The sequence below is a fragment of the Poecilia latipinna genome, unplaced genomic scaffold (assembly GCF_001443285.1).
Source record: "Poecilia latipinna isolate Pla-1442-1.1 unplaced genomic scaffold, P_latipinna-1.0 Scaffold1562, whole genome shotgun sequence".
NCBI classification, from domain to species: Eukaryota; Metazoa; Chordata; class Actinopteri; order Cyprinodontiformes; family Poeciliidae; genus Poecilia; species Poecilia latipinna.
In genome coordinates this window covers 11,041-72,086 of record NW_015114178.1, presented here as the reverse complement: position 1 = coordinate 72,086, position 61,046 = coordinate 11,041, and the positions used below count along the sequence as shown (strand labels likewise).

At 39.9% G+C, this 61,046-nt stretch overlaps 2 protein-coding genes across 2 annotated transcripts; both read right to left on the bottom strand.

The window, feature by feature from the left end:
* Nucleotides 1–368: 368 nt before the first annotated feature.
* Nucleotides 369–42,145, bottom strand: traf4a (tnf receptor-associated factor 4a). The gene is made up of 8 exons (XM_015058665.1): nucleotides 41,844–42,145; nucleotides 41,552–41,736; nucleotides 10,965–11,016; nucleotides 5,731–5,835; nucleotides 5,413–5,574; nucleotides 4,004–4,165; nucleotides 2,353–2,508; nucleotides 369–1,309 (listed from the first exon to the last, which is right to left on the bottom strand). Exons 1-8 carry the CDS (start codon nucleotides 41,997–41,999, stop codon nucleotides 677–679), a joined length of 1,611 nt encoding a protein of 536 aa, XP_014914151.1. The 5' UTR covers nucleotides 42,000–42,145; the 3' UTR covers nucleotides 369–676.
* A 2,886-nt stretch (nucleotides 42,146–45,031) lies between these two features.
* nek8 (NIMA-related kinase 8) lies at nucleotides 45,032–59,560 on the bottom strand. Its single transcript, XM_015058667.1, has 15 exons — nucleotides 59,477–59,560; nucleotides 57,253–57,458; nucleotides 55,390–55,622; nucleotides 54,786–54,917; nucleotides 54,330–54,538; nucleotides 54,179–54,252; nucleotides 53,915–54,099; nucleotides 52,817–52,964; nucleotides 52,442–52,518; nucleotides 51,262–51,379; nucleotides 51,018–51,168; nucleotides 49,907–50,070; nucleotides 49,529–49,681; nucleotides 47,897–48,055; nucleotides 45,032–46,197 (listed from the first exon to the last, which is right to left on the bottom strand). Exons 1-15 carry the CDS (start codon nucleotides 59,521–59,523, stop codon nucleotides 46,169–46,171), a joined length of 2,085 nt encoding a protein of 694 aa, XP_014914153.1. The 5' UTR covers nucleotides 59,524–59,560; the 3' UTR covers nucleotides 45,032–46,168.
* Between the last annotated feature and the right edge of the window lie 1,486 nt (nucleotides 59,561–61,046).

Genomic DNA, 61,046 nt, shown 5'->3' with positions numbered 1-61,046 from the left:
GTAAGAGTTTTCATGGCCTAAGGAGAGTAATGAATTGTCAAAGGTATTTAATTAAAACATCTACATATTTAAGGTCACCTAAAAGTATTTGTATGTTTGTGTTTATATAAACCTTATTGGTGGTAGTTATGTGGGACGGTGTGTTTGTTAAAAGATCACGGTACGGTCTGAGTATGTAAACAAAAGTCAGTTGGGCTTGAGTTTGAATCTGCTAGGTCCCTCTTCTTTGGAGCGGTGCTGAACATTTGCTTCTTTCCGCTCACAGATGCCCTTCAAACCTTATATATTTATATCTTTACCACATTCTTATTGTGTTGGTACTGCAGAAACAAAAACAGAAGTATAACTCAAGATAAACACTCTAGGCACTGTTTGATTTCAAAGGCTTTAAGTTGCAGAGGGTGATCAAAAGGTCAGCAAACGCATAGAAAAAACAACGTAAAAAAGGAACGTCAACAAGTGACAGCTCTGCAGACCAAACATTTTCCCCCCTCTCGTGATGCGAGTTCCTCCAAGTCAGCTCGCACAAACCAGACTCGCTTTAAGCTCTGCGGCGGAGAGGCAATCGGGGGAGGAAGGATCTAAAGGGTGACGTCTAGAAGTTTTCAAGGTTAAGCGTCAGTTCCAGTCTTTAACCCATCTTCCTTCATGGACAGAAAAAACTAACACTTGGGTCTCAACCCATTATCTTCTGGGGAATATCTATAGAGGCCTTGATGAAGATGCAGTTGTCTCGGATGTAGTTCCTCTTCTTGATTTCCTCGTGCGAGATGAACTTGGGATAGCCGAAGCCCAGGGTGCTCTCGTCCAGCGAGTTGCGGCTGCTGCAGGGCTTCTGGAAATTCTTCCAGTTGGGGTCCGGGTTGAAGGTCTCTGTGATGTGCTGGGGTTTGGAGAGGGACGGGTCGCTCTGGTCCAGGATGGAGAACGTCACCTTATAAGAGAAGGGCCACTCCAGCAGGTTGTCGTACTCTCCCGGCAGGACGCGGATGTAGACGGAGAGGTGGGAGCCCTCGCCGCTGCCGTTGCCGTTCAGGAAGGCCGACACCTGAAGCTTGTAGCCGTAGCGGTGCGTGTAGAATGGCGGGCTGAAGAACTCGTGGTTGCTCCGCAGTTTGGCCTCTTGGAGTTTGCGGGAGTAGTCACTGAGTTTCCAAATGAGGACGCCATCTTGGCTGACCGACAGCTCCTCCATCTCTCGTCGCAGCTCCAGGATTTCTTGCCGTTGGCGACCGACCAAGTTACACATCAGGGTGAGGTGTGACTTGGTGGTCTCTTCCAAGTGACGGCTAATAGCCAGCTTAGGGCACTGCAGGGAGAAAACAAATCACTTCTGTTCAAGAGTTCATAAAATACAGTTAATTCTATACTGAATATATTTGATTATTTTTCATGAGTCTTTGTTAAGTAAAAAAAACATTTTGTTCATCTGACTCAATCAAATAATGTGTCAAGGTTGATTTGAAACGTGATAGGTTCATGGGTCAAGATAATTAATTTCCTTGTAACTTTATCCAGAAGTTTATTTTTATTAAGAGAGCAGTATTATGTATTTTGTAGTCACATGGTGCCATTTTACAGCACAACCAAGTAATTATGTTAACTTCAGTTATTATAAAAATGTCATGTGTATCAAATACAACTTAAAAGACAATTGACTTTGTAATTTAACGGCTTGAAATTGAGCCTCTGTCTCTTTAAAAATTCTTTGTATTTTCAAACTGCAGTCAACTTTGGAAAATGGGGAACAGCAAATCTAAATCAACAGAAGACGTACACTATCAGGTTATTAGCTTACATTTTGAAAAGTTGTAAGTCTACATCCCAACATTATTAGAACTCTTGGTTGCCTTCATGATTTATAAAATCGCATTTATTCATATCAGAACGTTCATGAACCAGTTTGTTTAAAAACCAATTTGCATCTGATATTTCTTTATATTTACCATATAGTCTCTATTTTACCGTTATTATTATTGTCTCCATTTTACTGTTATTATTATTGCTTTTATGTTTCTGTTTGCTTATATTTGAGGCTTTCTCGACTCTCAGAGACTAAAAAAAGTGGAAAATTGACACCACAGTGTTTGATTTCCAGACTTCCAGACCACATTTCCAGACTTTGGTAGCTTTAAAAAAGACACAGATAGATGCGTCAGTCTGTTTGTGTCTGTCCTCTTATTAGACAACAATCTGGATCTTTGGACCTGGTAACCAAGGTCACAAAGTAAAGATTATGTATTTTTTTAAAAAGCTTCCTGGCTAATGATTAACACAACAATGGGCATGTTAAAAGAAAATTCCTACAGAGTCAGGAGAATTTTAATGAGAACGGATGCAGGTTAGTCTTACCCTGTGTTTGCAGCCGGCGTCTTTGAAAGGACAGAGGACGAGTGCGTTGCCGCAGTTGTCCTTGACGTGGTTGGCCAGGTCCTCCCGGGCGATGTTGGGAGTGCCGCATTGGTTTGGACACTGGACAGGAAAGCGAGGGCAGTGATACTGGTGGTTCTGCATTCAAGAGAATGGAAACAGAAACATTATTTTCGTTTGAATGAATGAAAAAGAGACAATATGCTTTCCATTCATTTCAGGTATCTTTGGGATGAATACATATCGTTTTGTTCACTTTTGACGAGATGACAAACAAAGGTTCAGACCCACTAGGTTTGCTGCAAAGTCAGTGAATCAATATAATCATCTGGGTTTCCATAAACCAGTGGTTCCCAAACTTTTTCTTCTGCGCCCCCCCAGTGGTTTCCAAATATTTTCTGCGACCCCCCCTATGGATTACAAATGGCTGTCTGGTTGAAGACGCGTGTGACGGGGGGGACGACTTTTTTGGGGGCAAAATGAATGTACGTAGCTGAAAATAGACACCAACATCGGTAGCCTACTACAAGGTACTTGTTAAGCTAAAGGTTCTGTATTGATATTAGCTAGTCATCTTTTAGCTAACCAACAGCATCCAACAGCTTTACTCAACTCAGTCGGTTAGTTTGGAGGGAAAAACTGTGAAAAGTTCTTTGCGTTTGCTGGTTTGCTGCCGTGATTCTAACACAAACCTACGTAGCTCCGCACAGCAGCAGCAGGTCTCCTTCACAGGTGTAAACCCAGCGCGAGCGACGCAGCGCTCATGTTGCGTTTAAAGGCGGCTCGGAAAAACAGGTTACAACATGTTAACAACGGACTAAACTGTTTTAACTGCTGATAAAAGTGACAGAGGACACAAATATGGGAAGTGTGGAAGCATCTACTGTATCAAATTGACATAGGAATAACAGAGTTGGCCATTCTAAGGTAAAAACCCAGTTCATGTTTTGTTTTTTGTTTTTCATCCAGACGGCTTCCCGCGGCCCCCCTGCAATGACACAGCGCCCCCCCCCCTAGGGGGCGCGCCCCACAGTTTGGGAACCTCTGCCATAAACTACTGAAATCGCTGTAGACAAAGTTTTAAAGAACTGAAAAGAAATTCAAAAAGATATTTAAAAGTCGCATCGTTTGCCAACAACAGAAGAATTGCACGCAACTTAATGTTTGGTGTTTCTTGCTCAGAGGAGAAAGTGTTTCAACAGCTTGAAAGCTTCTCGGTGTTCACAAGTTAGTGAAAATCCATGAAAATACAGGAAATCAGCTGTTCAGCATTGCGACCCACGTTTGGTTACTTCAGCACATCTTGACCCAGCATGTGAGAGGAGGGGAAAATCACAGCTCTGCCTTTGTCAGAGAAGTGCTGAGGGGAAGAGACCTCAACTTAAAAGCATTAATGGCAGCGGCTCACACCGCATCCAGCTGGAGAAGGACACAGACACCCTGAATGGAAACATACTGCTGCTCCTGCTGCACTTCTTCTTTGTCCTGCGCTGCTCAGGCCTCAAACAGAAAGCAGCTGCAGGAATACTTAAATGAAAATAAATGCGTCTCTGACCGTTGTGTCAAATATAGGTTGGATCTGTTTTCTTACAATTACCAATTTCTTTTTTTTTTTGGCTCAAGTGAAACTCACCTGGATTGTGTCGAAGACGAACTCTTTGCCGCAGTACTTGCAGGGCTGCGTGCGTTTGGGACACTCGGCCATGCTGTGCTGGGACAGCAGGCGACGCATCATCCTCGCTCCGCATTTGTTCTCACAGTAAACGCTCTCCTGAGGACACACGCCCTGGTGGTTCTGACCAAAACAAGCAAACAAACAAAACAGAAACAAATGTGAGTAGAGAAATTAGTGATAATTAAAACAACAACAAAAAAAAAACCCAAATCCAAACTTTGATTGTCGGCGCATCCTTAAAAAGTTTTAAATTCATGTATCTATAACGAAGATCTTAAAATATCTTAAATACATTACAATAATGTGCATTGGTCTTAAATATGTTAATCACAGGTCTTGCATTGTGTCGTGACAGAACCATTTAATCTCATATATTCTTGTATATGTAGGTATTTTTCCATCAGGCAAAAGTTTTGAGTTGAGCGTAGACCTCTTCGCCTTCTGTGTCAGGTGAGGCTACCAGTAACAGATAGCTAGCTAGTCTGCTCTTAGGTACCAGTTAGCTAGCTAGTAGCTGGCCAATAACCAGTAAACTGGCTAGCGGGTTGCCATAAGGAGAGCTAGCTATGTAGAACTTTATGTCTATCATGAGTGACAGGCTTGACAAGTGATTGAGAAAGGAAAAAGTCATCGCAACTTGCTGTGAAACTCAACTCAGTGGAGACGATATGGAAGACAGCAATAAAAGTTTTAACATTTTTCAACTTTGTTGTGTCTCGTCGCTAGCTCTTGTGTGCTCAGGGTTAGCCTTTCTGTAAGGGTTCCAACAGGTCTCAGTTCTTTATGCTTATTTTAAAATGTAACAAAATAATAATAGTAATGGAAGACATTTACACTTAGAAGATGAAACCCACAAAACCGGACACAAGAAGGAAGAAGGGAAGAAAGGAAAGGATAAAAGACTGAAACACAAAAGGAAAGAAGGCAGGACGTCAGAAGCAAAGAAAAGAAAGAGGGTAGATAGACCAGAAAGGTAGTAACCTTCATATAACATTTCTAGCAGTTTTTTTAGTTGTTTATTTGAAAGTGAAAGGTAGTGGTTCTGGAAATGTGTACATAGGGAGAGAGAGTAAACAGAGGAGAGTCAGAACCAACAGAGGTGTTAGTGAGGAGTGTAAGGCCCCTCCATTCAGTTGCTGATGAAAATAAAAGTTGTTTCCTCTTCCATCATTCGTGCTACCAGAAAATATTTTCCTAATACGGTGACGTCCGTGCGTCACCGTATTAGCGGCCCAAGTTCTTCCAGCTGTTTTTAACAGGTACTTCTTTCATTTGACACCATGAGTCATCTCTCTCCAGGTGTTTCTTTTTCCATCAAACTCACACAACCACGACGAAAAACAAACAAACAAAAAAGCAGTGTTTACCTCATAGGCCTCGCCGGTGAACTCGCTGCCGCAAAACTCGCACTTGACCTTGCGCTTGGGGCAGTCGTGCTGCAGGTGGTCTGGCAGGTCGCGGCGCGTCAGCTTGACGGAGCAGCGGTTGGGGCATGGGATCACGTTGAAGGCGCAGGTGGAGAAGTGGCCCTGAGGGGGGAGGAGAAGCAGCCACAGGTTCAGCGGACTTGCCCCATTTGTCATTCACTTGCCCGAAACGGACGAGTGAATGACGGAGAGAGAGAGAGAGAGAAAGAGAGAGAGAGAGAGAGAGAGAGAGAGAGAGAAGCATGAGCTTCTTCTCACCTGCAGCTGCTTCATCTGTCCGGTCCAGCGGCAGCCCTCCTCGCTGTGGATGCAGCGGATGGGCAGCGCCAGGATCTGCTGCTCCAGCTCCGGGTCCGGGTAGATCTGAGGGCGACAACATGGCATGAAGTCAGGGCGGACAGATGCAGATACCTGCTGCTGTACAATAGCAACGGTAGCGTTTTGGGGAATGTCATCTGTATCTGGTGTGTCCTGGAAGACTCCGCCAACCTGGCTGAATGTGACATTAGCATGAAAAACGTGTGTTGATAACACTTAGGATTTATTTGCCAATTATATGAGTGAAGAGACCAAATAGTTAAGGCGGACCATTTGAGTCTCAGTGAGGTGAGACTCAAAAAGATGGAAACTTCAAATTGGAAGCTGAATGTTCAACAATATGTCTGCATATCATACAGGCTGCAAGGGAGCAAGAGAGAGCAAGACTTCAAGAACTAAAAAAAAAAAAAAAAGGCTGAACAGAGAGCAACTAAGGTGCTCTGGTTATCAGTCTGTCATGGAACATTCTAGATCTGGAAATGTTGGCCACCTTTTAAAAAACCTCAGAAAAATCTCTTTAGATTATGCTAACTACTATAGCTGTGCTAATCCCAAACAAGGGGTGCTAGGGAATTGCTTAGCTTTTGTTTGAAAATGTCATAACGCTTAAAAAAAAAAAAAAGTCTGCACATTTTCAAGGAATGACCATAAAGACTGCTCTTTTTGTAATGCTAGACACACTGTTTTTTCACCAATGTATAATAATCCAATTTCACAAATGTCTTTGTAATTTTTTGCAATCAAAATCCGATTTTGTGGTGCTACTTTAGAAAAATTTGAAAGAAATTCTGCACTTATGTCTGACAGTAAGTGTGACTTTTTGATCTGTTTATTTTCCATGAGTTTCCACGAAAAACTGGAGGGACTGATAAGTAACTAATGACGATTTGTAGCAGAAAGGCTGGAAAATAATATTTTAAATGTTAAATTCTAAAGATGCACTAATGTGAAAATTTGGGATATCAAGGTTCAATATTAATATTGTCGTTATGCTCAATAATTATATTTACCGATATACATATAGTTTCCTAACCTTTCAACACAATGAATACAAAAAAATAACGGCCACACATTTTACCTAACCGAGCATCAGGGCATAACACCAATTACTTTTTTTTTTTGAAAATGTAAAAAATAAAAATCGTTTGAGAATTAGCTCTCACAGTTATATTAGCAAAATCTAGAAGTTAATTTAGTTTTCTGCTCACATGTGAGCTTATATTTAGATTCTTTTCAGCTCTTAAGCTGTCACATTTTTAGGAAAGTTTACATATTTACCTGATTGATGATAAAGTCACTCTACTTTTGGACTTTGACATGTAATCAGTCTAGTTTAACCAGAAACAGTGGCAGCCTGACAGTGGTAGTTAAGGAGCAAAAAAAAAAAAAAAAAGCTTACTCTTCTAGTACCATTAAACATCCCAAACTGAACTAAAACCACAAGACTGTGGAAAGACGACACCGTTTGCACTAAGCTGCACAGAGAAATGAGGGAATTTCACATCTTTTTTCTTTTCTTTTTTTATTACACTGCAGCAGTGAGTCAGGCCTGCCACTGCAGTGATAATGAAGAAGTTTATGACTTTATGAGACCTCAGAGAGAGAAAAGTAAAGTAAAGAGGCAGTAAAGAGGCAGAGAAATATTTATCCATGGTCACTGAACAATGAGGAAGAGGCTGCATTCTACTAAAATCCCCTGAAATCCTCTCCATCAAGTCGCTGTCCTGAGGCTTTTAAGCCTCCGTCCCCCAACGCCGGGGAAAAAAAAACCCGGTCAAACAAGAAAAGCCACTTCCTAACAAATGTCACAACAGCCCTCTGTAGCCTGGCTGTTGAGTTGTGATTTGTTCAGTCACGTGCACCCACACTGAAACATGAGTACGCGCGGTCCAATCAAAAACAACGCACCTGGAAATGTCTTAAAATAACTCCGCTCACTCAGGTCATGTTCAAGTTCAGACAGATATGTAAGCTTTTCAATCCTGTCCACAAAAGATTTTGCTGCAATAAACTTTTTTGGGGGGGCGGGGAAAAAAAGAACAGTCTCTCATTGTTCCAGTCTTAGAATCTGCTTGGAAGGCTGCAATAATGACGTTTTAATAACTTAGTCCCCGGCTCATCAGGGAGAGGTTAAGCTCTTCGGTTCAAGTTGGGGGTTTATTCTGTCTGCAGCAGCAATTTCAGCCCCTCACCATAAATACAGCAGCAGTGGCAGCAGGACAATCCTTTAATGACTGCACCGCTGTTCTTATGTGGTTGTGTTTGTGCATTTTTATTTTTATTTTTATTTTTGGAAAGGACGGACAGCGTACAGTGAGCGTTACGATAACCCTGACAGAAGACCACCAAGACGGGGGTAATTTGCAGGCGACTGGGAGCCTGGGAGCGCCTTGGTAAATAACAATGTCTGACAGGTGTGCCATGAGCGCCTCCATCCCCCCCCTGGGGAGTTCCTGCTATTAGAGGCGCCTTCATCGCTCCCAGCACCGGGCCCTGCTGATCATGCAGCAGTTCAGGTTCACTGCTGAACGTAAACATCTCTACTTTCGCTTTTTCTTCATGTTGTGTTGTCCAGTCTTTACACAGCTCAGGCTTTCAAGGTGTCGGTTACATAGCTGAGGACATCTAAGCTAGACGTCCCCTTCCCTTAATTCTTCATCCTGAAAACACTAAGTGTGCATTCATGCCAGGCCTGTTTGATTAAAGCGAACTAAAGTCTAGAAAGTCTGGTTTGTTTGGGAAGGACTGTTGCAAACCCAAAAACTGAACTCTGGTCCGTCTACAAACCGAGCTCTCAGGTCGGTCGAAGTGAACTCTGACGTGGTTTGAATGAATATGTGAACGCCAAGCGGACTGGAGACCACTCCAAAAGCGGGACACTGCAGCGCAGTGCATTCTGGGTAAATGCAACCAAACAAACATGGAAGTCTAGTGCTACTGGGGGAAACAGATCATGGTTTTTTACCCAAGGAGAAGTTATTAAATATTTTTCCAAAAACTGCTTGCCACTCAACATACTCGATCAAACAACACATCATCACATTCTGCCCAATAATATCTGCACCAGTTTCACTAATTAACTGTGTCCACTATATAGTACTGAGATTCATGAAAAACAACACAAATATTTAAGATTTATTTACATCTTTTCAGCAGTGTGGTGAGGTATCAAAATGGAGAGCATTTATTTAAGAGATCTGCAGACATTATTATGTTTAATGTTTTTCTTTTTTGTGATTGTGGATGTTGTATGTGTTGCTTAAGTCTTGTAGAATGAATAAGACAAAGTCTAGCATCAGAGAAATATGCCAAAAGCTGTAGCATAAAAAAAGAGAAATGATCCTTCCGTGTCCCTTATCTCTGAAATGTAGTTGCTTTGAAAAGCAGAGATCATACATGAGAGAGTCCTGACTCTGCATACGGTCTTTATACCCCCCCTCCCTCCATGAGCACAATCTGATTACCTTACATTTGGAGGGAAACTGAAATTTATTTCTCAGTCTGCTCAGGGAGTGATTGAGTGCAATGGTTTTAATAAATGTTCTGGTGTAATGAAATAAATTGCAACCTCTAACTTGGGGGTGAAGACGTGTTTTACTGCCTTTATGCACTACAGTAAATCAGAGACACAGACCCTCAGGTTTTTATTTGAACAACGTGAAGTAAAAGTCACAGCGTTTAACCAGCTGCAGTCTGAACCTGTCAAAACCTGATGGCTTCGTACAAGATACATAAAGGAATACCAGATGTTTGCAGCGTTCGCACAAGTTCATGTTTTTACATGCACTAGATTTGTTATAATAACTGCTCGTCTCCTCTGAGATGGTGTATTTGTCCTCGTAGGAGCAGATGATAATTTTCTTGGGGGCGGGGGGAACAAACAAACATCCATTTTAAATGGATTAGCTTTGTCTTGTTTCTAACCCACTTTTGTATTTGTTTCATGTTAGTGATCTAAAACGCTGAATAGATTTGATACCATGCTCACATTAAGTCATACAACAGTAAAATGCAAAGCAGTCCATATTTATTCAGTTAAATGTCCCACTTATATAAACATTTTGATCTGAATAAAGCTGATAGATTAGACATCTGTGGGACTGTTTATTCGTTTGGAGATGAGGTTCTAAAGGGCGGAGGTCAGTATCTTGGGTTGTCATTGTTATGCTTCTTTGAAACTAAAAGCTAGAATTGTGGATCCTATGTCATAAACTTTAACAAATTTACAAAGTGACTGGAAAAACAACTGACAAAGCAATGAACTGGATAGCTAACCTTGTAATTTTATGACTTAAGTGAANGAAANTCTAGCTCGTCTAATCTATGATATTACCGACACGCATACTCAGTGACAGAAATAATAATAGCAGTCATCTGGTGACACAGAAATATAAATTTGTGTGTCATCAGCGTATGGTAAGAGACATTAGAGACATTGACAGTGAGAATGTAGATATTGGATAAAGTGGGCTGAGAATGGAGTCTTGAAGAACTCCACATGTGATCTTTGTTCGCTGAGATTTAGCACCGCTAAATGACACAAAGCTGTCATGTCCTGTTAAGTATGTTCTGAACCAATCTACAATGGGCCGAATACAGAGTCATCGACTGGGGGAGAAAAAAAATAAAATAAATCAATGCTGCCTTTGGGTCACCGCTTATTGTTAGCTTACTCAACTTGTCAATCTGTTATTAAAAAAAAAAACAAAAACAAAAAACAATTCAGCAGTTTGACAATATGTCCAATATAGAACACTGAGAGAGAGAGAGAGACATGATGTGGAAACTGAAGGGGCCTCAGAGTTATGTTAAAAATAAACAAACAAAAAACAATAATTATGCTCTTCGTTTATTCTAATTTTCTGGATAAATGCTTTGAAACCAGCATGTTTTACTCAAGGTTGTATTACTCCAGCGATCCTGTAGCAGTACACGCCTAAACCACAGACGGCTACATCTGTGTTTGTAGAGTATCGAACAGACGGGACGCCTCGCTGTTTCTATCTAATACATGTTGCTGCTTGTTATGAGTGTAAATATTAAAAGTAGGGTTGGACTGCTCCAAGACTTCCAGGGAATATGCACAAATGCATACAAGTTTGTAATGCGTTGTTAGATCAATAACTCAAGAGTTTGTGGTGTGAATTAGTGTCAGGCCGGTGTGTCCGTCGTACCTTGGCATAGTCTAAAGGGAGCTGATCCTCTGGACATTTGAAGACGCCTTCACTGTAAAACAAAACAGAGAAAATGTTGGTTAATGAAAAACATGAAGATAATTATACTATACAGGTATTAAAGAACCACAAAGTGCTGTCAAAATGTCAGAAAGCCTGTATGAGCATCACTGCAGAGCACAAAGTTTCAGTTTTTTCAAGCTCACCCTTACTCTGAAAACTCCTCTGACTCATCAGGCTGCATGACGTACAGGGAGCACACTTTTCCATGCGCCATGAAGCAAACTGACTTTAATAAGCTCTTTTAATCATCCCCCCCTCCTGCAGACGATGTGCTCTGTAGAGCGGCTATGGAGCTGCTGCAGAGGAAGCTAAAAATTACACTTTTGTTCACTTTTATTTTTACTAAACCAGATAAGTTGGTTGAGAACATAATCTCATTTCCATCAATGACCTGGCCAGAAAGCATCAAAGCATCATACAACAGGAAACAGAAGAAGAAAAAACAAATGGAAATAAAACAAAATATTTGAGAAGAATAACTTTATTATTGACCTTTCACATATGTAATGTAATAATTATACATTATTAGTACAAAGTATATGAAAAGAAAAGACGACTGTGAAGCTGTTAAAATAGTGTAAATTTACAACTGAAAATTGTCCTGATAGTTACGACGTGCACTTTGTCTGCTTCTCTGACTCATGGTGTTTTCATACTTGATAGTCTGGTAGACTTGGTTGGATTGGGGAACAAAATTGCAACATTTGTTACATTTTCAGCTGCTGCAGTTCGCTTTCAAACTACACTGCTTCAAATGAACCAAGCCTGTAGGGGCACTGCACCAAGAACCACTGAAGGAAACGACACAAAAAAATCTGAAGACGACACTGAGCAAAACCTTCTTCGCAAAATGTAAACAAAAATGCAGTAGCATCAGATTTTAGTGGTTATAGGACTTCTTTTTTGTCTTGGGCAAAAGACCACAAGCCACTTCTCCCTGTAGTGCTAGACTCTCATGTTTTTGTGGTTGTATTTACCCAGAATGCCCTGCTCTATAGTCCGATTCTTACTTTTGGAGCAGTCTCCTGCCAGCTTGGTATTACCACACCACACACTTCAACTTAACCAAGACGTAGATTTCTAGGCAGCCCAGAGTTTATTTTTGGTCTGCATCAGAGTTCGATTGTGTATTCACGCCTTCGCAATCGACAGGTTTGTCAACAAATCCAACCCAAACCAGAGTTTGATTAGAGCAGACTAAACGGGGTTGATGTGAATGCACCCTAAGCAGCTGTCCTGAACTCATTCTCTTCTTGGAAAGTTTGCTTTAAACGTCTCCATGACTTTGTCCCTGACCTGTCTTCTGTTTTCCTGTCTTTATGAAGCTCATTGTTCACTAATGTTCTGTAACAAACCTCTGAGGCCTGAGATTAACTTATTCACAGATAGACTCCAATCTGCCAACTTCTGAAGGCAATTAGTTGCACTAGATGTTTACCTCTAGGGGTATCAGAGTAAAATGGGACGAATATAAATGCGAAACACAACATTCAAGTTTTCATTTCCCCTATACTTTAGTTGTACTTTGCTTTTCACATAAAATCCCAATAGAATACATTTAAGTTAGTGGTTTTAATGTGAAAAAGTTAAAGCAGTGTGAATACTTTCACAATGTATCACATATGAGCTCCATATGTGATACAATGTATTTTGCACAAATGTGCAAGACACAATGTATCGCATTGTGTCTTGCGACTATGCTTCTGTTATAGCTAAACTAATTAGGGAGCAGCGCTGTTCAGAGAGTGTTTGCCTTTTAGTGCTTTAATTCGGTCATCAGCGTCACCTGACCTTAGGTCCCCGAGGCACAGGAACACGTGATGGGATGGGAGTGTGTGCGCACTGCCATCTCTGTCTACCCAGCTGTGAAACGCGCCTGCTGATGCTGATGGCGATGGGAGGAGGGATGGGAGCAGAGGTCAGGCCCGAGAGCGAGCGAGGGAGGGTTGATGGAAAGAGGGGTGGAGGAGGGAGGTTAATGCATGACGGGACAGCAGTAATTCTTCTCCATTAGGGTTACTGTGTCAGCAGTGAGCCGGAGACCAATTAACAAAACCACAACGGGCCATGAGAGAGGGTCAATCGATTGGAAGCCTGCGAGAGTCCACTCAGCATCTCTTGTGTGAAACCATTTACTGAGCTCATCGTCATCATCGCGGAAAAGTTCGCGACAGCCAGCCAGCCAGCTCCGAATGTCCCGCGACCATAGACCCCGAGAGGAGATGGGAAGTGACAGGGCCTCGGCTTGGGATGGGGGAGATGCAGAGGGACGGCTCCGGGCCCCCTCCATCTAACTCTGAGACACGGAGAGGCAGAAAGGCGAAAAAGAGCCGAGTCACAGAGAGTCAGGATGATTTCCTGTCCTGGCTGCAGAGAAGATTACGTGTCTAGCACCTCTAGCAAACAATTGCACGCAATTCGCTCAGGGGTTGAATTCACATCGACTCGGTGAAACCACAATGACATGTGGTAGAGCTACGGTTTCATTTGTATGTTAGAAATCAGCTAATGGCCACATTTCTTCCTGATCAGTGTTTCGCTTAAGAACCTAAGTCTCAGTTCGATTGAAGTGAATTCTGGCGCGGTTCAAATGCATATGTAAAACCAAAGCGGGCCGGAGCTGGAAGTCGACTCAAGAACGGGGCATTCTGGGTTAATACAATCAAGACAAAACACGTCCTCCTGCGTTAGCAGGAGAAATAGCTTGTGGTCTTTTGTTTAAGACAAAAAGTTTACATTTCATAAGGAGGAAGTTGCGCTCAGTCTCTTCCTGAGAGATTTTGAGTTGTTTCCTTCGGTGCTTCTTTGTGGATAGGAAGAGAGGAACAAGGTTTTGAAAAGTTTTGGTTTATCTGACAGGGTATGATGTGGAAGAGAACTGCAGCAGCTGAAAATGTTACAATTGCTGCAATTTTGGTCCCTAACTGAAACGAGTCTACGGGACTAAGGCTTTTCTTCTCAAGCACTTCCAGAGCCCAACCACTACTGACCCTGGAGTCGACATGGTGTTGGATCACTGTGTCCCTATGAGTGTTTCATGCAGTAAATACGATGAGGAATGCAGCGCTGCACTGTTCATCTTGTTTTATCTCAGTATCCCTGCAAACAAATATCTTACATCTTTTAAAATTTCCCAATCCCAATCAGCTGATCTCTGATATGATCAGTACCAGCAGTGCTAGAAACGCAACAGATAGCACAGCATTAACACCTTGCATTATTAACACTGTCTAATATTAAAACACAGGAAAACTGAGTCTGAAATTATGTTTATGGATTCAGCTGAAAACTTCCCCTGTCAGAGCAACTCTATGCAGCACTCAATGGTGGGTGATTAAAACAATAAGTAGCTGGATGAAAGGAGACAGAAAGTTTCCGTTAGTCTGATGCAAATCAGACCTTTTTTTAATGATGAAGATTGGTGGTTTTACAGTTTTGCCTTGTATTAAGAAGAATAAAAACTAAAGTAACATTTTGGGTGGTTGAAAGAGGTTATTATTTGATGATGGGGACCCAGAGCCAGATTTTGCCTCAGTGTAAACACAAAGAAGTGGTGTAAGCAAACACAGGCAACAGTTGAGCTTCAGAACCGGTTTGATGAAAAAAAAAATAAAATAAACAAACAAATTTATATGTTTGTGAGTGAGGTGTTCACCAGTGAAGCCAGAAAAAGCATGAATGGTGAAACAGGATGTTATAGGATGTAAATTAAACAGTACTGTCAGCAACTTGTTCAATGTTTGCAACTCATTCAGGCTGCAAGTGAGTGAGAGAGAGCAGGACTTTCAATATAAAACAGGGAAACTAAATGGAGCATAATAAATTTCCCCTTTTTTTGTCTGAGTTTTAAACCAGTCTGTCAGGAACCATGCAGGATTTAGAAATATCTCTACCAAAAATAAGAGTCATGAAGGCTTCAATGGTATGAGATTGCCTCTAAAAACAATAAATTATCTAAACCAAGTTAGGCTGATATGTTCACAGCTGCCGATTACTGCCTAGTCAATGAGCATCCGGGGACAAATTCATCAGCAATGCTTCTTGTGAGGATGAGATGTCACAGGGGAGCAGCTCTGACTGGACACCGTACTGTATAATACAATCATCTCATTAAAATTTAACCACCTCCCTCCGTCTGCTCCCGTTCACATCATATCTGCCCCCTCTCCCCTGTATAATTGCCCTTTCTCTCTCCCTACTCATCCCCAAATCTTCTTAGGCAGCGTCCGTTCATCCAGCTCACACCACCAACACAGCCGTCACAACATCCTTTGGTCCCTCTGTGCAGCGCTCCTGACAGGCAGACAGCGAGAGGTACAAATCCCTCCAGATTAATTTCACCGGTGCAGAGCGAATCGTGGGGAAGGAGGAAGGGGGGTTTTGTTTTTCCAGGTGACAGCAACCAGCCCCAAACACACACACGGCGGACGCGTTGGCGACAGTCAGGGACCCATGAGTAACCTTGAAGTGCGGTCTATCGATTAACAGAACAGAGAGACTCCTAAAAAAAAAAAAACATGTTTACCAGAGAGGTAGGATTGACCGACGAGATGCCCTGAACAAACCCAACCAAACGCTTTAGGGAGCGCATGAAGGCTGCAGCACTCTGACTGGCCAAACTTACCGCTTCCATTGACTCGGGAGGCGTCGGGAGCCTCGTCCAAACCACCAGTTTACCTCTACCGGCTTTCATCTTCATGCTTATGCCAAACCTTCTTGCCTTTAAGCTACAACTGGGATTAACGTTAATTTTCTCAAACAGAAGCTGCCTGCAGGCTGAAACCAAACCCTTTGCTCAGGAAGTTTGGAGAGAAGCAAGACTACTGGCTTCATCTCACACAGGTTACTGTAATCCCTCAAACTCTGTGTGAAAAGTCCGGATTTCCTTTTTGTCTGATCCTCCCGTTTATAACGATGACGATGGCTGTTTTCCTTGAAACAGGCAGGAGAGAGAGATGTCTGACAACGGAGTTCAAATTGATACGTAAAATAATGTGGCACGACCTAAACTAATGACGTATAGATTAGAAACGAATCAAGAAATTGGCTGGTAACTGGATTATCACCTGTACATTGGTGGCCTATTGAGCAAAAGTGCCTTAGAAGTGTCTGAATATTCTGTGATAGATTATGACGCGGGATAATTAATAAAGTATATTTTTTCCTTTCAAGTTTTCTCCTTTTTTTGAGCTTTCAACCTGTGTAATGGAATATGATGGACTTGTTAACATCCATCCTGTTAATAAGTCCAGACTTCTGTTTTTTGCTGTGATAACACTGCTAATCATGCTAATTCTTAATATAAGATGCTATACATACTTTAAAATTTCAACTCTGTTCCCAATTTGTCTTTGTTTAAAATATTAATAAATACTATTTTTATAGTAGCTGTTTTCTCACACAAATGACCTGATGTCACATCATCTCCTCATATTAAACCATTCCTGAGAAAAAACCACTGATAGCAGAACATTTTTTTAAATCCTGCTCATTTATCTTCTCATATTTTGGTCTCTAGAAAGAAATAGAACTGGTTAAAATCTGTTTTAATAGATCAAAGTTGGAAATTAGAAATGAACCATAAAATTGCACGCCTCTTTTTGGGTCCGTTATGTATCCTAGTCCTTGTACAGTATGGCACAGCATACTGTACAAAGCTATTCTCATCTTTTGTGTCTCTCAGAAACGTTTCAGAAGATACATTTTTGGGGCTTGATTCAGCTTTAACTGCCTCAACATTTTGGTGTTCTGTTGGTAAAAGTATGTACGGCATGTTTCCACATAAAAAAGAAAAAAATCTGGGCGTAAATTATACCCCGACTTCTTCCACTTTAATAAAGAGAAACTTCACTAAAAAGAAAGCTAAATGTTTTTCCAAAGATTTAACAGTGGATTGTTGTGTTTTCCCAGAAACCTTTGAAGCCGTCAGACCACAAACCATAAACTTGTAATTTCTTCCAAATGACACTCAATGAGCTACTGGTTAGCATTTCTTCAGTACAGAGCAAACTGGGACAAAAGTGACCCAGACATTTGTGTCACAGAAATTGAAATGTGATAAAGTTGTAACATTGGCTTTCGCTCTGCATGTATGTTTTGTTTAACTGCACCGAATTTATTAGACTAAAAACGGGGAGGAGCAGCTTTACTTTCACAGGACGTATCCCCATACCTGCCCACAGGTTGAAAGCAGCTTCTCTTTCTGTGCAGGATGTCCCTGAAGAATGATGCTGTTACACTGTTCTACGTGTGGGATGTAATACCTACGTAATGAGCTGTTCAAACATCCGTCGTGTGAAGGAGATCATTTCCTGTTAAAGACTAACAGGAAGTCAGAGCCACGTTGCACAACGCAACCTGTTAGCAAAGTATAAGCAAGTGCCAATATCCAAACATTTAGGAATAGCTAGTCATGGACAAATGTATAGTATTAGTAACAAGCAAATGTTTACATGTTGTTGTTGGGTTTTTTTTTTTACATAATACTTAGAAAAGTTTTAAACTGAAATTATTTTTTCTTAATTTCAAAAAGTCAGACTTTCTTGTGATCTTTTAAAACATGTAATAACAATCAATAGTTTTCAGGCTCCCTGACAGCCTTTACAAAGTTCAAAGTTTTCCTTTGAATGGCTTTTCATTCGTTTTCTGTCCAACTGTTAACATAGGGAATATCCCCATCAGAAATGCTCGTTCTTTGACACATTTCAGCTATTTAGGTCTGGGTGTTTGCAGATGCAGAGTTCCAGTTCCATAATTCATTGAAATCAATGCCATGTTTATCTATGAATCCATGTCCAGTTTAACATAGTCACCAATAAATGTCATTGCAAATGTTAAAAAAAACACAAAAAAAATACACAAAAACAACATGACTGCAACATGATCAACACATCTCAGAACTGTGAACAAAAGGGACTGTATCTAAAAAAAAACAAAAAAACACCAAAATTAGTAGTTTTTGGAATTTCTATACCTAAACACCAAATCACAGGTCAGATTTAAGTGGCTTAACAAGCACAAAGAAATATTCTTCTAAGAATTGTAACAAGAAGACAATAGAAAATTTGAAGGGACAATTTATTAAGTCCGCTACAGAGATTCCAACGCAGTCTGAGGAGTAGGTGGTGTAACGGTAACAGATGGAGGATATTACATCCATGGTTTGACTACCAACTTCTGGAGCTTTGAAAGAAGCCCAGTTCTCTCTGCCAATTCACCGCCTAAAAAAATAAATAAATAAAAGTGACTTATCCCTCTTTTACTTTGGTTTCTGATCCTGTGCTTTTTTAAAATCACTTTTGTAAATCAACCAAGCATATTAGAATATTCAAATTAACAAGCGGGCTCTCAGTTGAAATTTGAAGCTAATTTTCTGTTGTGGTTTTTGACATGCGTATGTTGGGAGCCGGAAATGAAATGACTATCCTGAAATTTGACACCTGCAGGATCGTCTCTGGCCCCAAAACCAGCCGTCTGAAATGAAGTAACAATGGCTGACAGTCTGCAGGTCACGCTCATCAGAAAGACCGAAATAAATCACGCCTGACTCTCTGTCAGACGAGCCTGAAAGGATAAGCGGAAAACAATCCGTTCATTGCCTACATTTTTTTTTACGTCCATTGTGTAGCTCCTTCCTAGTTCACCCTTCTCTCTCTAGGAAGAAAAAAAGATTACTATTTTTGTCTTGTTGCTTTGGCAAAAAGGGAAAAAAATGATGCAAGTGGAAGAAAGGCACTACTACTAGAGTGTGTGTGTTCATATGTGTGTGTGTGTGGGTGGATATCTGGCCTCTTTCCCTGGCTTCTCTCCCTGCGCCCCATGCAACCCATTCACAGCGATGTGGCTCCAGATAGAAACACATGAAAGGATGCTTTTACTACGAGCTACACACGCAGTTTAAAAAGAAAACTGAACGAAATACAAATCGGATTCTGATGCTGCTGGACTTTGATTTAGACAGAGAGTATGTTCCGGCTGTGTGAAACGAACGCAGCATTGAGCCCGAATACCTGGGGCCATGATTGCTGCGTCTGCCGTCACTGCTTATGTAATGAGTTTGGTTTCTCTTCTCTGTGCCGGTGCACCTCGCTGCGTTGACGTTTGTGAGCATGGGCCATCTGTGAGCGAAAAACCTCACTTTGCTTTCCTGAAATGTCGCCTTTACCAGATAAAGACTACTAACACTGTTTATGTTGCATAGACACTCTGAACCAGTGTTCAGAAGTTGGCTTTCAGATTCTATGGTAGAGTATCAGGACCGTAGTGAGAAGAACTAAAAAATACAAAATTATGAGAACATACTCGGAAATCACGAGAATGAAGTCATGACATTACAGGTATATGTTCATAGTATTACTAGAAAAAAGTCATACAAGAATAAAGTCATAATATGAGAATAAAGTAGGAATAATACGAGAATTAAAGTTGCAATATGAGAATAAAGTAATAATATAAGAATAAAGTTATGATTTTACAACAATAAGGTCATAATAACGAGCATAAGTTCATAGTATTACAAGAATAAAGTCGTAATATGAGAATAAAGTCATAATAGTTTCAGCAGTCATAAAATTATGAGTGTAAAGTTGAAATGATGAGAATAAAGTCGTAATATGAGAATAAAGTTAAGAAAATTACGAGAATAACGTCATGCTGTTACGAGAAAGTCAGTATTTTGAGAATAAAGTCAATATATTATGAGAAAATTGTCATAGAATGACTATTCATGTACGACTTTATTCTCACAATATTATGACTTTATTCTCAATTTTTTTATTTATTATTTGTGAGTATTTGGCCCTAATACTGTGTCGTAAAAGTATTTTATTTTATCTGGCGATTCCAGTCCTGACCAAAACCCTCCCTTTACTGGACGGCCGTCCTCACTTTAGTGGCTGAAGTCAGTTTGAATTAGTGAGAGGTTAAAAACACAAGTGATAATGCTATGAGAAACGCAGCTCTACGCACGGCTGTGGCCATCAGTAGACGGAGAGCCACCTGCCTGAGGGTGGGCTGGCTCCAGAAATGAAGGACGGGCTGGACGCAAAGGGTCAGAGGGAGGAGGAGAAGCCATCTGCAGGATGAGAGGAAAAGCCTGCGAGTTGGCATAATCCACTCTTAAGTGTGAGTGGAGGGGAGGCAGAGCTTATAACTAGTCATAATCCCCCTCGCACTGTTGTCCTCCATCAGCATGATTGGACTCTGACATGGAGCCCATATCACTGCGGGAATGTTCATGACCCGACGAGCTTTATCCTGGTTCTCAGCTTCATTTGGGAATTTTATGAATTTACAGGACTCAAACTTTTTGACTTCTGGGATCTAAATCTGAGTTCCTAAAACATAAATAAATAAATAAATAAATACACTCCTTATCTACGATAATACTAGAAGATTGTAAGCTTAGTTTGACTTTAGGGGAGCTAAACATGCTAATTTCTAGAGAGACTTTCACTCAAGTTCTGAGTATTAGGTCATGATTTACAGTTCAAAAGTTCACAAGTTATTTTAGGCTCTCTGCCAAGTGAAAGATGTCTTGAGAGAACCCTGTAGAGCTACCTCTTCATTTAAAATGAACGGGAGAGCCGATGAAATGACACAACTAAACCCTATCATGAAGCAGCGTATGACATAGAAGTAGAGCAAGAACCCCATATAGAAGTAGGTCAATTCCCAGCCTCGGTAGCTTTGTGACTTTTTCATAGCTAAGCTTCAGGTATCCAAGTAATCTGCGTGTAATTTACATAATTTCTTCCTTTTGACTTTGTTTTATTAACATGCTAATGAAGATGTTCCTGTGAAGCTCTGGTGCTGTATTCACAGAAACCTTGACTTGTGGCTTTGTGATGAACAAGTCATAATCCCCCTGGCACCGTTGTTCCTTCATCAAGTGAAACTGGTTGTTCAGTTTCCATTCAGCAAATGTTGCTGAAAAATGATCAAATGCTTATATGTAGTACTGACAGAACTTGACTAAGCAATATCAGGAAGCACAATAGACACCACCCGGGATAACTGCAGTCTTAGCGCGATGCTCAGTAGGAGCGAAGAAAATGTCAGTCGTACAGCGGGAAAGGTTGTCCCGTCAGATCGTCAGTTTCCAAAACCACACACACACACGCACACAAAAAAAACCTCTCATAAAAGTGCATAGGGATCAGTGCAGAGTAAAAAAAAATCTTGGGTGGTTCAAATGCCTCCGTCTGCTAAGACTGCGGGAGTGTTTTACGATTCCGTAATCGTACTCTCTGTCGCACAGTAAACTGCTCGGCAGGAAATGGTGTTCACATGGAGATGTTTTTTTTATGTGAGACCGAGCTGTTAAAGTTGAATCGACACAACTAGCATGATTATCACTGTGTGCTGCACTGATGGGTGTGTGGTGGCCGCCTTAGTGGAGAAGAAACAAGGCTAGGCGTTTAGCTAACTCCTTAAACTTGGAAATGATGGAATTTGTCACAAGAAATCTAGGCAATTGGGAGGTTCAACGACAAAATCTGAACTGTCAGGACAGTGTCCATGGTGTCCACATGACTAACAGAGTTTGCATGGTACTTCCAAGTATGTGGAAGCCTTTATTCTTTAGTTGTGAGCTCTGACAAACAAAGATCTCTTTGTATGTGGTAAGAAAATACACACATAAAACAGAAATGTACTACAATACTGGTTAGAGAATGAAACCATATAGTACTATACCATACAGTACTATGTAAAATGGGTGAGCATGAGAGTTATGGAGCCTAATAATGGTATCTTCTCATTTGAGTGACCTATTTCTGTCCCGAGAGACTTTAAAAAAAAAAAAGAAAAAAAAAAAGCTCAATTTAAAGCAAAGGTCATTCAATCACAAAGTCTTAATTCATCCAAGAAACAGCTTAAAGTCTTTTTTGGGAATACCTTTTTTGTAATGATTGTGGATTCTCTGCTTTTGGATTAAGCTTAGCGTATCGGAAAACCAAATCCTGTTTTCCCCCATCGTTGCTGATCCTAATGGGTGTGTGGATGATAGAAAGCAAAGTCCCATCCGATGCGTGAGAGCGATCACCCTCACCCACTCGGTACCCAGAAGAGACCACCATAGATGCGGCGTACCCACGCAGACGATGGTGTGCCCTACGTACATGAAAGGAAAGGAGGGCTTGAAAGGAAGCACTTTACATCTGATGTGGTTGAAGAGCGGTTAGTGGAGGACCAAATCTGGAGATCAATGAAAAGTCCGTAGCTCTAGCATGTCAAAGACATGAGAAGGACCTACTGGCCCATAAAGAAGTGCTAAAAGCTGCCGTCAAGGTTGAAGAAGGTGTGAAACGTCCCACTCTCGATTCTACTACTCACTTTCACACTACTGTGAGGATTCAAATGCTACCAAAGAACAAAAGAGTGTTATTTAGCGACAAATGAAAGCATTTACAGCCTATAAAAGTTTTTTCTTTCATGCACATGTAAATTCTGGCTGGTTTAATCACAGATAGCTGTTCTAATTTTAGCTTCACGTCAGAGGGCAGATGTCTGCTGAAAAGGACTATCTGCAGTGAAGACAGTTGGATTTAAATGCCTGCCATGAAATTAAACGATCTAAGAATCTCCCAAAAAGGAAAAAAAAAAGAAGTGTGGGTTAGTAAAAAGGGAAGACGGCTGCCAACTGTATGCTGCATATGGTGATGGGGAAGCAGCAGCAAACACAGTCGCGTCGTTTTTCCTCTGAGCAGCATTAATGAATCAGCTACTGGAGTCACAATCATCCAGACGCGCAGCATGAAATCGCAGCTCTAACACAGATTAAGTGTGAAGGGGGAAGTGTATTTCCAGTTTCTGCTCAAGCTGTCAGTCAAATCAAGAAAGACGAGATGAAATGCATTTTTTAAATCGGTGCCATGTCTCTATAATTAATGAGTTATGTAAGAGGATGCAAGCTAAACGCACCAATGTTGAATTTCAAGATCTTTCTATAAACCACCTCCACGGCATTTATACCGCAATAACTGCAAGATTTAAAACACTGCATGATGTTGGGTGACATTATAGCATATTTTTATTTTTTTAATTTGCTGAAATCGGTTCAGCTTATATTGATTCATTGTAGCTTGTTGTAATTTAGCTTGGTTTAGCTTTTTGTAGCTTGTTTTACCACAAATACTGTAACAAGAATGATTGCCAGTGTTGGATTACAGATTTATTATATTGGATAATTCCGGTTTGCCTTTTTTATAAATATTCTTTTTGAAAAAGGGTTTACATTATATTAGTTTATTTCATCTCACCTTAGCTTAGCATAGCCTGTTTTATTTAATTTAGTACAAAAATTGGGAACAAACAAACTTCTTAATCTCGGATTACATATTAAGAAAGATGACTCTAGCTACACATATTTTGTTGTATTTTCTTTTTATTTATTAAACAATTTGTTATCCTTATTTTAGGAAACACTCAACGAGAGTTAGCTGTTATTAGCTTAGCTGTGTTTACCATGTCTTATTTTGACGAAGACAAAATAAATTAGCCTGCAATTATTAGAAACTGCTTCAGTTTAGCTCACTAAAGCTTTAGAAAGTTGACTATTATTAAATGGATTATTGTTTTTCTCTTCTTTAACAAATTGTTTGATCACTTTTAGAAAGAGGTTAGCTTAAATTTATTTAGCTTTGCATTTAGCATGACTTAGCCTACCTTGACTTAATGGAGAAACTTAATTATCATAATTTTAGAATTGGCTTAGCTGAATTTATTTAAGATCATCTTGGTTGAGTTTAGCTTGTTTAATATGGCACATGTTGTACATTGATAAATTATTTCTTATTTGATTATATAATTAGGAATTGTTAAAACTTACTTTATTAAGTTTAGTTCGCCTTAGTGCAACACAAACAATTTAATTTGTATATAGGTGCGCTATGCTAAAGGCTCCATTCTGTTCTAATTCTCAGACTGAAATTTTCATCGTAGGTTAAATTAGAGAATAAAACACTTCTAATTTGCTTCAATAATAATAAAAAAATCAGTTCACAAATGCCTCCATTTAACAATCTACCACTACATATTATGTCTCTTCAATCCTTACAAAAGCCTTTTTACAAAATCAGGTCATTAACACCTCTGTGTTAAACAAAGCTGTTAGCTGTAATGTTAGCCCCATATCTAGCATAAGTGGTATAAATCCTCTGACCTGTTTAGATCTTCTAAACATGTGGCACACAGCACTGCCATGTAATGTTGTCAGAAGACCTGGCAGATGGTGCATGGGATGGTTAGGAACTTAATGCCCACTAAGTCCAAAGAAAAGGATTTTCTGATTATTAAACATTACAAAATTTGCGAACTTTCACTTACTATTTATGATCCCAGACATGAAGCCATTCTTCCATGAAAACAATGGATTAGCAAAGGATTCAAATCTCACAATAAATCTTGTTATACAGTCAGAGCAGGAGATGCAGCCCTGAGTTAAAAGAAAAAGCTAATTGGATATGAATTCAGTAAAAACAAAAAAATTATATGGTTATCTAATGCAAAGTAACACATTTTCTATTTACAATATAATTGTGTTACACAGCATATTTGCTACATCAACACACACACAGATCTTTTAGTTCCGTCTTCAAAATTAGCCAAGGTTAGTTCTAGCAACACCACAAACCAAGAGGGAAAGATTAAGAACATTTTATTTTAGGCTTGACCAACAGCTCAATGTGACATCAATCAAAGGCCACTTAGAGCAAAGGTTTTACAATTTAGCAGCTCCAATAGACAAGAGTTTGTTTCAGGAGAGGAACGGGACGATGAGCTGCCGCTCTCATCATAAATCACATTAATGCTAAAGAGAAGTCTTTGGTTTGCTTATTTATGGGGCCGACTTTCACTCCCGAAGCTCAACGTGGACAAAGACGACTGTTGTTTTTTTTTCTTTTTTAATGCGTGTAGATCTTCTTTATGCCCAAGGGGAAAAGGAGCCTCAGAGAAACACAGCTCTCATCGTCCTCCGGTTAAAAAAAAAGTTCTTTGAATGCTGCATGACTGAAACCTCTTTGAAAAACATGCGCAAAGAAGAACAGGCTGAGAGAGGAAAAAAAAGAAACAAAAACAGCAGACCACCGTAACGTGTCGTGTTAAATGCTTGAGTAGAGCCGTTGTTGCTACATCCGCCTGTCTCCAAGGAGCACTTACAGAGCTGATAATACTTTTTACACACAACAAATCAAGTGCTTTATTTTAAATAAAGAAAATTCGCAAATCAGATATTTATTAGTTTTTAAATATTCTGAGTTGCAAATAATTATTCTAGCTTGTCATTTCCAATGAAATGACATTGTGACCTGCAAACCACAGACCTTTCTGCGGCTGCGAGTTTGGCAAAATTTTGCAATATTCAAGTGTGTTAGTTGTGTACATGGCTTAAAATGATGTAGTGAATCAGTGTTTAAAAGAGAACAAACATATGATACTTTGCTAAAGAGTAGGAGGAGGTTTATTCGAGTCAATGAGACACGTGAAGTTACTGCTGTGGATTAAAGAGTCTTTAAATTGTGTTAGTCAGCATGCGTAGGAGGACAGCTCGGTATTCGGAGAAGTTGGGGACCAAAACTGCTGACCAATAGCTAAAAACTGCAAATACTTGAGACCCCCCTCTAAAAATGCTTAGCTTTTTTTTATTTTTCAAATAGTCAGTTAAGGTTGACTTATTGGGGGTGTGCCTAAAAAATGATTCAAATAAAAATCACAATTCTCTCTCACTAAAATTTATAATTCATATAAAATGTTCCACAGTTGATTAAAAAAAAATATATATATATAAAAAGACTAATTCGCTAGCTGTTGGCCACCATTGTGTATCTATGTGGATTGTTGTGACGTCAATGTAGAGCCCAAATATCTATAGACACCTTGCAACGTGACATAACGAGCGCAACGTCCCGTCCATCAGCTGCCTACTGGAGAGGACAAAACTGCTAAAATGACAATGATTACCATTGGTTTTCGCTGTCAAGTTATCAACATAACGCAATAAACCTTAAATGTACGCGTGACATGCAAAAGAAACTAATTGCTACCAATTGTCAATACTACAACTAGATCACAAGTTCCAAGGCAATCAGAAAAATGTTTTAATTAAAAATTAAAAATAAAAAAAAACAGCAAGGGAGAGGAAAGTAGGTCAGTTATGCTAGCTTGACTTTGACAACCTTAAAATGTAGATGTGCTGCAGAATTCAATGTGTTCCATTAAGCCTGTAAACATAGCCAGCTGAATGTTTTGTTCTTTGCCTGTTTTTTTGGTGTCAAAACGTAATACACTAGTGGAGCTGTTGTCAGTCAGATGCTATCATAATGGGTTTGCATGTGGCAAAAGAAGAATATGAGTGGTTTTGAGTTGTTCAACATGTTTTTCTGCTTTCTTTTCCCTTTGATGTGGCGCACTGCACTAAATTAATAATACCTACATCTCCGGGTTTCATTTTAACGGAATTGTCCCGCCACAGCAGCAGTAAAAGAATCGTCTTAAGGCCCTCTGGTGTTGTGCGAATGTGCAAATTTTCCAGATATAAACAATAACAAGGATTGTGTCCATAGAGTGGGTGTGGACAGAGCACACCCACCCTATATGTGTGGTAGAGTGATCTGCCACACATATTTCTGGTGTGGCAGGTCACTCTACCACACCAGAAATATTTGGGTACAAGAATGACCCCAATATGAATATATTTGAGAATTTTAGAGCAAGCTGGCCATTTATGAATTCTTGAATTATGCAAAAAATCCCATCAGAGACAAGAAAATAAAATAAAAAAGTATTAAAAGTAGTGTAGGAGAACAATGTGCTAGTTGATGCCGGTAAGAAACAAAATGCGCGGAACAAAATGTCCAATGGCAGATGGCACTGCTTTGAACAGTACAACACCACTAGAACAATAGTATAAATGTTGAAGGAGCAAAGTCACTAAAATCTTTCCATTCCCGTGAATACCAAATGTTCATAACAAGACCTGAAGCATGTCTGTGCCAGACCTGCACAATCAGATTGCAATCGTGTGTGCAATATTGCAATCAGAAGGAACTACTTGGATGAGATAATTAGTGGAATATAATATTTCAAGCATCACACCCTCTAATGTCCTTTAATGTTAACAGGAGTATTTATTTAGGGCCAGATATGCTCAAATCCATGGAGAGCAGTGAGGAAATTGCATAACTGAAAAGACAAATGTTTCTTGAAACTGGTTGATTATAATAGATATTATCACAAATAAACATTTTTTCTAAACAAACACTAGCCCAAGTTGGAAGGAAAGGTCCTAAGACACAAGGTTCTGGTCTGTCCTAACTTTGAAATTTAAATGGTTTTTGTGCAGAAAGTATGTGAAATTGAGTACATTTGAAGTAGATTTAACGACAAAGCTGTTCAACGGCACTTTCCTGCTGAATGAACACAACCACCTGGTAATTTAAAAAGCCAAGCATGTCAGTTTGTGCCTTTTTGAGTATTTGAATGTGTAAGGGCACAGAGACTCTCTAAAATCCCCGCTTACATAAGATTGCTGGCTTCCGCCATCATCCACGAGTCATCTTTGTTTCCCGCTCTACACAGGTTCGTATCGTCATGGAACGGGAAACATAAACAACTCTGCACGAAGGCGAACCCGCACCTTTTCCAGCTGACCCGCATATGAGATAGCAGGTGTGAATAAGCTGTTATCAGCTTTCCTGTGCAGGCGAACTATTCTGGTCCAATCCCAGAAGCGCACCTTTGGCCAGATGAATTAGTGAGGGGGCAGCCAGTCCAACCCATACAGAGTTTATGAAGACATACACAACAATTCAGCCTCTATGTTGGTGAACTGATAAGCACATTTGTTACTGCATCACATGAGCTCAAAGGTGCAGACCTCCAGGATTTATCATTAGGATTTTCCCCTGTCAGAGCATATGATCTGCCAGGCTGTGATTCAGCCTTATTGCAGCGGCGAGTGCTGGCGGCACAGCTGTGAGTCTGATGTGCTGTGAGTCACTCTGGTTCCTCTCGGGGAAAATAATAATAATAATAAAAAGAAAAAAAACTTTTCCTTCTCGGCAATGTCTGAACTTTGCCTCGTTGCTGCTGTTCCATCCCCTGGAAGAGCGTGGCCTTACGTAACCCGAACATCTGTCCTATTTTGAATTTTGCATAAAGGCTTCTGTCGGTGATTCGATTGACGCCTGAGAGGTGTGCAGGGGACAAATTTAGATTTGTGTCCATGGAAACAGGGAGGGAAAGGGGATGGCTTACACACATCGGTGGGCTACATGATAAAAAAAAAAAAAGGCATGGATCAGCTGATGTAGTCACATCTCAGACGTGCTGCAGGCCAACCCGATAAGCCACTGTCTGCGAAGACTCGCACGCATGTGACGCGAGACCAAAACAGCGCGGAGAGCCGCGCTCACTCTAACGCCTGGCTGTCCTTTTTGCTGTCCACCTCTCTGCTTCGTGGATGCGGCTCCTTTGTTCGGCGAGGCGAGGGGGGCTGACGTCAGATCGTCTCCTTTGTTTCAGAACGCCTCAGCTGCATTGTTCGCACGAGGCATGAAATTCTGCAACCTGCCCCCTCCTGTTTCCAGGAGCAACAATGAGGTAGATGACAAGATTTTTCAGTTGTAGAATAAAAAAAAAAAATAACAAAAAAAAAAAATAACAAAGAGCAATGGGAGTAATTAGAAACAAACAGAGATGTCACCCATCTCTCACAGCAACTGTCAGGAGGAAGTGCTTTTGCTTTGAATCCTAGCAGATAAACAACGAGCCTCTTCGGCTGCTTTAGGAGCAACACGGTGATTTGAAGCAGAAAGGCAGATAAATAAACAAAAGGTGCTGCTGGTGGGTTGCTGACATTGAAACAACTCACAATAACTGCTTTAAAAAAGAAAAATGTTAAAGGTCCTCAGCTTTAGGCTCGCTTTGGGGTTTTCTTGGCCAATACTGATTCTTTTTACTAAATACAATAAAAACACAAAAGAGAAAACAATAGGCTGATGTAGGGATGAAAAGAATGAATTGACTTAATTAATTGTTGGTTTATTTGGTTTATTTGATTGCACCAGCTGAAAATGTAACAAATGTTGCAATTTTGTTCCCCAATCAACCAAATCTACTCAAAGAGGAAACACCCAAAGAGGACTTTGTAGTGTTACAGTGTAATACAAGTGTTGAGTTAGAGCAAATGTCAAATGTGTACACTGCCCTCTACGTTTATCGGCACCTTCATAAAATCATGTAAAAAGCCGTAAAATCACCTTCATCTTTTATTCTAGCAGCATAAATAACATTTTAAAGTAAATTAACTACCATATTCATTCATCATAATCAGTAGTTTATCACTAACTGTCTCCTGCTTCTCTGTATAGATTAGGAATGTAGTGGCTCTATCCTGACATCTGGAGCTGCACCTGACGGAGCACTTCCTGTGCTGTCCTTTCATGGCATCTGCCGCTCAGTCAGGAAGGAGGCGGCTCAGAGCGCTAAAGCTATTCTGACTGAGGCTCTCATTGAGCTGAAGAGAGCAGGGCCGAGGAACCTTGGCAGGAAGGAAGCAGTTGTCTGAATTCAACGGGAAAAAAAAAAAGAAAAAAAAACACGCAAGTGGGCACTGGCCTTAACATTGATGAGGGCCCCTGTTGGATAAATGGCTGATTCAGTGAGTGTCGGCCTTTAGTGAGGGGCTAAACGTCTCTGCCGACACCTGTTGGGCTCCACAGAGAAGCCTTTCACTGAGGACAGGTGCCTCGGCAGCGAGCCGCCCGCTTTCCCCGGAGCTTCCTGCCCCAGCTGCCCTGCTGTCAGACACACATTCCTCACGTGCCTTCCTGCCACCTTAGGAACTGAACAAGAGTCACAGGATGACTTCCTGACACACACGTTGGGGGTTAAATGTTGCATAACCTTCCATGAGTAACAGTTGCATCTCTGTTATGAGTTGGATTCTTGAGAAGCTAAGGATCAAGGAACCTGTTGCTTCGTCAGGGTCATTTCTCAAAAGTTTATTTATAGTCGGAGAAACGGAAGAAGAAAATCGCTTTCGTGTCAGGTCTTGTTGAATACATAGTTTACGAAGTATGAAGGAGTCAGTGGGGAATAAAGTGAGAAGAAAAAAATCTCAGATAAAAAGGTATAAGAAATAATTTAAAAATTTGTTTTAGGTTGAACAAAACACAATTTAGAACTCTGTACTGAAAATATGCTTGTTTTAACACATTTTAAGGCCTGATATTAACATGATTTAACTTTTATTAATGACATTTCAAAACCGGTAGGGTCACCCATCACTCCTATTTAAGTAACTGTTTTAAACTATAATTGCCATAAAATAAACTGCTAAGTTAACTGTTGTAAAAAAAAAAAAAAAAAAAAAAACCCAAAAAGGTATGTTAATTTGATTTAAAATCTGGATGTAAATACCATTAAACCATTTTTTTCCATTTAAAGTTATGAAACATTCAACTTTCAACTAGAGAAATCTTTTGTTCCATCAATTATAAATTACTTGACTTAATCAACTAATAAGCCCACAGAGTTCGCCTAAAGGCGTCTGACTGCAATGTCCTCTTGAAACGTACACGTTTAAATCCTGAAATCACAAAGCAGAAGTAATTTGTGTGGGAGCTCCAGCACGTGCGTGTCCGTATGCATGTGCAGTGACTCTGGTCGGTGACCTGTAAACAACAAACGCGGTCTGAAGGGAGGAGTAGAGGAAAGCAGAGATAAAGCGCCACGAAACATCTAAAAACAACCGCAGCTCCGGTCGCAAGCCTCGACTCGCACTCTGTGCAATGGGAAACATGCAGGGAGCATGTGCGCCTCAACAAAACACACCTCTCTATCTCGGCTGCCTCGTCACATAACGTGCATACCCGAGCATGTGGAAGCAGCCAGCCACGCCGCTCGGCAGATCTGGGCCAGCTGGCAGCAGTCCAGCAGCAGGGCTGGGCCGAGCCGAGGCTCTTCGTCCCAGCATGATCGCTGAACGGAGAGGAAGGTGGTTCAGCACATAGCTGGAATGTTTCACGCCTTTGTTTTAACCAAAAAGGCAGCAATATTCATTTTAAAAGGAGGTTTTATAGAAAACGGCAAGTCGAGACATGTCCAGACTAGACTGCTACTTTTACTGGGGAGATGCTGTTCACTTTGGGGACAGCAATCTACAGCCAGCAAGGAAACGTTTCAAGTAACCAAAAGGCTTTTCTACTCCTTGATGGAGGTTATTTAATATTTAAAGAGACCAGAGGGACTAGAATATCAGTAAAAGGTGCATGCTGGAAAATGTTTGGTGGGGAAAAAACAGAAGGAAATGTCTGACTTTACCCCCAAAACCAGACAGTAAGACACATACTACCCTTAGGTCTCATCCACATGTCTTTATAAAAAATAAACATGCCTGTCATATCATTTAAAAAATAACATCATACATGGGATCGGATTCAGAAATGTTTTCACCCACGTGAACCTGCACACATCCGCCCCTCTGCGTTTTTTTTAAACATGCCAAACCCATAGGGGGCAGTGCAGCGCAAAGCTGAAACCTATGTCGGCCAATCAGATTGCTTCAAAACGATCACAACTTGCTGTTAGGAATTACACATGGCTACAGGAGGTTCATTTATGTGAACCAATATAAAGGTTTTAACTACTTTTACATAGCTTGTTAGAATAAAAAAATTTTAAAACACAAGACAATTGGGAATCGTGTCAAAGCAAGTTGATGGATATATCTGAACATAAATCTCTGTTTTCAATGTCCACATGCAGACACAAATAGTGAGTTTTCTTAGATTTTCACTATGGTTGGATATTTATTTATTTAGAAATAATTGTTTTTAGTTAAACATGTTCATTTTTAGGCCAAAACGCATTTAAAAAACGTTTTCCCAGATTTCTGGCTACATGTGAACTAGGCCTGAGTCTTAGTACATTTTTATAATCGATTATCTACATTTATTTTTAATCCAGAAATCGGGAAAAAATTTGTTAGTGACAAAATCCTACTCAAGATAATTTTCATTGGGGTACAGTTTGTAATTCTGCTAGCACCAATCCAGTCAAGTTGATGCCGAAGCTTCAAGCTAACGGCTAGCCGAAGCAGGTGATGGACTGAAGCAGAAAAACTAGTTTTCCATCAAAAGGTTACTCTAGAAACACTTGTTCTACATCTTTTAGCAACAAAGTTCTGTTCTCACTACCTGTTTCACAGGGAGCCTCATTGGTGTTGCACCGGCTCATAGTTGGATTTCCAAAGAAAAATAATTGGCATTCTCTGCAACCAGTGCAAACATTTAGCCAGTTTATGCTTTGGTTGCTGCCGGCCTTGAACCAACTTTGACATCTGTGACCAATTAATTTGGATTTAAGCCAAAAAATGATGCCATGAGAAATTGGAGGAATCTTTTCAACCATGACAAAAATTTACAATTATACCTTTAAGTTTGAGATGGATCAATCTGCTGAAAACTACACAGAAACAGTAAGCAGTATAAAAATGCTTTTCAGTGTAGGCTTTAAAGTAAGTCTTCCTGGGGAATTTTTGTTTTCTTTACCTTCAGTATTAATAAAGTACTATTAAATTTTATAGAATTTACACCAGGTAAAGCTAAAAACGAAAAACTTAACCAATAAATATGCTCAAGAAAAACAAGATAATTTGAACTGCCTCCTAATTACACAGCACAGCAAACTGTATGGGGATAAATCAGAAAACATCCGGAGAACTGGCTCAACCCGTCAGATGTGTTTAGTATCAAGTGATAAAAACTAAACAAAACGAACTAAAAATAGCCCGACTCGTCTTCTTCCGTCAGCTTTTCATTGTATTTAATGTGAAACAAATCTATGTCATCCAGGTGTAAAGACTGACTCGCATTCTTCCTGTAAACCACTAACTGCCTTCATTATGCCTACTTACCACAAACGGCAGAGGATGCAAGTATTTCCATGCAGACTCCGGAGCTGACAGTGGCTCTTCAAACTTTCCAAAGTGGCTCTTGATAACTTTGGCTAACAATAATAAAGAACTAACTAATGTTTTTAAATGTAGATATAATAACTAATGCAGCTTTCAGGAGCTTCTCAATCAGTAATTGGACTGAATTTTTACAACAGAATGTCGCTAAAATTAACAGCAATATTTTTTAGATCGACTTCTCTTGCCACTGGGTTGGAAAATGTGTTTTTTTACACACACACACACACACACACACACACACACACACACACACACACACACACACACACACACACACACTTATATATATTGTTTTTTTTCCCCCAGAAATATCAACATCCTGCAAAAGAAAATACTTAGGTTTTAAATTAATATTTTAAAACCATAAATTAGTAGCAAAATGGTGCTCCTTTTAAAACTGACAACAGAATCCCCATGGTAGATATTTAGTAAAAATTATAGGCCATCTTTTTTTTTTCCACTCCAAGAACTAACGCACCATTTGTGGCTCTAAATGAGTCTTATTTGGCTGAACCGAGGGGAAAAACGGTTCTTTGGACTGTCAAGGTTCACACAGAGCAAAATAAGAGTCTGACACAAAGGTTTTGTCAATTTTGCATGTGGTTGCTCTCATTCGTTCACATCCAAGGCAGAAGTGGCCTGGCACTGGCCATCTTTCCTGTGTTCGGAGTGTCTCCGCAGCTGTGTGAAATATTTGGGGTTGTTTTCTCTCATCAATGCAGCTGCATCTTTAAAGCCTCTCTGCTTCCTCTCAGGAGACAATCATCTAATCCCAAAGCTGGCCGGTTTACATCCGTCAGTCTCTGGAGTATATGTCGATAAGTCCAGAAAGGCCTTAGCAAGTTTTACATAGAAGACCTTTAAAATCTATGCAAGCTACAAGCATTAAAACACACAAATTCAACAGCTACAGTTACAAAACACAGAAATAATTATTTACATGAGGTTTGAAAACATTTCAGCATATGCAGATAAGTTACGTTTTAGACCTATGTTGGAAAATCTTGACATATTCTAGGCTTTTAAGGCATATCATTGAGATGAGTTAGTTCTGCGAAAACCAAGTTTTTATCCCAGAAAAAGCTGGGAAGAGATTGCTTATGAGAAATGCAGAGGCATGGAAACAAAAGGTCACATTGAGCACAACGGTTCAGATCGGAAAACTGACAAGAAAAAAACTACATTTTAAACAAGATGCTGCAGTTTCAAACTGCAGGTTCAGTTTCTCAAACTAAACATGGATAACTGGGATAAACATCCACTTCCTAACTCCACAAAACCCTGTAATCTGGAGGTGTTTCCGGTTGTTTCTCTGGACTTTCTCTCAAAACAAACGGACTATTTTGGCTCCAAGTTGTACATTGAAGAACTTCATAGAAAAACAGATGATAGCAGTGAAAACATGATGACACTAGTCACTCCAAATCCAACCCTTAAAGCTGAAATTGACCAAACTTTTATGCTATTTGGCTGCAGTTCAGAAAGTAAACATCAACGGAACATTGCAGAGCGAAGTCCTTTCAGTCTACCGACATCATAGAAGCGTTCCCCTTTATAACTTTACAGGTAAATTAAGGCTTCTTGAAGAAAAAGACGCCCATTTATCTTAAACCCTCTTTTCCTCAAACAAGCACCACTCTGTTCCCAAACCTCTCTGATCTCTGCATGCGTCTGTCGCTGCATTGACCATGCTGAGATATACTGGGTCACTTCCAGCTCTGTCGCCCCAATGTGCAGATCGGAGGCCCAAAAAGCCTCTCTGTGACAGAGAAGGACAGAGCTTTCCGGATCTGGACGTGGGATGCCCGAGGACACCTGGGGAGGCTCTGTGCGTCTCTGTGAGGACAGGGAAGGATGAGAAGGCGGTCTTTCATCAGCCCTCCTTGGCGCTGCCGCCATTTAGACACAGATACCCACTGAGATTCAAAGGCCCAGCTGCCTCGAAGTAGCAGACGTCTACACAACACCGGGTGCTGATGAAACACAAACTCCATTCAGGCACTTCGAGAAACGGCCAAACAACGTTTCCGCACAGCACTTTGGTGTGTGGAAGAAGAGCTGTCGTCTCCTTATTTGGTACATTTGAGGTTTTATTCAGCAAATTTGGACTCGTGCTGGATTTTCATGTGGTTAATTTTGATGTAATAGTCATAAACAAATAGTCACACCCCCACCAATAGTTGGCTTAACGCCTTTTAGAAAGTAGCACCTCAACAGCAAGTGTCTCCGAGCTGTAAATGAGCTTCTGGAGAAGTTGTGACTCGATTTGTGAGGGGGATTTATAGAAACTGGTTGGTTTCCTTGTCCAAGAACGGCTTCCAGGTGCAGTTCATTTGTACTTAATCAGGTTAAGGTCCAGGACGTTTATCCAAGCCTTCAAAACTGGTTTTGATAAATCACTGTCTTGTTGAAACACTCAGCTGAAACGATTAATCAGATTAATCATGATTAATCGATTATTGAAATAATCTGCACCAATTTAGTAAGCGGTTAATTAACAGAGGTTAAATGCAAAATGTATATGCAATATATAAATTTTTGTCTGAATTATGTTCTGATTGTCTTGTTCTTTCAGCAGTTTTTTTTGAGTCCGTATACGCTTAAGTTCCGATTAATCTGTTAATCCAAAAAGTAGTGAACATATCAGTCCTATAAGTCAAACAAAAAGGGTTGGGCTATTCACATGTTAGGTGTTTTTTAGTTGCTGATGCATCCTTTTCTACAAATGATCAAGTATTCACTAAATTAATGCCATGTTACTACATTTTTAGCAATAAAATGTTTATTTTGTTATTTTAAAAAAAGGTGGTAAATTATTTCTTAGCATCTTTTTAAGCATGTCTAATGTTGTACAAGTGGCTAAATGAAAAATGTGCCAATTTTTCAAGCAGAGTGGTGGTGGCATCATGCTATGGCACTATTTTGCTGTCGGTGTTCCTGAAACTCAGTGTTGCTCCAGCTGGATGGAGCACAGAAAGAAGGCAAAAACTAAATTCTGCAGTTTTACCTTGAATAAACTAAGATCGATATAAAGACAGAGACAAAAACATACATATAAAGACAAAAAGACAGATATGACAGACAGAAAATTAGAAATTCAGAAAGATATACAAAGACAGAACAGAAATATTGACATATAGAAATACACGTAGACAGAGAGAAAGACAAACAGATGTAGAAAGAGAGATAAAGAGATAGAATGACAGAAAGATAGACAGAAAGATGGATTGACGAACAGATAACTGCTATCTGTAATTTTGACACAGCGGGAGGTTACATAAAATCCAAAATTGAAATGAATTAACCTAATTCATGTTTTCAAGTGGATTATATTAATTACTTGTAATAAATATTCATTCCGTTGAAATCTGTATGCAAACTTCTGATCAGAACTGTTGTAACTCTGGCAGTGTCAACCTGGAGCTCATTTTATGCTGTTTAAGAGAGTTTGAACAAATTAAAATAAAATGTCATCTAAACAAAACCAGTTCGTCCATCTCATTTATTGTACAAATACTGAAATATAGAAGCAAAAGAGGGAAAGAACAAGCAGTTTTTCCATCCATGTACCTCTAACACCAGAACATGGAAGCAGCATGAGTGATGGATGCAAACGTTGCACCGCACATAAGAGCAGCTGCGAAGTTAAAACATGAAACTGAATCTTCCATTTATTCCAAGTCAGAGGGCAATTGAGGCATAAGAAAAGTTCGTAGTGTCTCAGTGCAGAGAAAGTCAGCAGTAGCTGAGCGACCCAATCCTGTCCCCCGTCCAGGCCTTCGTACCCACAGCGAGCACCGCTGTCACACCGCGTCTCTGTTGAACCCAGCGTACATGGCCCAGAGCTAAAACAAAGGCCCGCCCCTGACGAGCGCTGAAGCATGTGACTCATATTTGATCGTAGAGAGAGTCGAAGCTGGGAGGCAGATCTGCTCTTACCCTACGACTCTCCCTGGGAGCGGGGGCAGCCTGCAGGACTGCTGCTGCTGCACATTCCTCTCCGCTCTGCTCCGGGAGGAAATGCAGTCCATTAGCATCACATGCTAACGGAGGCGCGCGGATTCGGAGAAGGCAGAACCACTCACGTGTTGCCTCCCGAGTCCAATCAAGCTAAACATTAGCTAAAAGGGGGAAAAAAAGTTATTCTTTAGCATTTTGAAGCTGAAACAAAGTTGAAAAGACATTATTTTTAAGTAATGCGAGTTTCGGAATGTCCGCCGAACTACAGGGACTTTGTGTCGTGTAATAAACTGAATGAGAGCTAAAGCAAATAAAGCTCTTTAACCTTTTCACATTCTGGCAAATATAAACCATAAATTTTAGATTTTTTAAAAATGATTTTCTGAGACAGACCAAGATAAAAGTAGTGTATAATTATGAAATGGCAAGAAGGATGCAGGCATTTCAACTTTTTTTTTAACAAGCTCTTTGGCCCTGCTGAAGAAAAAACGCAAATTCCCAAGTGTAAGGTTGTAACATGGAAGAAATGTTAAAAAGGTTTATGAAAACAAGTGCACAATCAGTTGTACGTGTGAAAGTTTCCTGACTGGGTTGGCAAGCCTGGACTGGCTGTGACACAACCTTTAATAATTAGCGGGAAAGAGGTTCAACTCGTGCTTGCACAATGGGCACGGCATTAGCCAACTACTGTCTGTCATTCTCAATAAACCTGAACTCCACTCACAATGGGCGCTCCCCGGCTCAATGGCCTCAACCGGCACACTTCGTTAATTAAAGAGGTGAAAACGAAGGTGGCTGAGTGGACCTGTCAGCGCCCACGAGTCTGCTGCCGTTATTGATGTTTATTTGCTTTTAATATGTTGGCAAAGTGAACCAGGAAATACATTGTTAAAGCGAAAAGTGACCTGTGACAGTTTGACCACTTGTTATTTTCTGGTTTGTCCAGATATCTTAAAGCAACTATTACTGATTTTTTTATTGATATTTTCAACCTATTTATTGCTGCTAAATGACAGTGGAAAACAAGACTTTAAGCTGTGGTCAGAGACTTCCAAGCCGTCTTCCGTTCTGTCATACACCAAGATTTTCTGTTCATAATAAATTCTCACTCCATGTATAATAGACATCTACATGACGTCTGTCATGGAACATGTTGGAAACCTTTAGGAAGTTTGAATTCAGGTAAGGATCTATTTTTCTATAATGAGCACAAAGAGGCTATTGTTTTTGTGATGCTGACATTGCTAAGCTAGTCTGACTATTGCCTTTCTATGCAATTCCGCTGGATTCTCATCTCCCTTTACTGGGATTTCTCCCATTGAGCTTGAGTTCCCTGGTGAACATAAGGAGAAGTTTCAACTTTCGGCGCCGTTAGCTAGCTAATCGTTATACATGTCATGGTCAAAACATTAGCAATGAGATCAACTTTAAAACTTCATCGGATTCCATGCCTCCAGGAAACGATCGTTTCTCTATGGCCGAGGCTCCAGACCCTCTGTAAGAAGCAAAACATAGGTTTTTACCAGGCCAGTGCTAAGATGTGAAGGACAATTTAAAATGTCAACTCTGCAATTATACTGTGACTACCTTCTTTAAATGCATCGTGGGAAACTGAACTACATGAATACAAGACTACTTCACACACTATTGGCTGCCATTTACAAAAAGCAGCCAAAGAAGATAAGACAGACGGTAGACATTAACTTCTGCAGTATTGCTAGGATGATTTCCACCTTGTGTATTAATACATATTAAAACATATTTGGTGTTTGAACTATTAAAATAGGCAGTTATGAGTGTCTTTAGAGAGGGTCTTATGTATTTGAAGATTTCCAGTTTTTGTGAGTGGTTGTGCTCCCTAACAAGAATACCACAGCTGCACTAGGTACTAGTAGGAGTTTACCCAATTTTGCTGCTCAAAGACTGTTCTAGTCGGAAGTGAGGTCAAGATAGAGTTTTGGGTGTTACACACATCTCACCAAATCATTGCTTCTTTAGGTCGTGCCATCCTCTGTTGCGACACCACACAGCAGCACAACTTCTATATACTAAAACTTTGCAAAGTTATGAAACTGTAATTTCAGTCAGCGCGTGGGAGGAGAAAATGGACCGTAGTCCGGAGGAGGAGGCGCATGGAGGCGAGCAGGATGATGCAGACAAAGAGTCAGGCAAAACTCATTGATCAGAAAAAAAAAGCAAAAGAAAACTCTTCCTCCCTCGCTCTCGCTTGTTCTTCCACTTCTGCTTCACGATGCTGCTGTTTAATAAACCAGAGGAGGCTTCCTGATGACTCAAAAACCACTGCAGACCGGGAACTCACGACTGGATAATGTATTCACAGCGTCACTCCACCGGCAGATGCACTTGCTCAGAATTATCACCAAATATAATCTTCCTGCTTTCCTTAAAAGACAGTGGGGAGTATAAGAAAAGTTCTATTTGCTGATAAGCTTTTTTTCTTCATGTTGCATGAAGTCAAAACTGAAAACATTAAGATATTCAGCTTTCATCAAGTTGAAATAACACTGCAGATCATTTGCAGGGTTCCTAATCAAAATACTCTCTCAATAATTTTCCAGACTCAAATATTCAGATTTTTCTGCCAAGTATTTAGCCAATTAGTAGATTATAAACTAAAAAGTATTTAAAAAATAGAAAAAGAAAACAAGAATTACAAATAAAATGTCAAATTTAACATCTATCAGTTCTGTAAACATCTTGTTTATGTTTTCTGGGCTAATCCTTCTAATCTATCACTGACAGTCAGGTATGAGTCAGCACAGGTGAGGTCCATGACTCAGTTGCTGGTATTTCCCTATATAGTGTCCACAACTTATCGTTTTGTTTTAAGTGAACGAGCTTCCTAAAGTGGAATTCAAAGTTAAAGTAATTAACTGAATCAGGACATAGCAATTTGTTAGCATTTTATTTCAGACAAGAAGATTTTCTGTTTATAAAATGATTCAAATTATGCCGTCTGCACATCTATACATGACTCATTCAATAAAAATAACTTTTAGACGCTTAAAGTTCAACTCTACGATGAAGACTTAATAAAGACTTTGTTATTAAGACTTGGTTATTCGAGTGGATGCTAATGACGTTAATAAGTTGTTCGATGCCCGTGGTTCGTTCAGGCTGCAAAAGAGTGAGAGAGAGCAAGACTTATTTTGAGTTTTCTATCTGTATTTGTTATGGAGCTTGTTAAATAAAAAATACATTTTCATATGTCAAAGTTAAGGTCAGGTTCAACATTTTCAAAATTATCCAAAGCAGTGACAACTATTTTAGCAATGCTAGCTGAATTAGCCCTGTACTCTAGAACTGTCTTAAGAATGCATGTTCAAAGTCTTTGGTTTTGACTCGGATTAGACTAGAGGTTTTCACTACAACAATACAAAACGCTAAATAGCTTAACCTGTCAAACTTTGTAATCACTCTTTGTAATTTTACGAAGAAAATTACAAAGAAAATTGAAGTCAAGTTTTGTTTTAGAGCAGCTGTTCTCTCACAACCGCAAACTTCTGCTTTTCCTGAGGAAAAAACCCTAAATGTTCTTGTGTCAGCCAAATCTGTATCTACAGGTCAAAGCCTGAGCCACAAAACTCAAACTCAAAAATTTGGTTTCTGGGAAAAGAAGATTTAACTCTAACCACAACAAAGTCGTGCTTTTCCAAGAGTTTTTAAGAGACCGAACCGAGCCTTCATGCAAGGAGACAGGGGGGGTGGAAATAAGCCTTTAAACCCTCCATAAAGACAAACAAGAAGTCACATGTGCTCCTTCTATAGCAGAGATGTGCTGACAGACCGATGTGGCGGATTAATGTGAAAAGGGACACATGTGAACTATACAGCTCCAGTTGTAGGCATAATGCGAATCTCCTTTAAGTGTAGAGAGATAATTATTGAGGGTGCCATTTTAAAACTGTTAAAACAAAGGCTGTCTTTGTAGAAGTCTTAACACAGACTTCAGTGTGGAGCAGATTAGGAGGGTGAGGAGGTCTCTTGTAGTCATGACCCCAAAGTGAAAGGTCCCCTCAGAGTGGCCCCCTCTGACTCCCCCCTCCTAAGGAGAAAAGATCTTGTCTAATTTCAGACACAGGGACTACTAACTGAGCCATCCTTTGCAAGGGATGAGGACACAGGGGCCCTCTGCAGGACACAAGCACCACAACAAGAGAGCTGCAAACTCCAGAATCATCTCAACCTACAGATTATATTGGCAGAAATAAAAACCCCGACCTGCAGCAGCGCACAGTAACTCAGGAAAATAGCTTAATTCCAGCTATTTTGCACATGTGGGAAAAAAAAAAAAATCAATCAAAAAAAAAATAAATAAAGTGAAATTACAGTCGGTTGCTTGCTCACCAGGCCTCGGGTTGTCCAGTTGCTTTGTGCAGCAGAAGCACAAAAGACTGACTAACTACAAAAATAGGTGTGCAGGACACACCTTCACGAGCCTTTATTTACCGAGGCTCGCGCCAAACAGAAGCAGAGTACAATATCACCTGCATATATAATATATATATATATATATATTTCTCTACGCACACATATAGGCTATATACACACACGGAGACCCTACCTGAGGAATTCTTGCAGACAGGTGTCACAGAACCGGTGTCCACAGGTGGACACTTGGACGGGCTCCCGCATCGCCTTGCTGCAGAGCGGACACTGGAAGCGTCTCTTCGGCTTCTCCAGGAACTTGTAGTCGAAGCCGGGCATGTCTGCGGGGCTCGCGGTCGCTTTTTCTCCCTCTCTCGGGGCCTTCGGGTTACAAAAAAAATGGTACAGCTGATGCCCTCTTGTTTTGTTTTTCCCTTCTGGGAGCAGGGAGCTGTTTGGGGGGACGTTTAAGCCGAAGAGCAGCTCACGTCAAAGCTACGGAGCTCTCGTCCTCCGCCGCCGCTCTTTCCCGATAGAGGACAGCCGCAGGAACGATACCTCTCCTCCGCTGGGTTTGTTTTGACCGGCTGGGCCGCTCTCTTGACTGCGCTGCATGCAGGACTGACACACTGAACACAATGCATTACCCTCACCGTCTGTTTAGGTGCACACGCAGCTCCTCCTTCCCCTCTTCCTCCTCCTCCAAGCGGGAGGAGTCGCCTTGTACCTCCGTTGCCTCTCCTCCGGGATCTTTAATTAGACTTTTTTTGCTCATATTCACCCTACGAACAGTGTCATATACGCTCACCTGTGAGAAAACGTAGCAAAAAAAAAAAAAAAACCCAGGGGAGATAATAAATAAAAAGCCATGTTTTGACTCAAATACATTCATGCAGACGTTAAAGAGGGACAACTACGCCCTCTAGTGACGGATAAATGCACAAACTAATGATTAATCTTTGTGATTTCTGTTAAAATCCAGCACCTGTGCGCTTTAAATCCCCTCCAGCTGACATTGCTACAGCTGATTTAAAAGACAAACACCGCAGATGTGAGGTGGAGGAACAGAGGCAGACCAGCGCTCAACCCCACACATCTGGATCTTCTTTTACCTGCTGCATTGGCTCCGGATTACATCACCATTACATCACCGGGACAAGGACAACAATGGCAGCGGGGCCATGTCCTCACAAAAAGAAGGTGTCTCCGAGGAAGAACATGAGCCTGGCAGCTGGGAGAAAGAATTCATATCGGTCAAAAACACACACCGCAAGCTTAGGATCAGTAAATTTAAATTTTGTGGTATTTTTTTCCGATGCGTTACAAAAGTATTCATGCGACTTTAACTTTTTCACCTTTATCGTATTAGGACCACACATTTAGACGTACTTGATTGTAACTTCATAATTTTCAAATACTTGAATATTTGTTGTATTGTAAAAAATAAAAAATTCTAAAATAACCAATCACATAATTTGGGCATATGAGTTTTATGTAAAGTACAAAGCTTGTGAAGCACAAATTCATCTAAACAACAGCAACAAAGATAAGGATATTTGGAGCCCCACAAAAAATGGAACTATCCCTGATAGTCTTCAGCTGATGGAAAGAGTGATGGAGCTAATTACTGGGTAATGGTGTAAGAAAACCTGTTATAGGAACCAAAGAGCTCTGAAAGCAGAGCAGAGTACAATGACCCTAAACATGCAGCCAGAGCTACAATGAAAGAATTTAAATCTAAGAATGCTAACATGTTCTGAAGTCCAGACCTAAACCCAACTGGAAATCTGAAGAGGTGAAGAATCAATGTTTGCAAATATCGTTCATCCAGTCTGACTGAGTTTTAACTACTTTATGGGGTAAAGCAGGAAAAATGTTTGAGATGTTTCACCATTCCCATCATGGGAGAAGATATGAAGGTGGTTGAGGAGTATAAGTCAGGTTTACTTGTACAGCACATATTCAGCAACAAGGCAGTTTAGAGTACTTTATGTCATACAGTCATCAATTATGAAACAAGCAATACACATTACATTTTGTCAAAGGTCATAATCAAAATCATCAATATTGATCAATGTTTCAGTTATTATCAGTTGGATTTTTAGCCTTGACTTAAAGGAACTCGGTGTTTCAGTTGTTTTGCAGGTTTCTGGAAGTTTGTTCCAGATTTGTGGTGCATAAAAGCTGAATGTTGCTTCTCCATTGTTTGGAGGTATCAACCTTCCAGACCACTCAAATCTGGAAGGTTGACACCACAACAGCGGATTTTTAATGTATTGTGGTGCTAAATCCTTAAATGATTTATAAACTAACAACAGTATTTTAAAGTCTACTCTCTGAGCTCCAGAGATCCAGTGGAAGAATCTGAGGTGATGTTCTCCGTCTTCCTGGTTTTAGTGAGAACGTCAGAAGCAGCGTTCTGGATCAGCTACAGCTTGATTTTTTTAGGCAGACCTGTGAAGACACTGTTGCAGAAAATCAATATGAATGGATGAGTTTCTCTAGATCTCGCTGAGACTTTAGTCCTTTAATCAACTTTGTAACTGTTCTTATGTGACTCTGAAGGTTCAGGTCAGAGGACATTAATACACCCAGATTTAGGGCCTGATTGTTGGTTTCTAGTTGTAATAACTGAAGATGACTAGATTGTTCCTCTTCAGGGAATAACTTAATTTCTATTTCTGTCCAGCTAGAGAAAGTTATGGCACATCCACAAATCGATTTGTTCTAAGCATCTTCATTCTTCATATCCGCCAAAATACAGACAGGAGATTCTTCTTCCCATCAGCCAACAACTTTGGACGATATGAGTTACAGTTTTGAACTACTTTTGTTGTTAAAATTACCATTTGTGTTTTTAAGTGACTAAATACTAAAATAAATACTTTGCAATGCAACGTGTTTTTGAACAAAGCAAACTTTATTAACAAATTCTCTTGTGGTGTTATTTTTTTTATTAAACCACTAAACCTAACATTTTACATCCTTCTTATTTTTTCTCTACTCTCAACTTTCTATAAAAAAAGGTCAAAAATGCTTCATTTGCACCAATGTTCAAAATCACTTTTAATTGTGCAGTTCAAAAACATGCTGTTTTATACTTTTTACTCATGTTCTACTTCACATGAAAAAAGATTTTCTTTACTTTGCTTAACTCACTAATCAGCATTCAAATGAATATATTATGACATAATTAACTAGGAATCAATAATTCACCTTTAAAGATTGAAGTATGAAACTTTAATCTACTCACTGTTACCAGCTGCAGCGGTATTAAACATTAATCACCAGCATAATAAATACGACTCTGTGGTAATCTAATGTATTATAGATAGTTTCCACACTGTTCTATTGCTGTTTTTTTGTAAAATTAATCAGGTTGTAAGTTTTATTTAACTAATTTTGAAGCCTCATTAAATAACCCAGGGACCCTATTCTTTCACAGTGTTTTACTTTTTTCCGTTTGTCTCTAATCAGCTCTTATCAGATGAAGACAGGAAGTTTTCGACGCTCGTTCTGCCATGGGGGGGACTTGTCTTTAAAAATTCAGATGTTTTTGATCTACAGAAACCAAAGTTGTTTATTCTTTTTAATCTGTTTTTTTTCTCCACAAATCCAGTTGAAACCAGTTATTTACATACACTGAATAAAAAGACACAAACACATTTTTTTCTCATCACTGTCTGAAGTTAAATCAGACCAAACTTTTCTTGATTCAGGCCAGTTAGAAATACCAAAATTATTTCTGTCTGCTAAAAATGTCGGAAAACGTTTTAGATTTTTTTTTTTCTTCAAATTTAAGTTCTACAGCTTAAAAAGACAGTCATCTACGACCAAATATACGTACATTTTCTAATTTGAAGAAAGTAAAAATAAACAAAAAATTTCTAAAAAATGTTCTCACCAAGTTTTCTGGCATTGAGCAAATAGAAATAATTTGGGTAATTCTAAGTAACCTAGAAGAAGGACAGTTTGGTCTGATTTAACTTCAGACACTGAGAAATAAGAACAACAAAAAAATGTGCTTGTGCCTATTTATTCAGTACATGCAAATATCTGGTTTCAACTCTATGGGAGGCATGTAATTGAAGCCGGAAAGACGTTGTTATCTGCCTCTCACCATTTTTGGTCTCTATGGCGTGAAAACTGTCTCAGCTGTTCAGCCAGTAAAAATTCCTACGGTAGAATGAAAACAACGGCGGTAGTAGTACGTTGTTTACCGCTGGCGGTGGCATGAATAGCTGCCTGTTTACTCTACAGGCTGCTATTCTCCGCTTTGAAGAATCTGTGAATGTGTCTGAACAAGCGGGGTAACGTGTCCCCTTACGTCCCCCCCGCCACTCCCTCCTCATTATCTAGTCTGAACGCTGCTTGTTTGTGTTTGCAGCACTAATCCAATAAAGAGCCCAAAAACCCAACTCCCCTCCTCGCGCTCTCGTCTCTTGACTTCATCTTTCAGTCTTTTCGTCTCATTCATCCGGCCGTCTTAAGAGGGAACAAAACCTGTTTGACTTTCGCTGGCTTTTCACGGCAGAAAAGCTGCACGTGGGGGAAGACAATCACTCAACACATGATAAGCGGCCTAATGAACTGCAGTAATCCAGCTTCAGTATCAATGTTGCGACATTCCTTTGGCATGAATGGAGTGCGATACACCTGTTTCCTCCCACTGGTTCTGACCGCCAGTGTGTGTTCAATAAACCAAAACGAATATTTGTTTGTTAGAAAAAAACACACACACAAATGGACCGGATGCAGAGGAGGATTGAGGAGGGACTAGGGAAGGTCTCCATCGTATCTGTTCAGCTCAAAGTCATCTGGAACCAGGATCCTCGAACAAAGCTGAAACACAAAAGAGGTAAAGTTAGTACATCTGAAAGAAGCCAAGTGATGAAGATATTAGCATCAAGATTTTTACAGAATCTGCATTTTCTTTGTAATATATGAGTTTGAAAATCAGAGGGTGCTATAACGTCTTAAAACACTAAGTTCAAAAGGACTAAAATGTCAAAACTATGTTGTGAAAGTATTCACACACCTTAACTGCTTTCAATCTCCATCGCATTCAAACCAAAAATGTGAGTGCATTTTATTCAGGGTTTCTGCAGGCTTGCACAACTCTAATTTTAGACTTTTTATCACCACTATAAATGAAATTTAAGACTTGTGTCATGACAAGAAAATCGCATATCTTATACCGTAATGCCAATTTATTTATTTTTGACCACTATGTACATAGCAGCGTACGGATTGGCAACAGAAGTGAGTCAGTGGCGAAGACGAACAACATCTTTTTTGCGTCTTACCATTTATAGACGCAAAAAAGCTAGTTAGCAAGCGTTTATTAGCAGCTAGTTAGCGGTAGTTCCAACCACCTCAAGTCACAAAATGTCTGGGTCTGACTCAAACTTCTACCTGACAGGAAAGTCTCACAAGAAAAATGTATGAAATGAAAAATATGAGTAAATAGTCCTGTCACAACAAAATTTAAGACCTGTGAACAACCTATTTAAGGCCAACTTACATTTTTTTAAATGAATTCAAGACATCTCAATGCCTTCATTTTAGATGCATGTATTTACAAGGTTTTAGACACCCTGTTATTAGGATTTTATGAGACAGACCAAAACAATACGGTGAATCATTTTGAAGTTGAAGGCAAAGGAATCGTATTTTTAACAGACTACTCAAAAAAAAGCACAATACTGGCAAGTCTCTGGACAAGACCAAAAATTGCTTTCTGTGTGCCTGTATGTGTGTCTATGAACCACTGATTACAAAATAAAGACATATAACTACTAAAAATAGATAATGTGAAGTTATATTTAGATGACAAATGAGATTTTTATGGATGCAGTGTGTTGTTGAATACTTTTGCACTCACACCCAGAGAGTTTTTCACTTTTTTTTCACAGATGCAAAGTTGAAATTAGAGACACAAACACAAAAATCACTCAATTGTAAAATGGAAGAACATTAGTGTAGAATTAATTTCTTTTGACCAATAAATGTCTTAAAGTGTGGTGTTCATTTGTATCTAAATTAGACTTTGTTCAGCAAATAGAAGAAAGCTGGTGAACGATTTAGTGATGGACGATACGGACCCAAAGTTTTTTTGGTACAAAATATGTTAAAGGAGTGGTATAGAAATGCTGTATACATAAACTCTGCTACTTTTTTGCCCTTTTAGACTAACTGTTGCTTTGTTCTCTTTCACACGTCACACAAAAACAGGCTGGTCATGGGTCGACTTTGTGTCGGAGTCTTTTCCAGAGGTCACTATGTTTGTGTCTCAGAGTTCAGAGTTTCAAACAAAGCTGCTCGGTCTGGAGGTGAGTTGACCGCTGCAACGCTAATCTCCTGTAACGCTGCAGATACTTTCAGTCCAAAATGAACTCCAGAAGCAGCAGATACGGCAGAAGTATACACGCGTTTGACTCTGTCCGAGAATGCTTGTCTGCAGTTCAGATGACCTTTAATCAGATTAGTCGCATTTCACCACGGCGTTTCTTAAGTTGGGGCAATAAGCAAAAAATATTACGTTTGACTGCCAGTAGGGTGTTGCCATGACAACAGGCCACCGATGTCACTGTGAACGGATGGCTCTCATCGAGCTGCACCGGCTTCGGTATCCCACAATCCTCTTCTTTTCTTCCGAGGCGACCACGGGCCCCCTTCCCCCACGTGTACACCTCACCTTCTGCCAGAAAAAACACCAAAAAAAGAAGAAGAGTTGATCGCCTAATTCATAGAAAAACCTCCTCTTGAGGGGCCAATCCACTCAAATCTTTAACTGACAGCTCTGTGGATTCATAATGGCTCTATCTGTAGGAAGTCTGAGCTGAACAAAGCCCTTCTTTGACAAAGAAAGACCTACAGGCACTGCTGGCCTCTCCACAGGGAGCCACTCGCTGTCACAATACAGCTTTTTACTGTTTTACACCCAACTGCAACAACAAAACTTACAGACAAAAGACATCTGTTACCCATCTAAGGGCCAACATGGTAAAAGGACAGTTCCAGTGTATAAATGGGTTTGTCTAATTAGGTTCGACAAGCCCTGTGAACCACATAGAAACCAGTAACAACAGAAGAGGGAGAAAAAGAAAATAGTTCTTTTGTCCATTTCAGCAAATCACCTTTGTTTTGGAGGTGTTGCTAGTTTGCTGGTGAATGACTAAATATCTGCACACAGGGACAGTTCTTAGAATATCAAACAGATTTTAATATCACTTTGTAGTGAACCACTAGGGGGCTTCACTCAATCCCAGATTACAGGATGTTAGGGTTTAGATATTGTGTGTTTTTGGCACTTTCCTTTACTCTGTTCTGAGTTGGAGTTGAGTTAAGACAAGATGCAAGAAAATTGAAAAATGTTAAAACCTTTGCCTCTTTGTTTCACACCATGCGGCTTTTGCTTGCAGCCGTCTTCCATCCAGCCCATCACCCATGACAGACAAACTGCTAATTAGCTAGCTAACAGGCACGAATTGGCTAATTGGGAGGTTCTGGGCAAATCTCAGTAGGTCAATATGACATTTTTTAAAAATCGGCCTGGTGTGCATTCATGGTACACTGGGTTGATCATGTACACTGCAACTTTTTCACAAAAACGAACTCATGGTTAGCAACATCAAATGAGACCGATGAAATGGGTAAAGCAAACCACTGTGCAATCAAGTCAATGAATTACGTGCACTGAATTAGAAATGTTATAGAAAAATATACAGAATTTCAAGACCTTACTGTGGACTTAACATGTAAGATTATAATGACATGATTTTAATGATGATAGGTCATTCTAAAAGTGGGCCAGTCTGAGGCTTGAAACTACAGGGCTGACAGTGAGTCCCGCTGCAGCCCAGCTAGATGGCACGGTATATTAGCCACTACTTACAGGTAGCTTCAACCGCTTTTAGCCATAGAACCTAATAAAGATGTCTGCGCACGACTCAAACTTTCGCCTGACAGAAAAATCTCACAAGGAAAAAAGAAGTCAGAGAATATACAAGATGAAATATGAGCCTTACGACTAAACCCTAAACCCTATAAAGAGTAACTCTTAACCCTGGGAATGAATCGACCAGAACAAATGTTTAAATCTTGCTGTTAAATTTGCTTGTAGTTTATGATTTTTGTTCCGTTAAAAAAGCTACACAGATCATTCCCTCACCAGCTCCAATGGCCAGGGTGAAGGCGTCACCGCATGCGGCCAAGGTGATGTCCTTCAGGCCGAGCACCTGGTAGGGCACACGGCTGGTGCGCCGGGAGCTGCAGCCCATCTGACCGTGCTGGTTGCTGCCAAATGTATAACACCGGCCCTCTTCTGCATATTGAGAACAAAACGGACAAAACGCAGAAATGATTTCTAACAAAGTGGACAGCTGAAAAATCAGGAGTTTAAATAACAGATGAGATCAAAACTTCTTCATACTCAATCAACAGTGATCGCGTTTTGTTTTTGTGGGAAATACATACACCTAAACAAGGTCAGACACTTGCAGGGACAAATCTGTTTCAGGTATGTGATCATTATAGTAGATTTTTGAACCTGTGACAGCAACAGAATGGGCTGTTCCAATGTCGACGTAAACTATCCTCTCAGAGTTGAGTGGGGCTGACTGAACCGGAGTGTAAGAATGAACTTCTTCAACCTGATTCACATGATTCGGTTCCTCCCCAGCTGTAATCATGTCCAGACCAAGCTTGTTGAACCTGAAACGAAAACAATTTTCAACAAAAGTTACTTATATGCAGTCTCATGTAAGTAACATGCACCACAGGCATGAATTTTATAATAATTTGACCTGTTTTTTATTTTCTTTTTTTAGAGTCCACTAGTGCATCATGAAATACACTATCAACTACCGGCCATCCACTGCAATGCAAGAATATTTTTGTTAAATCCAACATGGCAGACAGATGAAAAAGCAACTCAGGAATATCCACTTCCTCCTTCCACCTTAGAAAGCTCTTACAGGTGAAAAAATATTGCGACATCAAGTAACCCCTAAAGACTAAAATACTACTTATGTATTTTCCAAATAGCAATTTTGTATTTGGAGACAATTACAACTCATGACCAAAAAATCCTAAAAAATATATACATGTATATTTTTACAAAAAATTTTCCCAGTTTTTTTTTTTTTCTTTTTTTATGCTTTAAAATAATCAAAAACAGTTTGGAAAAAAATCCTGAGATGAAGGATCATAATTGATGCATAAAAAGGATAAACAACCATGCAAAAAATATAAATAAATAAGAAAATAAATCAAACATATTCGATTAAAGCAAAAAAAAAAAACTGAATTGAGCATTTTCATTGGCTATTTCTGATCCTTGGTTTAATCAGCATTTAAATACACATTAAATGTCCAAAAATCATATAACACTCACAGTGATTATTAAACACAGACTTAAGACGTAACAGAAGTTACGTGTTACACCAGACCTCATTCTCACCCCTCATTACTAACACACATATCTACATCCTGTCAGCAGAAAGCGTTTTGGAGAATGCTGTCTCACAGGTTATATACAGATGAACTATTTCTTTAAACCTAATCCGTTTCCATCCCACACACCCTCATAACATAAACACAAGTCTGCAGGGTGTAAAACGAGCAAGTCATTGTTCAGGTCAGGGAGGCAGAGCACCAACCTGTTGCTTCCACATGCCAGAATGTTCCACTGCGTGCTGACAACCATGGAGCAATCCACGCCACACACCACCTTCTGAGCCTCCAACTCTGCAGGCAGACACACCTGCTGGGGACTGTTGTGTGTGTCCTGTGTGCCCAGGCCGAGGCGACCTTCAGGTCAGAGAGCCAACAATCATGCCGTCGTCGTAAATCGCTGGTGTTCAAACAACCTTAAAAAAAAAACAAGTGTTTCGTTTCTTGTACCATTGTCTCCTCTTCCCCAAGCAAACACCTCTCTTTCATTGGTCACAGCGACGACATGAGAAGCTCCGCAGGACACCTGGACCAACTCATAGCCCAAGAGAGCCTCCACAATCTTAGGCTGCGCACACAAACACAAAAAAGAGATGATGCAGGAATCACGTGTTGTATCCTGAATGGATGAGTTGATGTGCAGAAGAAGGTCAAGCAAAGCGGTAAATTGAAACAAACAGAACGTACTGAGTGTGGATGTAGAGCAACGAAGTGAAATCGAGTGTGAACAGAAGAGCTTGAGGTGAAACTTGTCAGTAAAATGGGTTTAAAATGTTCAGTTAAAAGGACTTTTCCTTTTCTAATGCTCTCTATATATTTGTCTGACTCCCCAGTAGAGTGTTGAAAATGTTATTGTCATAAGAAGAAAAAAGCAACTGAAATCAGGGAACAATTAATGATTTACAGTCAAATTCAATCAATTAGAATACACGTTCAGAGGAAGCTTGTTAGATTAATAGTACGGTTTGAAAACGACCGTTACACTGGTACTAAACATATTTCTATATTACAAATGTCTTTTTTAATGGTGTGATGTGATATTCCAATATTAAATGTCATATTTTCATTAGCTATAAGTGGAAAATCGTCATAATTATAATTAACAGGAATAAAGGCTTTTCAAACATCCATCTGTGTGTAATTAATCTGTATCAGGGGTGTCCAAACTGCAGCCTGGGGGCCATTTCCAGACCCTAAACTGATTTTCTATGAACCATGACTGCAATTTCAGAATCTGACAAATCTGGACCCCCATCAAAGTGGTTGACAGAAATAGTAATTATTTTATTAAGACTACATTCTAAGGGACAAAAAAAGTTATGCAAAACAAAAATTTTCATATTTTAATAGCCAGCCTTTTAGAATTTTTAAAAATTGTTTAGTAAATGTAACCACATTCAACCAATGACTTCTAATCAAAGACAGACTTTAACGCACCCAAATCTGCATTTAGTAAATTCAATAAACTCGAACAAATACAGGAGGGGTTTTCAGAGAAGAAAAGTGACCCAAATTATGTTTTTGTTCTGAGAGTAGACCACACCCAGGATCTAGGTAAAGTGTTTCACTGAGTGATTATACTTTTCTAATGTATTTGAATAACTATGTGGACAGAAATGTGAAGGCGTACCTGTGTTACATCATTAAAGTTGCCATGTCCCAGACAGCCATTGCTTCCGCTTCCAAATGTCATGATAATACCCCTGTCTGCAAATAAAAACCGGAGATTAACGGCACTTTTAGTCGATGAGCTGGCATGAACGATTACACAGACCAACAGAATCCTCATAATCCCTTTTTAGGAAATGTTTATCTGTGTCACTCTAATAAAATATAATGAAAAAGGGGGAAAAAAAACAGAGTAATGAGTTTTTAATCCCCTTCAGTTTGTGCCTCAGTTATTAATGAAGTACTTCCTGCAGCATGAGAGGTTAAGAGACTATAACCCAATTATCAATTTTTTTGAGTTTCTCTGTTGGGTTCAAAGCGAAAAGAGCTGACCCACCTGTCATGCAGGTGGTGAACAGATCACCACAGGACACGGACTTGATGGTGACCCCTGACTGACCCTCGAGGAAACGGGAAATGAATAGCGGCTGCATCTGATCCCCCAGGCCTGGAAGACTGGCCTCTCCACACACAACAGAGGGAGCCTAGAACCAGGTCTCACACACACACACACACACACACACACACACAGCCACGCATGCCATCACGCATTGTCTGGAATATTTTGGTCCTACTTAGGTGTTGCTTCAGTGATTGCTGCAGTAGGTAACATATATTTTTAAAAATATGGTTTTTTAAACATATTTTTAAAACTGTTGCTTCTCTGGCTCCTCCCTGTGCTTCTATTCCATTTGCAGAAATATACCGATCGGTCAGAAACAACCAATCAGAGCCAGGGGGAGGGTCTTAGCGTTGTCTATCGTACTGCTCACAGCCTCCCCTCCGCTCTCTGTTCATGCTACGGCTAGTTAGCACGGCCACTGCTGATGGCAGAAAAACGGTTTTCCTGGAACTGTAAATTTTTTCTCCGCCATTATCACACTGAGTAGCTAACTGGCAATCTAGAGCAGGGCACACAAACATGATTGACAGAGCTAAGAACCTCCTCCCCCTGATTGGTCATTTCAAATCGAAGTATTCCTGCAGATGGTACTCGGATCACAGGGAGGAGGCAGAGGAGCTCGAGACTGAAGCGAAGGGTTCACCATCCAGCAGGACAACCACCCTAAAAGTATCAAGAGAGGAAAAACAGAAAGGTTTAAATTAAACAGCTTCCCTGTGTGAGAAGTCCAAATCTGAATCAAACTGAGAATCTAACAGAAGATGAGCTCTTTTGCGAAGAAGCAAGGGAAACAACTTTAGTTTGTAGTTGTACCCCAGTGAAAAGTATTGATTTATCAGAGTTGAAAATAAATGACCAGATTTTTTATTACTTTTGCAATGATGATTCCATCACAGATGATTCCAATAAAACACATTGGAGTTTCCCGTTGTAAGGAGGAAAATGTAGGGGAAAAACAATCTGACCAGAGGACTTCCTGTGAAGCGTTTTATCCCTTTATGATGTGAAGGAAGTGTGAAAATGGTGTTTTACCTCCCAGGTAATCAGGCGGCCGGACTTGGTAACTCCCATCTTCTGAGTCCTGCCCAGTGAGACCTGAAGCACTTCGGTGTTCAGCATCGGCAGCCGGAGAGGCGCCGTTATCCCACTTCCCCACGTATACACGGAGGATAGCGGGAGAGAATGCACCTTTCCTGAACCCAAACCCGCCGATGCATCTGATTAACGCCAAGAACAAAAAACAGGAACGATAAGAATCACAGAGGGAGAGCCGGCCTACGCAAAGTCTAATATAACCTCTGGTCCGGTTAGCAGGAACTCTTCCTCCTGGTCTGCCTAGCGGCTGAACGGTCGACAGCGGTTTCTCAATCCTGGAAGAAAAAAAAACAACTCATGAGTCTTTGTCACAAATCAGTGCAATTACTTTAATTATTCGTCCGTTACGTACCGGCGCATTTTCACATTGCCAATGTCTGTGTAGAGATTAAGCAGCGGCCGGATGCAGATGGGCAAAGCCATGATTTCATTGAGCTGGGGCCGTTTGGATGGGTCCAGGTTGAGCATGTTGAGGATGAGCTGCCGGAGTTCTGGGCTGTAGCGGTCCGATATTGGAGCAAAGGTTCCGCTCATGATCTTCAGGACAAGGGCGGGAAGATTCTGGAAGGGAAAAACAAAGAAAACAGGTTTTAGATGAAGACAGATGCGAGCTTTAACAAAACATTTCAATAATGAATGCAAGACCAACTGCAGTGCACAGTTGGAAAAGCGTAGCAGTCATGTTGGTTAGGAGTGATTCCTGTCCTTTCTGAACAGTAGGAGTTTCTATATTAAGTATTGTAAATCAGAAGGATTATTATGACTGCATGAGCCAGAAGAAAGGCAGGATGAAGGATTGTTTTCCTACAGCCGCCTCAAAAGCTCTCTTTAGGCTGGCCAGCTCGTACAGGACGCAGCCCAGAGCCCAGATGTCGCTCTTCTGGTTGTACGGCTTTCCCTCACACAGCTCTGGAGAGATGTAACAGGGAGTCCCCACCACCTGCACACACACACACATGCACACACACACACACACAGAGCAGCCACTGTTAGCGGCGGTAGGGATCAGCTGACACCTTCAGCCAGCCTTCATACATATGGATGGATGGATGGATGGATGGATGGATGGATGGATGGATGGATGGATGGATGGATGGATGGATGGATGGATGGATGGATGGATGTTCAAATGGACAGACAGAAAATGCCTAAAACAAATTCCAGACTTTTCCAGACTATTTGGGAACCACGCTTAATGATTAAATTAAATGATCAGAGTTACTTTTGAACCATAATAACTGGAACATTGACCAATATGTTTGATGTGTACTGATGATTTTAATGACAGCAATTGACAAAGTGTAAAGTCTGTTATTTGTTTCACAATTGGTGACTGTATGATGTTATTATGATGTGAAGCATCATAAAAACTGCTGTGAACTGCCGTGTTACTGAAATATGCTATACATCACCGTGTACGCCTTGCTCTTGCTGACAAGGATCTTCGAGATGCCGAAGTCTCCGATTTTGACGATCATCTGGTGCTTGTCCAGCAGAATGTTCTGAGTCTTGAGATCGCGGTGCAGAATCAGTTTGTTGTGAACGTGGTAGAGAGCGAGCAAGATCTGCACAAAGAAGTGGAGGATGGTGTCCTCATCCAGGAGGGAGTTACAGCGCTTCTGGATGTATTCAGCCAGCGTCCCACCTGCAGGGGAATGCATCATTCACACTGCAGAGGTGAAATGTTGTTGGAGTATGAGAGATAGGGATATCAAATCAAATCAGACAGTAAGAACAGAACAGGGTTCTTCATAATGTGAGTGAAGCCTTACCGTCAGCTTAAGAGGAAATAGAATCTAGAACATGAATATCTGGCAGTTTAACTGAGCTATAATTGTGCTAAAGCATTTTTACTTTTATAACTCCAATTACAAAAGAGATATGAACTTTAATCCATCAGGGAAGTATCTTGCAATAGAAAAGAGAGGACACTACAAAATAAAAGCAACAAGTTAAGAAAATACAAGGAGGAATCAACCATTAACAGCTTAGAAACAAGATAAACCTTCTCATATCCCAATACCTGCCACTTATCTACCACATTTACATTGGAGTGATTTGGTGGAGATGCACAATATATTGATGCATTAACATCTGTATCGGCCGATATTAGTCATCTTTTAGCACATTGGTCTTGGTGTAGTAAATAAAACTGGGCTGATATTAACAACCAATTTTTATTTCCATCCTGTTGCCATTTGTTTCTGGAGGGGGAGTGGAGGAGGTCGGTCACGTGGTGTTTTGTAGTCATCAGTAGTTCTGATTCTATTACAAGTGTGTGCAAATCGTTGTTGATATTCCTCTAATGTCGAAAAAACACAAATTTCAAAATTGTGGTGTTTCCATTGAGTAAGAAACAAACCTTCATTCTCCTACCACTTCCTGTCTTCTTCTTTGGCATTTTCAACTGTTGATTCCATAACTCGTGGGGTGTGAAAAAAAGTGTTTCTGTCACAGTTTTGAGAAACATGTCCATTTAGATATGGCCGACAAACCACCATTTTATCAAAATTTTTTTTTTTTTTTTTTTAATTGGCAAGTTAATGGGCTTAACAAGAATATTAATGTTGGATATCCAATTTGGCCTAAATTTTCACAACGGTTTGGGGCTCAAAACAGGCCAAAGTGTTGAACAAACCAGAACTTGGACAATAAACTACTCAGGATCTTAGCAAAGAATCAAGTCCGCAGCATCAGATGATCCTCCACCATACATTACAGTGGATATAAAATACTTTTTTCACGTATTCATCTTTTGTAATGACGTATAATCTGCTTATTTGCTTTATTTAATAGCATTAAAAGAAACACACATTGACAAGCTAATATTAAAGACACCTCACGAGAAGCTAAATCAGTAAATGATCTGCACATGGGGACATAATACTTAAAATTATTTTGGTATCATTAATCAGACCAACATTAAAAATCCTAATCAAGTGATCTAACTGCTCAGAAAGATAATAAAACATTTTTTTTAAAGTGCATTCAAAGCTTTTTTTTTCTCTTAGTCTGAAAATGAAGACAGTTTAAGCTTTTAATCTGATGATTTCAGGGGGTAAAGAAGCTAGTTACGGCAAAGAACTGTGGAATCACCGGTGCAAAGCTATGTAATTTCCCTTATTACACAGTCCTGCAAAACACCTACTTCACACAGACTTAGATGTTAAGATGCACTCAAGTGGTCTGTGTGTGGAACCCTAAGGCATGGGAAAAGTAAACTGGTTTGCCCAGACAAAAGAGTGCGGTGTAACTGGATCCGGCAGCGAGCGAACCTGGTGCGTACTCCATGGCTATCATCAGGGCCTTGTCCTCCAGGAAGTTCTCATAGTACTCGATGATGTTTGGGTGGTTGAGCAGCTTCAGCACCTGACACTCGTTCTGGGCAGCCAAGCGTTCGTCCCTTGACATCTGCTCAACCGGGATCTCCTTCAGGATGACGAAAGCCCCGTCGCTGCGCCTGCGGCACAGGTGGACGATCCTGACCGACCAGAAGAGACGAGAAAAATTTCGTCAAAAAAATAAATAAAAAAATGAAAGAAGAAGGGGCAGGATGATTTGTGGCAGCTCAGTTTTGGTGAAGTCAAAGGGACTGAATGTAGCTGAAGCAGATGCATCTCATTTAGAAAAAAATGGGGTTAGTTTCTCTTTGTTATCTTAGAGTGAATAGTTCCTCAATTGTTCATTTTTCCCTTGAACTAAGATTTCCGATGTAAATTTGGAATCTTTAACGGGGTTAATAAAAAAGTTTTGCACATCTGCTACGAGATTAAATATTTGAAATTTGACTTAAGTATTTCAAATCCATCTTTGGATAATTTTGCATTGCAAATGTAATTGCAATGCATTGCAAATGTGTAGCAAAAATATTAAGTGAAAGGGAAACATAATCTTTAAAGTATTTTATCAAACAACTGGTAAAGTGTATGTCGACCTCCATGCCTGAGTGGAGTTTGTAGAACCAGATTTTGAGAGGGGTTTGAAAGGCTGAAACGATGATTTTAATTAATCATGATTAATCAATCATTGAAATAACTTTCTACAAATTTTGTAACCGATTAATTCTTAAATGGATAATACAGACTCAAAAAAGAAGCCCATTTTCTGAAAGAACATCTCACTCAGAGCAGTAACTAAGCCAAAGCTATGCAAAAAATTTTTTGCATTTAAGATTTAAAAAAATTTAAATGTGCAAACATATTCTATCCAGAACTCCTAAAGTGGGCCAGTTTTAACTTCACCGGCTTCAAATTCTGTGAAAAACAAAATCCCCTATCAAGCACCTTTGCTGTTCAATTATTAAGTGGTTAACGTAAAAATGAGTCAACTAATCTACAAATGAGGATTCATACACTAAAAAAATGCTCTGTTATTTTACTTTAGGCAATTGTTCTTTTCTTATTTAAAAACATAATTGGATCATGTGTTTATTTGCACCTTTGTATTGATAATATTGTATGAAATAAGCCTAAGTGGTTAATTGACAAATCTGCATAATGTGCCAATTTTGTTTTATCCAATCAATCGTCCAAATAATCTCCGAATAATTGATTCCAAAAATAATAGTTAGTCGCAGCCCTACTTTTGGGGGTGTGTCTCTTCCAACTTTACACACAAAGGGGCCATTTTTGCCCGTTCACCAACTCAAGTTCAACTCAGTTTGATGGAGAGCATGTACATATATGTGCCTATATGGACTTTGACTGGGCTGTTCTTTGAATGAAACCATTCAAGTTTGTCCAGCTTTGCCCTGTATTTAACTCAATCTATAAACTCTTACCAATATCTGTTACTACTGATAAAAGGCTTCACTAGAGCGTGAAGGTACCGCCACCAATCTTCATAATGATGTGTGCAGTGTTAGTTCTAGGCGTTTTGCATCTCTTTCTCCACGCCTGCTGTTCCTTACATGACCTAATTCTTTCTTGTCTTGGTCCTTCCCTGGCCTATAAATAGGTATGTTTTATGCCACAATCTCCATTTTTAACCGACTAAACAGTGATGGATGAACTTTTGACAGCTTAAGATATTGCCGTTGTTGTGTCCCTTTCTGGTCGTTTGGGGACTTCATTTGTGGGTAAACGGGGTATTTATTCTGTGGAAAATAATAATATAACAAACATGTCATTTTACTTTTAATGGCTAATTATGCTGTACTTTCTGTTGTACCATCAAAGAGTGGGGTGTAAATACTTTTTCATATGCACGGCAGTTTCAAATCCCTATATAAATATGGCTGTCTTTATAACTAAAGATAGCCATGTTTTATCATGGCTGCTTACTAAAATTCACTTTTTTCTTAATGTACGGGCGCTCCGTTTTCTCCTCCCTCTTTTTCCTCTCAGCAGAAGACAGACATTCCGTTGGATTTGAAGGGGAAAAGTGGACATTTACCGACTTCTGGCTCTCTTAATAAACTCCGGACAGCCCCATTGTTTCAGGCAGACAAAAGTTTATAACACGAAGCAGTGTTAATGTGCGTGAAAAAGCAGAGCTTACCCGAAAGCTCCTCTCCCAACAACTTTGATTTTCTCATACTTCTCCATCGTCGCTGCGCCTCAAACGTCTTCAACCGTCTCCTGGCAACCGTGCGACGGCACTACGGCAACCAACGAGGGACTAAAAGTCAAAAAGATATACTTTTTTCCTACTTTCTAGGATTGGCAACAACAGAGGCTCTTTTTTTTTTTGCTTCATTTTCTCTTTATGGTTTGGCAGTTGCAAGTACAGCAATTTATAAATAATTAATTATTCTACTGCCTTTCATTATTCCAGAGGTGGGTAGAGTAACCAAAGAGTGTACTCAAATAAGAGAAGCATTATTTTAGCATATATTTTACCCAAGTCAAAATATGCTAAAGTATTTAGCATACTTTTACTTTACTGAATAGTAAAAGGCAGCTATTTAAGAATGATTCAAGTAAGAGGAAAAAAAAGTATTTTGTAAAAAGGCTACTTTAGTTCTAATTAACAGTTCATCAACATCTGATTTATTATCTATTTATGGAATAAAATAAACACTAACATAATTACAAAAATTCAGGCAGAAGAAACTTTTTCAAATCAATCATCTTCAACCTAAAACATATACTAATATGCTAAAACAGAATAAAGTACTTATTCTGGTGAATAAATACTTCACCACACAGGATACTGCCACCACACAGAGGATGGTGACAGTATCCTTTGTGTACTTTATAGACTTAACTTCAAAATGGCTCAAGCAAGCTCAGCAGATAGAAAATAACAGAACAAATCTTGTGTGGAAACAAACAACAGCAAAAAGAAAATAAAAATCTCATGTTAAAATTATATGTCAATGTCTCAAACATTTTTGGTTAAAGCATGTTTGTTCTTTATTTGGTTTAGCTACTTGCAGTGGGTAAGGTATCCAGAAACTAAACTCAAGTTAGAGTAATGATAGTTCCTGATATCTTTTCTCAAGTAAACGTAAAACATATTCTTCTGGAGAAATAAAAGAAAAGACTCCTAAAAGTATATTTGTTAAAAAAAGAGAGATAATATCTGCTTTTAGCTATGCATTCATTACATAACTAAGAATTACATAGAAAAACTCAGAAATTATCAACAGATTTGTGGAGAATGAATTAAATAGCTGGAACAAAATGTGCAATAATATAAAGTGTGTGTCAAAACTTCAACAGCTTGAGGTAGAAAGTTGTACAGCAGTCTGGTGGTTCTGCCTCTGTGAAATCACACAATTCATAATGGCAGCAGTTCATCAAGTTCACAGAGAGGGTGTGAGGAGTCTCTGACAATCTTCACAGTCGTGTTCCAGAAGCTTCTCTGAAACAGATCCTGCAGAGAGAGAAAAAGAGAAAGAGAGAGAGATAGAGAGGTAGACTGAGAAAAAGCATTGGTCCATCAGGCTATACTTTAAATAGCATTTAACAAAATGTTTATTAAGATTCATTTAGATATCCACGTAGTAGTGCTGTTTTCATTTTAAAGGTACAAAACGTCACCAAGAAAGTGTGGTCTAAACCTTTTTAGACAAGATAAAGAACAAAACTCAAGGAACATCTGCTATTTTATCAGCACAAACTTG

What these genes read in the sequence shown, in the direction of transcription:
- traf4a (XM_015058665.1), bottom strand. Translation starts at nt 41,999, where the DNA reads ATGCATTGTGTTCAGTGTGTCAGTCCTGCATGCAGCGCAGTCAAGAGA. An exon ending in GACAGATGAAGCAGCTGCAG is followed by an intron (nt 5,575 to 5,730) that starts GTGAGAAGAAGC and finishes CTCCCCCCTCAG; the next exon opens with GGCCACTTCTCCACCTGCGC. An exon ending in TCGTCTTCGACACAATCCAG is followed by an intron (nt 2,509 to 4,003) that starts GTGAGTTTCACT and finishes TCTTGAATGCAG; the next exon opens with AACCACCAGTATCACTGCCC.
- nek8 (XM_015058667.1), bottom strand. Translation starts at nt 59,523, where the DNA reads ATGGAGAAGTATGAGAAAATCAAAGTTGTTGGGAGAGGAGCTTTCGG. An exon ending in GCAAGAGCAAGGCGTACACG is followed by an intron (nt 54,918 to 55,389) that starts GTGATGTATAGC and finishes GTGTGTGTGCAG; the next exon opens with GTGGTGGGGACTCCCTGTTA. An exon ending in TTGGGGAAGAGGAGACAATG is followed by an intron (nt 51,169 to 51,261) that starts GTACAAGAAACG and finishes TCTGACCTGAAG; the next exon opens with GTCGCCTCGGCCTGGGCACA.